Genomic DNA, 60,948 nt, shown 5'->3' with positions numbered 1-60,948 from the left:
TCATTATTATTATTATTTTTTTTTTTACAGAAAACCTTTGAAACTGGGTGGCTCAGTCCGTTAAACATCTGACTCTTGATTTCAGCTCGGGTCATGATCTCACTGCTCATGAGGTTGGGCTTCACATCAGCCTCCATGCTGACAGTGCAGAGTCTGCTTGGGATTCTCTCTCTGCCTCTCTCTCTGTCCCTCCCCCACTCATGCTCTCTCTCGGTCTCCAAGGAAATAAAATATTTTAAAAATCTTTTAACTTTTTAAACATTTAACGGACCTTGCGTATTTTCCTGTGATTTTTCACAACGTAAAAATAAGGCTGTGTTCTCAAAAAGGCTTTTAAAACTATAGCACGTGCGAATTACAAATGACTAACAAAATCCCGCATTTTGGTACTGCAGAGCTGGAAAGCAGGCCGGTGGTCAAGGGGGAGGTGAACCCAAATCGAAGGCAGTTTTAACACTGAAGGCAGAAATCTTCATAGGAATCTATTTGTAATGTTCTGAAATTGCTGCTGTGAGAGTCTCCAGTCTGCCCTTTCGTGATTGATGGCGGTCGGGATGAGATGCCGGGATGTGCACCCTCCAATTTGGGAACCGGGGTGGCTGCCACCGCTGTGCTTTCAATTGCACCCTCATCGGTTCCTCTGAGGATCCCGAAGTAACCATCTTCGCTCCCGCTAGGGCCCCAGCTATTTTTAACAATCCAGCAAACCACCCCCGAGGCTGTCGGTGCCGTGGCCCACGGGCAAAACAGCATGATTAGTCAGCTCAAAGGGGTTGAAAGGGTCTGTCAAAAAACAAAACAAAAAAAGGGTCTCTCAGACCAGTGTAGTAGTAGATAGATCCCCCTGTGCCAGTGGAGGAAGAGATCATAGATTTCAAAAGCAACTGCCACGGGGCCACGACAGGCCAGCTCATTGCAGACCCCCGTAGAAGCCTGCCACATAGTGGTACTCGGAGGAGGAGTAATGGAAGCAAGTCCTCCTTCGGTTTGCATGGAGAATCAGTGCCTGTGTAAGGGAAGCGTGGCTCTTCTATCAGCCCAAAATCGTGGGCGTATTTTCCTGTGATGAGGTACGGCCCACCTTCACAGCCTTGAGCGTGCTGGCTGCAAGAGACAACCTCTGGGGACTCAAGATTGGGGTCTGAGTATTGTTGGTTAGTGTATGGATCCTTGCTTCCAGCATACCCACGGAAGCAAATGAGTAGCAGCTTCCACAAGATGCTTGGCTTCGAACAGGAGGAACAAAATTGGTACCACAAACATTTCTCCAGTCCCAAGACGCTGGCAAATGTAAAACCATTTCGTGTATTTCAACAGTCAGTGGTGGGATTCTCCAGCTGTGGCTAGTGCCTCTCCTAATCCTCTCTCCTAGGGTAAGCGTCTCATGTTCCACGTATGTGGTTGCCATCCAAGACTTCTGGGGGCACCTGGGTGGCTCAGTCGGTTAAGCGCCCAACTTCGACGCAGGTCATGATCTCATGGTTTGTGGGTTCGAGCCCATGAGTCAGGCTCTGTGCTGACAGCTAAGAGCCTGAAGCCCAGATCCTATGTCTCCCTCTCTCTCTGCCCCTCCCCGCTCAGGATCTGTCTCTCTCTGTCTCAAAAAAATAAATAAACATTAAAAAAAAAATTTTTAAGACTTCTGAACGGCATGGATCACTTTCACAAAACCATGGTTATATTTGTAGAGGGTATTAGAATTAGAGTAGTTTCCCTGGAGACTCTCAGGGTGTGCTGTGTTCATGTTCACCTTCTCAGAGGTAGTTCCCACTTTAGTTCCGAGGAAATGAGCCTACTTCCAGCTTGGCACATCATGCACCCATCCAGGCATGGTCTCTGCGGTGGCAACTCATTGTGGAGCATAAGCTAAGGAATTCCCTGAGCTCGCACCCATGGGTTAACAAGGCATATAGGAACAGGAAGCCTCAGGATGAAAGCATCCAAAATTAGGTAGACAAGATTAAGTATTCAGGGCGGAAACACCCCCCAATTTAGTACAATAGCAGAAAGCTGCTTTCAAAGGAAGGAAGGACCAAAATAGGTAAACAGGGCTATAGACCACAGCAGGGCCAAGTTGCCCAGGACAGAGCTAATTAGCAAAAGAAAGGTGCCTTGTTGACCCTGAGGTAGCATGCTCTGTCTTTCTTGTCCCCTAGGCAAGATAAGGTAAACAGACCTGGCGCCTCATGCCTGCCTTAAACAACCATCTGCCAGGCACCAGGACTTTGTTTGGTATTGACCCAAACCCCTAACGCTGCATATCTTCAACACCCCCTTTTCCTCACATCCATCACTCTTGTAAACCTTCTGATCCTAATAAAAATGGAGGAAGGTCCCTTACTTGGGGCTCTTGTCTCCTCCCAGACATTACGTCCTCTCACATGTCAATTCTGCATCCACTATCTTGCTGGACAAGAAAGAACTCCAGACCCAGAGTCTACGACTACTGGTTACCTTGCTGCCCTCTTCTTTGTACTTAAAAAAGGCAAACCACTTGTAGTCATTCAACACAATCTCAAAGCCTTGATTGAAAATCATGGTGAAATGGCAAGGATTGCCCAAATTAGCCCATCCTGTATTTAACTTCTCAAGGTGTGCCACTACTTTCTTTTTTTTCTGGTAGTCCCATAACCATGTAATTGACATCATGTTGGGAACTAATAGGGCCCGCCTAGAAGACCCAGGGACCCAGGAGCCCAGGGCAAGTGCAACGGGGACATGTGTCACAGTGTGGGGTGCTGACAACACACAGCAGCCACAGGAGGGCTGTGAGCAGTCAACAGGGCTAGGGACCCAGGGGAGGAGAAGGAAAGGGTAGTGGCCAAAGAACAGTGGCTGGAGAGCCTAAATGGCACTAATTATTAGACCATGTGAAGATAAAGACACTGTCTTCATAAGCTTAAGCAGTTTGCCCAAATCGCATAGTTTAGTATATGGAAGGAAGAGTCAGGCTTTTTGCTCCCAGGTTTTGATTTCAGAAGACATGCTTGAAGGTACGACACTCTATTTCCTCTCAGAATAAGTTTTCCTAAGCCTTTTTAGAGAAAGAAAATTAGAACAGGAAGCTCTTTAAATCTAAGTATTGCTAAAACAAATTATTTTCATGCAATGCATACAAACAACTGAAATACTAGTTACAGATCGTTCTCATTTCTTCATTAAAGTATAATGAGAAATTCTAGTTCAAATGACTATATACACTTAAAAGAAATAAAATGAATTTATAAATATTCTATAATTCAAATTAGTTAAAAGGATAGCTTTTAAATATTTATATTTTAGGGTTTTCATACATACTACAAAATATTAACTTGAAATAGTACAAATGTATTAAAATGTAAATGAGAATCTAATATATCTGAAATCCATCACTGGAAGAGTGTGTGTTAGTGACACATGACGTGACCTAACTCTTCATGATTCTAGGTGCCTGACAAAGCATTTATGGGCATGGCCCTTACTGGGAGGCAGGACTTTCAGTGTTAAAACTGGAAAGCCCAGGCAAACTGGGATAAGCTGGTCCCCCTAATTCCGGAATATTATTAGGTAGCAGGGAAAGTCATAATCCAGAAAAGACACACATATCTGGAAAAATATCCTTCTGATGTGACTTAGATTCAGAAAAATGCATGTCAAATTGTGTACATTCTTGTGAAATTAGGCAATTACATTTTTTTCTGTTTAATCAAGTCCCAAATTTTTCCCAGAGACGGTGAATAACTAAAAAAAAAAATCCATGTGGTTCAGAACTTTTTTCTAGGGTAATATCAAAAAAATGTTTGAATAGTCAAATATGACAAAATTTCTCTACTCAGCTTTGCTTGATCTGAGAGATTAAGCATCACCCAGAGTTATCATCTTTATATGTATCTGTAACTGGCACATCTAATATTTACTACTTTAGCACATATTTAATGCATATTCGGATTAGGGGGATGATAACTACAAATTCATGAAATGTATGATATTTTGCTAAAATTATCTCACTATGGTGCATCTGAAGCAATGTCCTACCGTGCATAGCCAAAAAAGCTATGTTTATATTTTATAACTGATATTTACTGGATGATAGCAAAGCCATTTCAATTAAGTCAAGGTTGAATTTAACAGTTTTAACTCTTGTATGGCTATGACAGATGAAACTAAGTGTGGACTCAGCCTTCTCATGAATTTGTCCTAGTGGCAACAAACTAAACTTGGCAAATGAATGAATGAAGTAAAATACCAATGGGTCATTATCAAGTTCATCACAACTAAAAGAAAAAAAATTAAAAATGCAAAAGGAAATTGCATTTCAATGTATTTCAAAGGTCTTAGTAAAATAATTAAGTGAGAGACATCAGTCCCCAAATAATACATACATAATACCTTTCTAGAAAGTTAAAAACTACTAAAAAACAAACCAGAAAAAAACAGGCTTTTTGAGACATGCACATAAATGCAGGAGAACCATGGAAAAAGGAAATAAGGAAATGGTTGCCACAGAAACCATTTGGGAAGAAGAAGTACCAGGTGGTTGGGGAGAACAGTTTGGTTTGCTGTTCATAGTGCTTATTCCGTTGTTTTACATAAAAATAAATATATGGCTGAATGAAAGCAAGCTATGCCTAGAAAATGAAGAGAGTGTTATATCATAAGGATTACAGTTTTCCCAACTAAATTTTATTTTATTTATTTTAAATTAAATTTCCTCATTAAATTTCCTTAATATATAATCTTATCACCTTATGTGAACCCTCACTCCTGGAGTCATTGAGACCAGGTAGAAGATCCAGATTCATTTTCCTGTCCCCAGTGTTTCCTTCTCCACTTCGACCTACATATCCCCGTTACATTCTCTGAGCTTCAAAAGCTGCATATGGTCCAAAGAATAAAGACCAGGTCAAGAACGCCTAGGATGTGGATGGGATCTGCCTTCTGTATGTTCGCATTGCTTCCTTCACTGATCACCATGCCTGTTCATGCTAGTCCTCAGTTCTCTCTGTTTTCTTGTCATTTAGTATCTTCCCTTCTGTACAAGTCCTACTCGCCTTGGAGGGCCCAGCTCAAGGTCACCAAATCCACCTGATCTGAGATCTGTTTCCATTCTGTGATCCAAAGCACAATATACATATCTTACAAGTGAATTTATCTATAGTAGGTGATTCCGTATTGCTAATTTAGCAAACTCTTATCAACTATTTACTTCTATCAGTGAGGCAATAAACAAATTCAGGAGAAAAACTTTGGCCAAGCCATATGCAATGCCCTCGGAGAGTTTTAGTCTAGAACTATTTACGTTCCTAAATCACGTGTTCTACTTGATAATTTTAAAAAAGGCATTATCGATCGATTTCACCTTTGTATGTATCTTAGTACTTCCCACACAGAAGTTAATCAACTAATATTACTTTCACATCTACCCAGGGATTTTTTTTTTAACTTCAGAGACCACTAATCCAAACATTTGTGAAGAAAAAACACACTAACCAAAAACTAACATCCTACTTGCAAAATCTGGAAATAATTTCTTCTAGTAGTAAGTCTTAAGATGCTGCGACAAGAATCACCATCCAGGATCATGTCCTTTGCTTTAGAGAAGAAGTTCTAAGATTGCTCGTCTTCATTGGGACTTGTTTTCTCATGTGGCCAGGGATAGTCCCTCATTTGTAGCTCTCTTTAATTTTTTTAATGTTTATTTTTGAGAAAGAGACACAGCAAGAGCAGGGTGGGGCAGAGAGAGCGGGAGACACCGAATCTGAAACGGGCTCCAGGCTCCGCACTGTCAGCACAGAGCCCGATGCCGTGCTTGAACCCAAGAACTAAGAGATCATGACCTGACCCGAAGTCGGAGGCTTAACCGACCGAGCCACCCAGGTGCCCCTGTAGCTCTCTTTTAACATGTATTACCACTAATACAAAATAGCAAAGACCTTTTACACCTGTGAATATTGGTTTTTATCCCTGTTTTTTTAAAAATGATGGTTTTCGGGTGTCTGGGTGGCCCAGTCAGTTGAGCATCCAACTTTGGCTCAGGTCATGATCTCACAGCTTGTGGGTTGGAGCCCCATGTTGGGGTTTGCTCTGACAGCATGGAACCCACTAAAGATTTTCTGTTTTCCTTTCCCTCTCAAAAATAAAAAACATTAAAAAAATTTTTTTTTAATTTTTTTAATGTTTATTTATTTTTGAGACAGAGAGAGACAGAGCATGAACAGGGGAGAGTCAGAGAGAGAGAGAGAGGGAGACACAGAATCGGAAGCAGGCTCCAGGCTCTGAGCTGTCAGCACAGAGCCCGACGCGGGGCTCGAACTCACGGACCGCGAGATCATGACCTGAGCCGAAGTCAGACGCTTAACCGACTGAGCCACTCAGGTGCCCCTTAAAAAATTTTTTAAGAATAAAATGTGATAGTTTGTACCAGCTAAACATACTTCTGTCCTCAAACTCCATTGCAACTACTGGTGACCATGTGACCAGAGACACAGTTCTTAGCAATGAAACAGAAACAGAAGTGTCCTGAGTGGAGCTTTCACAAACATACTATTTTTCTAACAACAATAAAAAAATTGGACACCCATCTTTTCCTCTTCGAGATACCCATTATAAATACATATACATATTGTATGTATATATGCATATATAAAACCATGAAATATATATTATATATCCATTGTATATTTTAATATATTGATAATGGGTGTATATGATATATATACATACATACATACCTAGATTTGGTACAGCCACTTTGCAACCATAAGAATAAATTACATTGTTCAGGAGAGGCCTTGGTTCTCAAGACACTTCCTTGACCCACTGGGTTGGCTCCGGACTTCCTAGCTCTAGACTTCTGGTCATGTGACAATAAAAGATTCCATCTGATTAAGCCACTATGGCTCTTTCTCCTACTTCAGACTAAAGCAATTCTAACTGACATAACATCCCTGCTTCCCAGGCACAACTAGGCTGGATTAACTGCCCGTTCAGGGAATGAATTTAAAATGCCGAGGAAGGGTGGAGATTAGAACATTTTTCTGTAACATAAAAGAACATGGCTCCATGAATGGATTCTTTTAAAGGACACTACAAGCCATACAATTTTAGAAACAGTGTTGTCTGTTCACAAAGAAATTCAAAGGATAAACCTTTGAGAGGAGAAGACAACATACTGGCGTGAAAGGGAATCTGGCTAGGAGGTAAGTTGAAATGAAAAGGAAATAAATTAAAAGCAAAATGGCAAAATTAATATCTTCATGAGATTAGAATCACTCAATATTATATTCACTAAAGAACAAAGCCAACACCGCTGAAAAGTGAATAGTAATGTGTAGAACAAATTTGAACAGCTGCCTCTAAAATATGAGAAATGAAGGGAGATTAAAATCACGAGAGAAGAAAAAGTAGATGCAGTTGATGGAAGAAAAATGGTGTGCAACATAATTTGTGTCCATGAGAAAGGAACCCTTTTAACTAAAACAATAAATCTGGGTTATGATAGGACTGTGTATTCCCAAATAAAACAAAGTCTTGAGTCTACAGATGAAAAGTCTCAGTGACTATAGGCAACATTAACAAGGATGAAAACCTGAACTGATTCTGTTGAAATTTATAATTTCAAGGGTGAAGAAAATAACATAAACTTAGTTCTTGACTAGACAGAAAAGTTTGCCTCCAAACGAAAAAATTCAGACTAACCTCAGACTTCTCCATATCAAATACCAGGAAATAATGGGACAACATCTATAGAGTTTTAGGTGGTAAAAATTATAAACCAATATATAAATACATAAAATATTTCTTCTCTTTGAAGATTAAATAAACATCTTATTATCAGATATTCAACAATTCAAATATATGTCAATTTTACTTGTGAATATGAACAATTTAAATATCAGATTCTCAAAGTATTCATCAAAAGTTTAAAGGATTACTCAAAAGTTCAGAAATCAATAACAAAGTGACTTTAAAAAATGCCTCCTAAGAAAATAATCAAATAAATATACAAAATATCAGTATACACATGTTTATCATGGCACTATTTATAATAGGTAAAAAATGAAAACATCCAAATGACCAGATATACAAAACTTGTTAAATGGATTATGGTAGCATAAGTGATGGGCTAAGATCTAAGTTTTTTAAACCAGACATTAAAAAAATAGTGAAAAATTAGGAAATCATTACAATATATTAATATATGAAATAACTACAAAATGGGTGTGCTGGATGATTTTGTTTTAATAATGTGTGCAAATAGAAAAATATTGAAGAAAATAAACAAATGCTTACTCTGGTTTAAGATATGTAAGTTTTTATTTTCCTCAAAATTTTCTGAATTTTCTCTAATAAATGAAAAACAAATTGCATCTTTAATAACCTCTCACTTTCTTCCTTTTGGGTGAGTTTATTTAGGTTAGCTCTAGTGTCTTCTTTCTGGTTTTGAAGCTTCTTTCTGTATGTTTTGGTAATATTTGAAATTGTGATAAGAATTATAACATCACATCACTTATTAGGTAAAATGACTATGTTCTGATCTGCTTTATTGCAACTGACAATCTTCGTAAATCAAATTTTCCGTTTTGTCTATGTCAAGAAAATACCAGGCAATTTATGTTTTAATAACTTTCTTCCAAAACTGTGAAACTCCAGAAGCTGAGTTTTCAATAAGCCGACCTATTCAGTAGTGCTTTTTGTTTTCAGTATAAAACCATAAATATGTTGGAACTGTAAGTGAGTCTCTAATCTTTCATTTTATATCACTCTGTCCAGCTAGTTTTGTAGAATTTCACTCAGCTGATTAATACCTTCTGTGTACCTAATACAGTTTCGTTTTGCAAGAATATACAGCAGAATCATAGACTTTTTTTTACTAAGCATTGCACTTTTCTATAGTAAACAGAGTTACAAGTTTAATGGGAAAGAAAATGGTCATTTTATTTTCTTTATCTATTTTCTGGTATGATGAATATTTTCACGGTAATTCTCAGCACAGTACTGGCCCTCGGCAGCGAACTTGGGAGTTCAGGCTGCCAACTCAAAGTAATATATGAACTTGAAAAACATGGATTGTTGTGTTATTACCTGAAGGTTACTTTATGGACTCCTGGGTTCTTAACTCCGCCCAAACACATGGAAATTCGCAGTGAGAGCCACAAGCAGACCAGGTAGCACTGATTCTCAGCTACAACTTTGCTTCCTCAGTTGCCCACAGGGTCTGCACTGAACCCAAGATGAAGCATCCAGAGTTTGACAATCTAATTCCCTATCTGCCCCTTGGCTTGCCAACATCTTTGATAAGGCACTTATCTGGTCTGTGCCTATAGCAACCTACAAAGTGAGAATAATATTTTGATCCCAGCTCCAAGATATGGTGATCATTAACTAATAATTTATTTTGAAGCTAAGAGACATAGATATGCCTGGAGTTATCAGTATATTTGAATAAACTCCAAAATCCTAGGTATCTTGACTTTCTCATATCTGATTAACCACTATACAAATGAGGAAATGATTAGAAGAGGAAGAGGGTTTTTCAATAAGCAGAAGCAGGTGTTAATATTCTGGATCAACAGATTTGTACTGGAGCTTAACATAAAATCTCATCCATGAGTAAGCTTTCTTTCATTCTTGGATCGGATGTAATGATTATTTCATTTTTATAAAATTTACCATACTGGCATTTGGATTATTTCGTGATTTTTCTGGGAACTGTGTTTTTGCGCTACTTATCTGAATGCGAATGAGGCCACCGATCAATTGCAGGTATCTGTAGAACTTGAGTATCCTTTTATTCCAGACTAGCCACCCTATCAGTGGTTAAATGGATACAGCTTTTCAATCGACGGCTGTCCTCACAAAGGTATCATACACTATCGAGAATATATTTTTTCCCACATAGTTTCCTTTCGTTTTTCATAAAAGTACAGTCTGACATACATTACATTATCAAAACAAAACAGCAAATACTATACATTGGAAAAAAAATAAATGAATTATACAAGCACAGAATCAAACTGTTATTTTTGTTGACAGGCTGCATAGCACTGGGGGGATTCTTCCTCTGTAACTATGGTAATAAGGATACTTATCTTGAAGATTAAAAAACTATTCCTTTAAAATTATTACACCAGCATCTGGCATATAATAAGTAATCAATAAATCTTATCAATTACTAATATTCTATGACAAGAATACACTTCATCTTAATCATACTAAAGTTCTGTGTATCTAATAAGTAAAATCAAATATTATATGTATCTTCAAACACTTCAGACAGCTAATTATATAATATTTCCAAAATTCTTGATCTAAGTTAAAGATGGGAAACTTGAAAGTATCTACAAATTCAACCAATAATCTGATCATTTTGTTCTATGTTCTTATTATGTAGACACCATTATATAATGGGGATACAGTGGCCTCAAATACATTGTTCTTGTCTACTAGGATTTTAAATGTTTATATATTTATTTTGAGAGAGAGACAGAGAGCGCAAGTTGGGCAGGGGCAGAGAGAGAGGGAAAAAGAATCCCAAGCAGGGTCCATGCTGTCTGTGCAGAGCCCAATGTGGGGCTTGAGCCCATGAACCGAGAGATCATGACCTAAGTCGAAATCGAGAGTTGGACACTCAACCAAATAATTCACCCAGGTACCCCTCTACTGGGATTTTATATCTGGATTTGCCTGCCACTGTGCCTGGCATATATGAATACTCAATACGTGAGGCCTATTATTATTCATATTACTTTTAGGTGAGACTGGGTGGCTCAGTTGGTTAAGCGTCCAAATTCAGCTCAGGTCATGATCTCACAGTTCTGAGTTTGAGCCCCATGTCAGGCTCTGTGCTGACAGCTCAGAGCCTGGAGCCTGCTTCGGATTCTGTGTCTCCCTCTATCTCTGCGCCTCTCCCACTCACACTCTGTCTCTCTTTCTCTCAAAAAAATAGACATTAAAAAAAAAAAATATATATATATATATATCTTAATATTTAAACAGATTATATTGTAAACTGCCTTGGATTGCCAGCTAAGTTATAGATAAATGAGACAACTTCTAGATAAAGAAAACTTTGTGGCAGGCTTAAAATTGAGCTCTACCTAAATTAATAGATAGGAAGGATTCTGTTCATTGTTGTGTGCTATACTGTGTTTTACATATATTTTATATGTGTATTTACCTATATTTTATATGTGTGTGTTTACATATATTATATATATATATATTTATATAGATACATATATATCAGAAATATACACCATAGTGAAATAATCTATATAACTACCTCAAGACCTGTAGCCAACCTTACCACTGCCTACTTTTAAAATTAAAAATACATACATGAAAACTTAAGACATGACACACCCAAATTCTCAGCAGGAAGAAAAAGACCAAAAACAACGAGATAACAAATAGATCTTCTATGAATCTCACTAGAGAAGAAAGACAAAATTCTAGCGCACAGCAAAGTGCCAACAAAGAGAAGGCAACCTACCTACTTTCTGCCACTCACCCTATGTTTTCTTGTCTCGGTCTTCTGTGCTCAAGGAAATGGAAAGAGCTTCTCAAAAATGCTAAAAGATTACTCCCAAACCCAAACCTTCATTTCTGCCATCTCTGACTACCACTTCCTTAAACCTTGAACTTGTCTTGTTCCACCTCAACACTGTCCAAGTGAACAGTCCTATTCTAGACACTACCGGATACAGCCTGCACCATCCCTACTATGACCTTTAATTGGATAATGTTTTTGGACACTATTTAAAAAATGTTGAGGAAGCATATAAAGAGGACCATAAATGTGATTTTTTAAGTTTATTTATTTTGAGAGAGAGAGAGAGAGAGAGAGAGAGAATTCCAAGCAGGCTCCATACTGTTAGCACAGGGCCAAACACAGGACTCAATCCCATGAACCACATGAGATCATGACCTGAGCTGAAACCAAGAGTTGGACACTTAACCGACTGAGCCATCCTGGTACCATGCCATAAATGTGGTTTTAAGAAAGAGCCATAGAAAGAACATTCTGTCTCAGGGTAAGCAGATTAAGGTGTCTGATGTCAGCAAAACACAGACCAAGAGGAACCATGGACCTTTAATATAGTACTCATGTAGTTTTTGCTGTGGGAAGGGAATGAGTTCCAAAGAAATATATAAAATAGCTTTCACCATCAATCATCTATTGGGGAGAAAAAAACATTCACTAAACAAGGTAGCTAAACAAAAGAGATGATGAGTGTTAACATTCATGAATTTCTAGAAGGCATGGCAGCCTTGTTCAGCTGTGGATTCCCAGTGTATAGCAACGCTCAAAGCTTGAAACACAGGGATTTGTCATAAATGTTTGTTGAATGAATGAATAAACAAGTATAGTTAATAGAAGTGAGTAACAGAAATGTCCCCTTTCAGCTTTCGTTTCATCAAGTCTTTCTTGAATTCCTATGCTTCAGTCTTGGAATAGAACCTTTGGGCACGCGAAGATGGATAAAAAAGGAACACTGCCTTCAGAACTTTATATTTGGTGATCATAGTCTCTAAATGAAGTGAAAATTTGCAGGATCAAAGAATATTTACTTTATACAGAAAGGAGAACAAAAATCAAGTACATCATTCAAGAGAATAAGACTCACATGTCTCAGGTAAGATGGGGAAAGAGTTTAACAGAACTGATAAATATTACATGGAAGGTCTATACTGCCCACAATAAATGCCAATACAATTAAATAAAATAGGATGACAACTAGGGCAACTGGCTGGGTCAGTTGGTTAAGTATCCAACTCCTGATCTCATCTCAGGTCTTGATCTGAGGGTCATGAGTTCAAGCCCCATGTTGGGCGATGGAGCCCAAAATGTGATGACAACTATGAAAAAAAATGACAAAAAATAAAGATGAATATAATGTGTTTTAGAAAGATGAAGAAACAACTTTGTAAAGGAGAAACATTTCTGTCTACATAAAAATTAAAGTTTGGGGTACTTGGGTGGTTCAGTCACTTAAATGTCTGACTCTTGATCTAACAGTTCATAAGTTCAAGCCCTGTGTCGGGCTCCACACTGACAGTAGGGAGCCTGCTTGGGATTCTCTTTCTCTCTCAATCTCTATTTCTCAAAAATGAATGAATGAATGAATGAATGAATGAATGAGTGTTTTAAAATAAGTAAAGTTTCCCATTTCAAGATGGCAGACTACATACCTGTGTTTCTCTCTTCCTTTTGTGATCTTGAAAATAACAACAAGAGGGCGCCTGGGTGGCTCAGTCGGTTAAGCATCTGACTTCAGCTCAGGTCATGATCTCACCACCTGTGAGTTCGAGTCCCACATCGGACTCTGCTCAGCTCAGAGCCTTGACTCTGCTTCAGATTCTATGATCCCCTCTCTCTCTGCCCTTCCCCTGCTCATGCTCTGTCTCTGTCAATAAATAAATAAATGTTCAAAAAAATTAAGAAAGAAAATTTAAAAAAATTAGAAAATAATAATACGTGGAGTGCCTGGGTGTCTCAGTCAGTTGAGCATCCAGCTCTTAGTTTCAGTTCAGGTCATGATCTCACACTCTGGGGGTTCAGGCCCCACATCAAGCTCTGTGCTGATGGTGCAGAGCCTGCTTAGGATTCTCTGTCTGTCTGTCTCCCCCACTCCCCCAGTCTCTCTTTCTCTCTCAAAGAAATAAGCTTTAAAAAAAAAAAGAAAATAACAATAAGAGCATCACAAAGCTATGATCCAGCAACAATAAAGAGAAAAGGTGGGAGGCAGTCATGAATGGGGTAAGTTCCAAAATGGTCTATGAGAATGAAAGCATACAGTGTGAGAGAGAAGGAAGAAAAGGGTCCTACAGTGGAAAGCATCAGCCTGGTCATCAAGAATCTCAGAACGATCTGGAAATCTGTATGGTCTGAAAGAGCATGGCAGTAAGAAACTGAGCACAAGGAGATGGGTTAAAAGTCTCTATATTGTGTGGGGCACCTGGGTGGCTCAGTTTGTTGGGCTTCCAACTTCGGCTCAGGTCATGATCTCGCAGTTTGTGAGTTCAAACCCTGCATCAGGCTCTGTGCTGACACCTCAGAGCCTGGAGCCTGCTTCAGATTCTCTGTCTCCCCCCTCTCTGTACCCCTCCCGTGCTCACACTTTGTGGCTCTCTGTCTCTCAATAATAAATAAACATTTAAAAAAATTTTTTAAAGTCTCTATATTGCAGTTTTAATTTTTTTTTTACAGTTTATTTTGAGAGAGAGAGAAAGAGAGCAGAGAGGGGAAGAGAAAGAGGGAGAGAGAGAATCCCAAGCAGGCTTCGTGCTGTCAGCACAAAGCCTACCATGGGTCTTGATTTCACAAACTGTGAGATCATGATATGTGCCAATATCAAGAGTCAAAGTTTAATTAACTGAGCCACCCAGCTGTCCCTCTATATGGGATTTTTAACCCGCTTCGACTTAGATCTGTTGCACATGCAGACTCTAGAGAAAAATAAAAGGTCTTTGCTAGTAACAATACAATACTCGAATGAATTACCCACAGAGAACTAGGACAGCTAATGTAAGTGCTGATACTCAAGAGTGAGGTCCTCAGCATTTGGGCTTTTGGGCTCCATAATTAAAACCAGCTCCCTTTCTACTGTCCTTACAAAAAGCCTTAGATCCGACTAGCCCCATTCACATACCCAGATCTCACTTGTCAAGTTTGCTATTAAGTTATTCTTTGATATGTATGAAAATTAATTCCATCATTTCAAGTACCTCTGGTACTTGCTGGTACCTCTGAAATCTATACCACAATACCAATTTCTTACTGTTTTTAAATCTCAAAAAGCAAAGAAATCTTAATCTACTATCCCTCAAATCTCTTTTCTGCTCTATTATTTTTAAATGACAATTCTTGACTATTTTAAAGTGTATTATTTATTTATTTTTGACAGAGAGAGAGAGAGAGAGAGAGAGAGAGAGAGAGAGAGAGAGAGAGAGCGCACATGCACATGCATGAGTGCGGGAAGGATGTGGGAGGGAGGGGAGAGAGAGAATCCCAAGCAGGCCCCACACTGTCAGCATAGAGCCCAAGAGTGGGCTCAATCTCACCAACCTTGAGAGTGTGACCCGAGCCGAAATCAAGAGTTGGGTGTTTAACCGACCGACCCACCCAGGAGCTCCTTTGCTGCTCTCTCCTTATCTTGGTAGGTGGCACACCAGGCCACTGAATTGCTCAGGCCAAAACCTAGGAGTCACGGTTGATGCTTCTTTTCCCCCTCAGTCCATACGCAAGTTCTGTCAATTTCTACTCCTAAACCTACCTCGAACTAGTCCACTTTTCCCTGCTTCACTGACACCGTGAAGTCCTAGCCAATACCATCTTTTAACTGGGAATGTCCACAAAAGCCTTTTAGCTATCCTACCTCCACCCCTGCCCTGGGTTTCCTACAAAGCATTCAGATGTATTGTGATTTCCTACAATGCATTCTCCACTGAGAACCCAGAGTGACCTTTTCAGAACGTAAATCAAAAGTTAGATCCCTCCCAGAATCCACCCAAAGGACTCCTTCGTCACTCACAATGAAATTCAAACTCTTTACCACAGTGAGGAGATGACAGGTGCCATTGCCCTTGCCGGTTTTCCTTACTTCATCTCATGTATACCTCCTTTTCTCTCACTCTGCTGTAAACACTCAGGTCTGGGCTCATTAGAGATTACTGAAGACTGCCCCAACCTCAAAACCCTGATCATTGCTCTCCCTCTCCCTGAAATGCTCTTCTCCCAGACCTTCCCATGGATAGTTACTATTTTTTTCTTTAAAGCCCCAGGTTCCTTAGACAGGTTTTCCCTGACCACCTAGTCACTCTCTACCATATGAATATCCCACAGCTGAGTGCTATGTCAACTTATTATATTTATTTTTTGTCTACTCATATATTTTTCACACTCCAGGATGAAAGCTCCGTGGGGCATGGTTGTCAGCTTTGTTTCTGACACTATCCACAGTGCCTAGAATAGTGCCTGGGGCACAAAAAGTGCTCAAAAGACTTTTTTGAATAATTGTTCAAAAATGTGTGAAAATGAAAGGGAAACAAAGCCCAATATCAACCAAAATAAAATCAATTCCAGAAAAGAAAAAAAAAAAAAAAGAAAAAAACACAGAACTTATGTAGTAGCAAAATAATAACTAAAGTTATTTAATTATTAACTCAGGGTAATTTGAGAATAAATGTAGCAATTTGAAAATAAGACTTCATACACATGAGAACGATTTTTGTTTTGTTTTGTTTTTTTGATATCTAAAATAGCCACTCACATGCAATGCTAAAGCAAGTATGAACTTTGAGGAGCATTCTGGAAAGTAATCCAATAGTATCTATCAATAACTGAATGCACATACCTTCTGCCCCAGTAATTCCCCTTTTAGAATCAATTCAACAAATATAAAAGCATTAGTATGCACAAATGTAGCACTTTAGTATCTTCTGAAGTATTGTTTACAGTAACAAAAAAGAAAACGCTCCTGATAGTGGTATAATTGAATAAGATTTAGCACATCCATATAACAGACTATCAGGCAGCTCTGTTTAAAAATGAGTTAGATCAGTGCTTGGGGAAGAGATTTACTGGGGATTATTAACCTTAAAAAAAGCAAATTTTTGGAGTGACTGGCTGGCTCAGTCGGTGGAGCATGTGACTCTTGATCTCAAGGTTTTGAGTTCAAGCCCTACCTTGGGTGTCGAGATTATTAAAAATAAAATCTTTAAAACAAAAGCAAATTTTTAAAAAGCAAATCTCAAAGAGCATATGGAGTAGGATGCGATTTTTGAAACAAATAAAAAAGCATATTCATATGTTTATATTAATAGAAGAAATAAAACTATGGATATATACATATAACTATTAGCAACAGTAACCTCAGGAGATCATGGTGGGGGAGTGCAGAGCAAAGAAAAAATTCTTCTTTATACCTTTCCAGAATGTTTTCTTATAATAAGAAACATGTAATTCTTATTTAAAATTCCAAACAAAATAAGGAGGAAAAGTTCAGTGAAATGAAAGGAGAGAGAGAGAGAAAAAGAGAGAGAGAGAGACAGAGGAGGAACAGCACAAAGAATCAGTTACTGAGTTAAACTCTACCCAAAGAACAAGAGGAAAAAAATCTCCACAATAAGTCATTTGTACTTTAGAAGAACTCACGAACAACATGAAATCAATGAAACAAGACATTCAAGATGAAAGGATAAGACAACAGAATAAAGTGAAAAATGAGATTACAAAGCTAAAAAGATAAACTGGGGATCAAAGCAATACTATTACAGAAATAATAAATAAATTTGAAATCGCACAAAACAGAACATGTGAGGCCAAATACCCAATCAGAGGCCAAAAGAACACAGAGAATAAACACATAGATGGTGAATCCCTGAGGAGAGAGTTAATAGATACCTCAGACAGATAATGATGATCTAGCAAAAGAAAATCAATTGGTCTTCATTCTGGGGAAACCTTGTATTCCGTCCTATAAATGGAAGAGGGGAAAACAGTACATTTCTATATTAAAGAAATTTTTCATGAGATGTAAGAGGGGGAAAAAAGTGGATCTGCTAATTAAAGGAGACTACCATGTCTAGAAATAAAATAAATAAATAAATATTAAACAGAATCATCAAAACTGAGATATATACTGGAGATTTTTCTGAAATTTATAAATGAAAAAACAGATCAACAGGAAAAGAGCCAGGAAAAGCAAAAGTAAAAAGGGAGGAAGAAGAGAGGGAAGGCAGGAGGAAACAAGGAAGGAAGGAGAAACCAGGCTTGAATATGACCAGTAAGTTGAGGAGGAAGTTTGATAAGAAGAACATGAGGGGCGCCTGGGGGGCTTGATCAGTTAAGCATCTGACTCTTGATTTTGGCTCAGGTCGTGGTCTCACGGTTGTGAGATCGAGCACCGCATAGGGCTCTGCGCTGACAGTGTAGAACCTGTTTGGGATTCTCTCTCTCCCTCTCTTTCTCTGCCCCTCCCCCACTCATATTCTCTCAGTCTCTCTCAAAATAAATTTGTTACCTTTTCTGTCAGCTCTCCTTCAAAACCCATGCGGAGGGCAGTGACCCGCAGAACTTGTCACACTTGCTTGAGATGATTACTTACATGAAATACAGACATTTGTATTTTTAACCATGAATAAAGCTTTAAATCAATGAAGAAGAAAGTTAATGGAAACGTATCAGACAACAAGGAGTTAGTGGAGAAAGTATTTCAGAGATCTGAGAATTCTGAAATCACACCAAGTAGATAGCAAACACTAATCCTTCTCAAAAGAAAAAATAATAAATTAAAAAAATATATATATATATTATTTCATATACATATTCTATATATATGTATATAATACACATGTATATAATATGTATTATATGTATATAATATACATATGTTATATATAATATATATTATATATTATAAATATATAATATATATAAATAATTATATGTATATAATATATAAATAATTATATGTATATAATATATATATGATGTTATATAATATATATATAATATTCTGCCCTGTCATTTCCATCTACTTTTTGAGACCAGAACCAGAAATTTGGTCAAAAGTGGCAAAGGCATTACAACCATGATCAAGGAGAAGCATTCAAAGTTTCCAAGTATAATGAAAGACTTTCTATCCTCTGGTCCTTAGGATTGGAGAAGACCCTGAAAATTAAATACCTGCTCAAAATAAGTAAAAGCAAAGAAACATCCCAGCCAGATCTTAATTTTATACTGAATTCCTGCATCACTTTGACTTACCTGGATTTCTCACTCCAGTACATAATTATATTCAGTCTCACAGATCATCTGAAGGCATAAATGAATATAAATGCTATGTCACCTTTACCTGAGGAGCATTGTTGCCAAGCTTAACCTGGCTGGTACTGAATCTGGACCAGAAAGAGAGTTGAAGCCATGGACCCAGAACCTCCCGTGAAAGCCTCAGGAAGCAAGGTATTATATCTAGAAGTACAGTTATGTCGCAGAGAAGGCTGTCGGAACCTAAGTGGAAAAGAACCACTGTTAGTGGATTTTGCGTCCAAAAAAGGGCAAATAAGTTTGTATAACAAGTACAGACTGCCATAGGCTGCCTTAATTCTTTTCTGTAGTGTGGTTAGTTGAGATAAGACAGTTTTCAAAGTTCTGCATTATTATAGATTCAGAGGAATATAAATAAATAAGTAGATAGGTGGGTAAGTAAGTAGGTAGATAATGTTTTTAAAAAATGAAATGCCATGAACGCGAGATAGGAAGTAATTCAATCAAATTTTATCTTAGGCTTCGTTCTCTAGTCTGAATATGATCACTATAAACATATTTTAGGGACACCAAAAAATTATTAAAATGTACATTAAAAATCCACATCTTTCTAACGAATGAGTTGTAGTTAAATTTGAACTTCAACCAGTTAAACCAAGCAAGAAATAATGGAAACCCATTGATCTGAACAAACAATGACTTTCTAGATCAGAGTGCAGCTACTTAAGTGCAATGAAAATAATTCCAGGTCATGTCTTGATCCTATAAAAATCTGTGGTCTGTGATATTGGATTTTGCATTTGACTCGCAAAGGTCAGAAGAATAGCAGGAAAGCCACGGTTCCAGTTTATTCATAAACATTTCGTATTCATGGAGGTACTGCTTCATTTCTAGGAGAACTGCCTAGAAACCAGATTGAAAATGTCTATGAATTGAGTAGGTTCCAGATGGTCAGTGATCTGCACAGTGACCACACATTACAGAACTTAGAAAAAAAAAAATTGTGTGTGTGTGTGTGTGTGTGTGTCAAAGTTTGTTGAAATTAAGACAATTTTCAAAACTCTACCTTTTTATAGATTTAGAACTGCTTTCATCAGCCATGGATCTCTTTATGACATTAAACTCTTAAAAATCATCACTAGTCATCAAAACCAGGCTTTAATAGAGATGAGATAAAATCATGTACTATTTTTTTCTTTTTCTACTTACCTTCTGAAAATTCTAGGAGTTCTACATAGTTCAAATATTCCCTAACATGGTAATACAGAACTATTCTTTCTTTCCACAGAGTATATTAAAACACACATATGGACACAAAACTGATGAATTTGCAATCACTGCTTATGGTCATCACTAGACTTTGTCACCAGTAATAACAACACTTTCTTCATAATCTCCATTTCAAGATTCCCATTCTTTGACCACCACCTTTGATCTTGTTTGCTCACTTCCTGTAGCACCCATTTCAAACAATCTTTTGTCCTCACAGAAATGACAATCCATTATCACCTCCAACTTTTACTTTCAAACACCCCCTGCATCCTACTTCTTTCTTGACCCCATTGAGATTCCATGATCAATGATTATAATCACATCTCTGCATATGACTTCAATGATCTCTTTCTTCTTGTTTTCTTATGACAAAACCACATACAGGGTAAATCCAACTCTCTCCCTACTCTCCCCCCTGAACTTAGGTGGGTAAATTTAGATAAAGAAAAACCCACAATCAGATTGGCATGTCTTCCTTGTTTTATATTCATGAGCATGAAACAATCAATCTCATAATGCTTTCTGGGAATCATGTTATACTTTATTCAGTCCATTTATACTCCACTTACTTAGATGACTATCTCCCACCTTCTCCGCTCCACCTCAAACCTCCAGCCCTTGCTCCCTTTCTTCATTCTCAGCAGATGATCTTGTTTCCTACACAAAAAAAACCCTCTCAGACTCTCACAATCATATCGACCCTCCAACCAGCATTTTCGTTCACTCTTCCATCCCAACTTTTCCCTGAGATAAATGATTCTTTCTCTTTTCTAACAGTACTTATTTGACCTGTAGACTATAACCCGTTCCCTTTAACCTATCCAAGGATATCTGTCCAGTGATTCCTTCCTCCCTTTGCTATATTACCAATTTCCTCTTGCTACTGGATTATTTCTATCAGCTTATATTCTACTGATGCTCCATCTTTAAAGTAAAAAAATTGATGCCATTCTTTCTTCTGGATAGTGCCACATGCCTTTGTTTTCTTCCACACCGAAGTTCTTCAAAGGATCTGCCTTTTTACTTGATCTCAGATTTCTCTCTCGATTTCATTCTCAAAACTCAAGACTCAGTCTTTGGTCCTCCATCTTCTCTATCTGCATTCCCTGCTTTGATGGTCTCATCAGTCTGATAGTCAAAACTCTCATCTACATGCAGATACCTCCCAAAAGTATCATTGAGATCTTCAGTTCAAGCATCTCTTCCAAATCCAAAACTTATTTTTCCACTGCCTACTCAAAATTCCTGTAATGGACTGAATGTCTGTGTCCACCCCAGAGCTGATGCATTGAAGCCCTAACCCTCAGCTTGACTGTAGTTGGAGATGAGGCCACTAAAGAAGTAATTAAGGTTAAATGAAGTCACAAGGGTGGGGCCTTGATCCAACAGGATTACTGTCCTTATAAGAAGAGACACCAGAGAGATTGCTCTCTCTTCATCAAAATCACAGAAGGAAAGGCCAATTGGATACAGGTCAAGACAACCATCTGCAGGCCATTTTCCTCAGCAGAAACCATAATTGCCAACATCTCGATCATGGATGTTTAGCCTCTAGAACTATGAGAAATACATTTTATCGCTTAAGTCAGCTAGTCTGTGGCACTTTGTTACAGCAACCTGAACAGACCAATACAATCCCCATTTCGATGTTTTCAGTACATCTCAAACACAGCATACCCAAAACTAAACTCCTAAGACTTTCCCCAAAACCCGCTCTACCGACTTCCTTTGTCATTGCCAAATTGTAACCATCTCCGATCCCTCTCTTTTTATCATACCCCATATCCTTTCCAGCAATAAATCTTTTGGTTACATCATCCAAATATATATAGAATCCAACCCCTTGTCTTTACTTTTTTTGTTACTTCCATGGACCAAGCCACCTCATCTCACTTAAATTACTGAAATATCTTCATACCTGATATCCCTATATCCGTATATTCTATCTTACAGTGCCAGTACATTAAGAAAATGGTTGAAAAATAATGGGGCATGTCAAAGGACGCCAAAACTAACTTGAAGTAGCTGGGACAAATCTGGGCCAAATGAGAAATATTGGTGCAGCCGCTCTGGCAAACAGTGTGGAGGTTCCTCAAAAAATGAAAAGTAGAGCTACCCTATGACCCAGCAACAGCACTACTAGGAATTTATCCAAAGGATACAGGAGTGCTGATTCATAGGGGCACATGTACCCCAATGTTTATAGCAGTGCTTTCAACAATAGCCAATCATAGAAAGAGCCCAAATGTCCAACAACTGATGAATGGATAAAGAAGTGGTTTATACATACAATGGAATACTACTTGGCAATGAGAAAGAATGAAATCCTGCCATTTGCAACAACATAGATGGAACTGGAGGGTATCATGCTGAGTGAAATAAGTCAGTCAGAGAAAGATAATCATGTTTTCATTCATATGAGGAACTTGAGAGACTTAAAAGAAGACCATGGGGGAAGGGGAAGGTAAAAAATAGTTTCAAACAGAGAGGGAGGCAAACCCATAAGAGACTCTTAAATACAGAGAACAAACTGAAGGTTAATGGGGGTGGGGGGCGAGGGAGAGGGGAAAATCAGTAATGGGCATTGGGGGAGCATTTGTTGGGATGAGCACTCGGTGTTATATAAATATATGTATTGATATAAATAAATAAATAAATAAATCTAGTTGGTGAAAATAATATAAGAAACATATTCTCAAAGGATCTCCCCACAATATACTGGCGGTTTAAAAATTGACAATTGTAACTTCATATCACAGAAATCTGGCAGGTACCACCTTAATCAAGTGATCATCACTGTAATGAAGCCTATCAACATCATGTACACCCTGGCATGATCCACCCAGAAGGGCACATCACTTCTGCATTAGTCTTGCAAAAATTACACATCAATTTGATCATGGCAAAACATCAGACGAAATTTGAGACCCATCCTATAAAATAAATAGCTAGTAGTCTTCAAAACTGGTAACAAATAAATGCAGTAGTATGAGAGTGTAGAAAAGGATCTAGAAAGGGGGGATTAGTTCTAATATTGGGAAAATTTAAATAATGTCTGTAGAGTAAGTATTGCATCAATATCAATTTCCTTGTTTCAATAATTACACTGTGGCTACATAATGTATTAACATTGAAGGAAGTTGGGTAAAGGGTATACAGGGACTCTCTGTACTACTTTTTGTAACTTTTGTAAGAGTGAAGTTCATTCAGAATAAAACATTAGACAAAAATGTAAATTACATCATCCTGCTTCTCTGCCCAAAACCCTGTAATGGCTTCCAGTTTTCCTCGGACATAATAACTAGCTGAGCTCATCACTCATTATCCTCTCTGCTCCACACTGTTCTCTCCTGCTGTCCCTTAAACAAGCCAGGCCAAGTTTCCACCTTAGAGGCTTTCACTGGTGTTTCCTCTGCCCGGGATGTGTTTCCCCAAGACACCCACATGGCTAATTCCTTCACCTCTTCCAAGTCTTGTTTCTTTTTTGTTGTTGTTGTTTATTTGTCTTAAGGTTTTATTTTTAAGTAATCTCTACACCCAATATGGGGCTTGAACTCACAACCCAAAGATCAAGAGTCCCATGCTCTACCAACTGAGCAAGCCAGGCAGCCCTCAAATCATGTCTCTGATCTTACCATCACAGTGATACCTGACGACGCTATTTGGTATTATAAACTGAAACTCCCCATTCTGCCCTCAGAATTTCTGATTGCCTACCTTGCTCTATTCTGTCTTATTTTTCCATAGTACTTTTCATCCTCCTCCATGCCATTTAATTTAGTCAGTATTTTTACTTTTATCTGTCCCCACCCACTAGTAATAAACTCCAAAAAGGCAGAAAGCATTCTCTACCATGTTCCAAATATCCAAAGTGTATCCAAAGTGCCTAAAACAGTGCCTGGGACAGAAAAGGCACTCTGTAATTAGTAACTGCCAAATGAATGAATTCTCAATACTTTAATGGGATTTTAGAATTGTTTCCTTTTATCTTATATGGTTCCTTACATTCTTTTATTTTGGTATCTTCTTTCAGAATATATTTATAGATTGGATCTTCATTTTCTGTTCTGATATCTTGGGCATCATAATACATTATAATGCCTAAAACTGGAAAAAAAATCATTCACAGTATATATTGCAGAGTAAGTTAATATATTAAATACAGCAAGAACTATTGAATTAATAAGCAAAAAATAATCATTGGAATAGAAAAATGTGTAAAAGATATCAATAGGTAATACATTGAAAGAATTATGGTTGCCTTGCAAAAATACTAATTAAGTTACTAACAAGGAAATTCAAAAAAGAAATAATGTATAGGGGTTAACTATCAAATTAGGAAGGAAGAAGTTAATGGCTTCATAGAAAGTAACTACATGGGGTTCCTGGGTGGATCAGTTGGGAAAACATCCAACTCTTAGTCCCCTCTCAGGTCTTGATCTCAGGGTTGTGAATTCAAGCCCTACATTGGGCTCCACACTCTGGACATGAAGCCTACTTAAAAAGAAAGAAAGAGAAAGAAAGTAACTTGTTCCTCCTGGAGGAGGGGCGTCGCACAAGAGGAAAAGTTGATTTTGATCAGATCTTGTTGTAAATGTGCCAGTGGAATTTTACAGACATGAAGAAAAGTGGGGAGCTCTTATTAAAACAAAAAACAAAAGCAGTTTTTTAGTCAAATATACCTGGTCAGTCTAGATGAGTAGTTCCCAAGGAGGAGTGATACTGTCCCCCCAAAAGGACATTTAGCAGTGTCTGGAGCTGGGTTTTCCTGGTTGTTACACTGGAAGAGGAACTACTGACATCTAGTGGTAGAATCCAGGAATGCTGTTCAACATCCTCCCATGCACAGGTCAGATCTACACAACAAAGTGTCCAAATCCAAAATGTCAATAATGAGGAAGTTAAGAAACCTTGGTCTAGATAGATTACTGTAAATAAAGATGGAATTTAAGAATTTGTGCATTGCAGTTGAGTATAGAATGGAAGTGAGCCCTGTAATCTCTTATTCCCAAATGACTAACCAAGTGTGAAAATAAACAAGCTCTGTGGGCAGAAGAATGATTTCCCCACACCACCATGAGTAGTGATTATATCCTAACCATCAGAACATGCATATGACATTACAGGCCAAAAAGGACTTGACAGATGTGATTAAAGTGAAATAGGGAGATTATCCTAGATTATGCTGGTGAACTCAAGCTAATCACATAGTCTTAAATGATGAGGACCTTATCTGTCTGCAGAGAAAGAGAGAGAGAGAGAGAGAGAGAGAGAGAGAGAGAGAGAGAGAGAGAGAGAGAATACAAAAGGGAAGGCAGAACAATGAAGCATGAAAAGAACCCAAGCCATAGTTGCTGGCTTTGAAGACACAGGGACCCATTAGCCAAGGAAAGTAGGTGACCTTTAAGAGCTGAGAACGATGCCTGGAACCAAATTACAAGTCTACAATACATTATTATTAACTATACTCAGCATGTTGTACATTAGGTCTTCAGAATTTACTTATGCTTGCTTTTGATGTTCCCCGCAGATGGACCCAAGTCTAAACTCCTTAATAAATTCAGTCTTCAGAAACCAATTCCAGAAAGACTATTTACCTGGTTTCCCTCCCTACTGCATCTCTACCGTGAGTCAATGAATAACAAGTAGACTACTTCAACGGGGGTGGAAAGATACTGAAGGAAAAGAAATTTTTTAAATATTTCCCCCAGAAACTTCTCTCTATTTATTGCTAGTGCTAATAATGTATCTAATATTCTTAAGAAGGAAGTGTCAGAGCACTGAGAAGAGAGATAAAAGCTTTGTCTCAAGAAAAGACCCGCTTCCATCTTGCAATGTCCATAAAATGAAAAACAAAACAAACGAGCACATTTGCAGGAATCAAGTTAGCCAGATATCACTGACAGGTTAAAAACTAAGAATTAGAACAAGTGTCTTCAATAATAAAGGACCTAATGTAATAAGCAGTTCTTTGGTCAAGGCCAGACTACATGGTAACAAAAGACAGTCCAAACCACTCTGTTTTGTTTTTCTTGGGCTCTTACCTTAGCCAGAGAGGTTAATGGATGTTCCCAGTTCCTCAGAGATTTTTAACAAGAAAATAATGCCTTCCCTCTCCCCCTAACTTCATATAGTGCTATAAACACATACAAATTCAGTAATTTATGTAGTATTTTCATTTTTAAAAGGGGGTTCATTCAGTCATCCTCAACACTTCCCTTTAGGTATCTAGAAGTCTCCAATAAGAAAAAAAAAAGCCCTTGAGGTATTTTTATATTAATAATTGGGGTAGGAAAAATAATACAATCTACTGTGTGTTCAGCACTGCACAAGTGTTTTACGTGTATAATTATTTTCAAATCTGCCTAACCTGTGAGATAGGATCATGAGAACCCCCTATCTAACCATTAGAGTTAACGTGGGGAACCCACTCCTCTGTGAACAGAATTCTGTCCAACATGCTCTATATATCCTGGCATATTACCTAATCTTTTTGGACATGCTGTTACTCTAAATCAGTACAACCATTTTAAATTTAAATGAGTATTCCCCTTTTATTACCATAAATCTTTTATTAAAGGTCAAATTTGATGGAAATGAGGAAAGACCAACAGAAAATGGTGGTAAGGATTAGGTGAAGATTCAGCCCTGACGTTTCTCCTCTGTTGCTCAGCCACTGCATTTATTCTGCTTCCAATTTAAAAGTAGTAAATCTCTAGATAATCTTTTGAATGGCTTCCAGTCACTGAAATATATTTTATAGCTTCCATGGAAGTGTAACATTGATTGTAAGTAAGATTTGTGAAACATCCAGCAGCATTAGATCCTCAAATTTAAAATGAGGATTCGTATTCTACCAGGCTGTTTGAGATAGCCTTAGGCCAAATCAGCTGATTTGACTCAAGGCATATCTGCCCCAGAATTATTGGTAGACAGACTTTTTCAGAGAAGTTTCACAGACTTGTCCATTCAACTTTCTAACAGCTTTCCCTCAGACCCTGGCCACTATACTCCAAGGAAGCAAGCCAATTGGAGAATAAAACTGTTTCACTTTGAATAATAACAATATTAATAACAGCTTTTATTTTTAACACTTATTAGACGCTAGGCATTTACTGTGCACTAAAACATTCAACAAATATTAATCAGGAAATTGAAAAATGATTATAGAGCTAGAGTCTTCAACTAATCTCCCTCGCTGTGGTCTCAGGTCTACCACTTTTAACTAAATAATCTTGGCCACAATTTTTAAATTCTCGTGTGTAAAACAGGCTAAAAAAGGTAGTATCTACCTCACAGATTGTGAGAAACACAAGAGTGTGTGCAAGACGGAGGCCCCAGACGGCAATGTAGAAAGACAATGAACTCACCTCCTCCCACTGACACACTGAATCTATACCTATGTAGACCAAGTCGTTCTGAAGAAGAACTGAGGGCTGAATGAGCAGCATTTGCAGAACAAATGGTAGAGGGACCACACAGACAGGGTAGAAGAGTTGGGGACAAGTAATGATGGGAACCCTACCCCCACGGTGGGGAAGGCAGTAGAGAGGAATATCACTGAGCAGTGATATCAATGGGCAGACTCACCCACACTGGGACACAGTGGGAAAAAAAAGACACCTGTTTAAAGGGAAACTAGACTTCTAAGTAAGGAAAACCATTTACTAACCCTAGGGCATCTACCAAACTGGGAGGAAACTGTTGGAATTCTTTCTAGAGTCCAAGACACTGGTGAGTGCCATTTTTTTACATTCCCCTCTATCTTGGGTGCAAGTGGGAGCAGGGCCCAAATGCCTTTTCCAGCCCGCTAGGGCTGCCTCAGTGCACGCCAGGCCTAGCCTACACCAGCTCCAGCCATCTCCACAAGGTGGCTCCAGCACCATGAGCCCCAGGCCTCCCCAGCTGTGCCCACCCCAACTCCAGCCATCCTGTCAAGGTAGCCCCAGCATGGCACACTCTGAGACCAACTTGCCTGTACCCGATGCAGCTATACCACCAAGGCAGCCTTGGTGCAGCACATCCTGGGACAGACCCGCCACCCATGCCCACTCCATCTCTAGCTGTCCCACCAGGGAAGCCCTGGTACAGCACACCCCAGGACAGTCCCAGACCACTTTTGCTCCAGTCTTAGCCATCCCACCAAGGCAGACCATGATCCCACATGAACATGCCCCACACACACACTTGCTCCAGCACTAGCCATCCAACCAAAGTGCCCTGACTGGGCACACCCTGGAACCCCTGCTTCAACCCGCCAAACTGCCAGGCACATGCAGTCTACATAGGGGATGCTCCTACACAAGGCCAGTCTTTCCAGAACAGAAGTAGTTTTTCCACCTAATTCATAGGAACAAACACAGAATGTCAAACCAGTTCTAAGAGGGAAGCTCATAGCCATACAGGCCTACCTCAAGAAACAAGAAAAATCACAAATAAACAATCTGAATTTACACCTAAAGGAACTAGAAAAAGAAGATCAAACAAAACCCGAAGTTAGCAGAAGGAAGGAAATAATAAATATCAGTGTGGAAATAAATGAAACAGAGACTTAACAACAGAAAAGATCAATGAAACTAAAAATTGGTTCTCGGAATAGCGAAACAAAATGGCTAAACCTCTAGCCTGACTTAACAGGAGAAAGTGAGAGAGGACTCAAATAAGTAAAATCAGAAATGAAAGAGTAGAAGTTACAACTGACACCACAGAAATACAAAGGATCATAACGAATAAATCCCTGGAAAGACACAACCTTCCAAAAGTGAAGCATAACCTCCCAGGGCTGAATCATAAAGAAATAGAAAATCTGAATAAGCTGATTACAAGTGATGAAATTGAATTAGTAATTTTAAAACTTTCAAAAAGCAGAGTCTAGGACCATATGGCTTCATAGGTGAATTCTACCGAACTTAAAGAAGATAGTAATTATCTTTCACAAATTGTTTCAAGAAATTAAAGAGGAAGAAATGCTTCCAAATTCATTTTACAAAGCCAGCATTGCCCTGATATCAAAACCACAAAGATACCAGAGAAAAACAAAATTACAGGCCAGTATCCCTAAACATAACATAAAAGTAAAACCCTCAACAAAACATTACCAAACCAAATCCAGTAATGTGTTGGAAGGATATACACCAATGATCAAGAGGGATTTATTCCAGGGATGCAAGGCTGGTTCAATATTCATAAATCAATCAATATGATACATTACATTAACAAAATGAAGAATAAAAATCATATTTCAACAGATGCAGAAAAAGCATTGACAAAATTTAACAACCGTTTGTGATAAAAAGTCAACACAATGGGTTTAGAGGGAATATACTGCAACATAATAAAGGCCATATATGACAGGCCCACAGCTAACATCAAACTCAATGGTGAAAAACTTTTGAGAAAGCTTTTCCTCTGAGATCAGGAACAAGACAAGGAAGCCCACTCTCATCACTTTTATTCAAAATGGTATTTGGTATTTGGGCAAGAAAAAGAAATGAAAGCATCCAGATTGGAAAGAAAGAAGTAAAACTATTGCCATTTGCAGACAACATGATGCTACATATAGAAAAACCCTAAAAACGCCACCAAAAACTATTAGAACTAATAGGTGAATTTAGTAAAGTTGCAGGATACAGAATTAACATACAGCAATCTGTGACATTTCCATATACTAATAAAGAACTATCAGAAATAGAAATTTAAAAAATAATCCTACTTATAATTGCATCAAAAAATGGAGTATCTAGGAATAAATTTTACCAAGGAAAGGAGATATCAGTACTCTGAAAATTATAATGTATTATGAAAGAAATTAAAGACGACACAAATAAATGAACAAACATAGTATGTTCATAGATTGGAAGAGTTAATATTGTTTTTTTTATGTTTATTTATTTTTGAGAGAGAGAGCAAGTGTGAGCACAAGCAGGGGAGGGATGAAGAGGGAAGGGGACAGAAGATCCAGAGCAGGCTCTCTGCGAGGACAGCTTTGGCACTGACAACAGCAAGCCAGATGTGGGGCTCAAATTCATGAACTATAAGATCATGACCTGAGCCAAAGGTGGACACTCAACTGACTGAACCACCCAGGTACCCTATTAAGACTTAATATTGTTAAAAATGTTCATACTCCCCCCAAAAAATCTATGGATTCAATTCAATACCCATCAAAATAACCATGGCATTTTTCACAAAACTAGAATAAATATTTCTAAAATTCGTACAGACCACAAAAGACCCCAAACAGCCAAAGAAATCTTGAGAAAGAACAAAGCTAGAAGTATCATACTCCATGATATCAAACCATATTACAAAGCTATAGTAATCAAAACTATAGTACTGGCATAAAAACAAACATATTGATCAATGGAACACAAGAGAGAGCTCAGAAATTAACCAACACATACATGGTCAACTAGTCTATGACAAACAAGGCAAGAATATAAAATGGGGAAAAACAGCCTCTTCAATGAATCATGTTGAGGAAACTGGACAGCTACATGCAAAACATCAAACTGGGCCATTTACTTACACCACATACAAAAAACAAATTCCAAATGTATTAAAGACTTGACTTTACGTAAGACCTAAAACCATAAAAATCATGGAAGAAAATATAAGCAGTAATCTTTTTGACATCGATCTGTTTGTAAAATATTTTTTGGACCAACTATTTTCAGGCAAGGACACCAAAAAATTAAAATAAACAAATGAGATTACATGAAACTAAAAAGCTTTTGTAAAGTGAAGTAAGCCATAACCAAAATGAAAACGCAGCCCACTGAATGGGAAAAGGTCACTGCAAATCAAACATTCAATTTTGGTTAACACCCAAAATATATAAAGGGCTTACATAGTTTAATTTCAAAAAACCAACCTGATTTTAAAAATGGGCTGAAAACTTACAAACGTTTTTCCAAAGAAGACATACAGATGGCCAAAAGGTACATGAAAGTGTGTTAAACATCACTAATCAGGGAAATGTATATCAAAACTGCAATGGAGTATCACCTCATACCATACACAGTGTATATATGGCTATTACCAAAAAGACAAAAATAACATCCTGGCCAGGATTGGAGAAAAGAAAACCTTCATACACTGTTGATGGGAATGCAAACTGGTGCAGCCACTATGGAAAACTATATAGAGGTTCCTCAAAAAAATTAAAAATAGAACTACCATACGATTCAGCAAGTTTACTAGTGAATATTTATCTGAAGAAAATGGAAACACCAATTCGAAGAAATATATGCACCCTCTATTCATTGCAGCATTATTTATATTAGCTAAGGTATGGAAGCAACCTCCATATCAAGTGCTAGATGAATGATACACATATAAATGTGTATATGCACACATAGGTATATATCCCACATCTTCTTTATGTATAATAGGTATATAGATATATATATATATATAGTATACATACTATATATAGTATAATAGAATATCATAGGATATAATATATATTATATAGAATTATATGTAATGTATAATAGAATGTATATAACATATAATAAAATATTATCAGCAATAATAATAGAATATTATCCAGTCATTAAAAAATGAAATCTTGCCAATTGTGATGACATGGATAGAGGGTATTGCACTAAGTGAAATAAGTCAGACAAAGAAAGACAAATACTGTGCGGTTTCACTTACATGTGGAATCTGAAAAATAAAACAAATGAACCAACGAAACAAAAAAGAAACCCACTCCTAGATACAAAAACACTGTAGGCTACCAGAGGGGGACAAGATGAGGAGGAAGGGCAAAACAGATGAAGTGGGATTAAGAGGTACAAACTTGCAGTTATAAAATAAATACGTCATGGGGATGTAATGCACAGCATAGGAAAAACAGTCAATAATATTGTAACAACTGTATGTTGACAGATGGTAACTTAGAGTTACTGTGGAGATCATTTCGTAATGTATAGAAATATCAAGTCACTATTACGTACAGCTGAAATAAGATATCGGACATCAATTATATTTCAGTTTTAAAAAATGAGGGTGCCTGGGTGGCTCAGTCGGTTGAGGGTCGGACTTCAGCTTGGGTCATGATCTCACGGCTCGTGGGTTCCAGCCCCACATCAAGCTCTCCGCTGTCAGCTCAGAGCCCACTTCAGATCCTCTGTGCCTCTCTCTCTCTGCTTTTCACCCGCTCAGGCTCTCTCTCAAAAATAAATAAACATCGTTTTAGAATGCATATACACACAAAGAACATGTGCACGTAAAGGACTTGAAGGGGGCCTGCCTACCCCAGCTCGCAATAAATGTAGCTGTTACTGTGCATGACAACTCTATTCCACATGATTACTGGCCCTGGAGATAGTATGATGAACAAGATACCCAAGGTTTTTTACCTCAAGAAACTTACATTCCAATGGGGGAGAAAACACACAAACTAGAAGAGAGTAATTTTGCAAAAGATAACTTTGTATTGTGATAAAGAAAATGAACATGGTGATTGAATTGGCAAGAGCTAGGGGAGATCAACTGAGATAAAGGAGTACGGGAGGGCTGTAGGTAGAGGGATCATTTAAGGTGGACCTGAGAAATGACAGTGAGCCTCCTGTACCCGGAACCGGCGGGGGGGGGGGGGGGTGAAAAAAACCTTCCAGGCAGAAGAGGCAATGAGTGCAACAGCCCAAAGCAGATGAAGTAGACGAGGAACCAAATCTCTGACGTCCCTGCTGGTCATGGAAAGGCGTTTAGGTTTTATTCTACGAGCACAAGGAAAACGTAGAATGATTTCTAGGTGAGAGGGTAACACAGTCTGATCCGGTTGTTTTGGTTTTTTTTTGGTTTTCTCAATCACTTTGGCTGCTGTGTGACAGGATGGGAAACAGAGAAAATCAAGGCAGGAATAAGAAGGACCAAGAGGGACTCAAAGCAGTGTCCAAGAGAGAGATGCCAGGCAATTAGGTCAGGACAGTGACGACAGATGTGCAGACATGTCCAATCACAAGATGGCTGGGGGTAAAAAGAAAAATAAATAGCAATAATAAACCTGTGGAATGGGTCTGACAGTTATCCTAATTTGGTAGATAAAGAAACTAAGGCGTGTAGAATTTAAAACATAGCCAAAGAGAAGCTGGGGTTCAAGCACAGGAATTTCTGACTCTGCCAGTTTAGATGTTAGATGAAGATGTGTCCTTTGTGGGGAAAAAAAAATAGCATTCACTTTAACACTTCCTAAGCCAGCCTGTTCAGAATCCGACTGAACACTTTACAATATTTTGTAAGGATGCATCTGCTGTGTGTTTGCTAGATGGAGAACTCCAGTTTTGTTTTAAGTTCTGTAAGTTGTCAGAGTTGGAGGGAGGTTTTGTGTTCTTTTCTTTCCTTCTGCCTTTCCTTCAGTCTCTTAAGATGTGATCTGAAACAAAGCACTGAAGGATAATTCATTACCATTTGGATTTGACTTGAAGTGAGACTGTTTTCATTGCCAGGCTCTCCAGAAAGTAGATTGCTTTCTGAAACGTGTGAACGTCTGCGTGAGAAGGGGAACTTGGAATCGTATTTATCTCTAACCCTGCTTACCCACGTGGGAGAACCAGCATCACAGGATTATCATTTTGCCATATGCTGATGTTCACCTGCAGCAGAATTCTTGTTGCAGAGAAAAAAAATCTTCCGAAGGGAATTTCTTTCAGGGCTGCCTGCATTCCTAATCTATCCACCCAGACAGCTTTCACAATTTGGCACTGCATCTTCCTGAACACACTCTCATCCCAAAAATCTTTTGACCAATATGATTGTCCTCTGTTGTAGAAGTTCATACTGGGAAGTACTGAGGAACATTAGAAAGATTCTCTGTGGTCAGTAGCGGAAGAAAGGTGCTTTTCCGAAATATATTTAGGAAAGGTAGGTAACTTGGCCTGATGCTTTCTCTCCAAATTTTCTGGAAAACATGAGTTTTAGGATCTGGTTAATTGAAAGGAGAACTAGGGTACACAAGATGGGAGCGTGTGCTGAATTACGTAAAGCTCAAAATGAAGACAGGAGAGGGGGAAATGATCAAGTCCTCTTTAGTAAGAAGTGTGGCAATAACTCACTCGGACATCTTGAGTGTAATTTCACCTCCTTCTTGTAAAAAAACATCTCCAGAGTAATGCTGTTGTTTTTCTCAAAGTATAGTCGACACCCAATGTTACATTAGTTTCAGGTGTACGACATAGTAATTCAACAGCTCTAGGCACTATAGTAGCTCACAGGTAGCTACCATCTGTCTAAAAAGGAAGGGGTTAGGGGCGCCTGTGTGGCACAGTCGGTTAAGCGTCCAACTTCAGCCAGGTCACGATCTCGCGGTCCGTGAGTTCGAGCCCCGCGTGAGGCTCTGGGCTGATGGCTCAGAGCCTGGAGCCTGTTTCTGATTCTGTGTCTCCCTCTCTCTCTGCCCCTCGCCCATTCATGCTCTGTCTCTCTCTGTCCCAAAAATAAATAAACGTTGAAAAAAAAATTTTTAAAGGAAGGGGTTAGAGGGCAATTTTTTAGGCTGACAATATTTTACATATTTTGTATATCTAAATTGACCGGCCTTTCTACTTAGGAAAACATTTGTAGAAGGAAGGCAACAAGAAGGACGCGGAACAGAAGGGGTGAACATTTCACAGGTCTGTGATTCTATTAATTTTGCTAAAGTCTCTTATTTTCCCACTTTCCTCTTCGCTTTATTTCCTGAGTCCAGAGGAGATTGTAGTTTGTGTCAACACAGAAAAATCCAACGGCAGAAAAACATGCAACTAGAATTGAGACAAAAATTATAGGCAGTAGTGAGCCATACGTAACAGTCAGGAAGGAACGCTTAGCCTTGCGTACAATACAATGAACTTCACCCTAACTTTATTCCTGGGAAGGGGGTATATTTGCTTCTCGGTGTTGTTGAACTCCACCATAAAGTCCCACAGGGTTTAATTTGTATGGCTCTGGTACAAAGCCATTTTTGTTAGTCATCTCAATGTTCTTCAGGAATGTGGTAGGATTTGCAACTTCAGTAATGATTGGAGGATCCTAAATGAGATGGGTCAGTGACGAGGCTTATCTGCAGCTTTGTGATGCTTTCATTTCAGCTATGAATTTCTTTCAACACCTGACACTGGGGGCTCTACTTACGTAAGAGCCTCTGAAATAATTCTCCAACGCTTACCATAAAAGCTGTACAGAGTGTGGCACATTTTGACCGGCACATTATTTCCCCCTCATTGCCATATAGAAAATTGTCAGTGGAAATGAGGAGACAGGATTGGAAAGGGGACACAGTTCTGTTATCTCTTATTCCCATGATTTCTCTTTCCCCCATTATAATTAATGGTGGAAAAATCAAGCCAGTCACCTCCATGTCTAGGGGTATGCTCGTCAGTGTCTAACAATCCGCTCTCTCAAAATAAAACAACCTTGATGTGTAGAGCTTTACAATTGTTTGGTACAAATACCTGCCATGTGGCCAATTTCAAGCTCCCAACGTGATGACATTGAACACGGAGTCGGGAAATGATGCACAGTCAGCCCTGGGGAACTACCGCGAGCGCTTCGATACAACGTAACGGGATCGTCTCTGCATGGCAACAGGGACAATGAGGATGGCAGCAAGGACAGGGGTGAAAAAGCCAAATTGTCAGCTACCATGGTGCTTGCCATTCTAAATCGCCATAATTCTTTTGTAAAAGCCACATTTATCTCTTATGGAACGCACGCCTCAATCACTGGATAATGCCAGAATGCTGTGAATAGCTATGAAAGTACATAACTAAAAATGTTCATAGAAATAGAAACTCATTTCAATAGCTCATATTTATATTTGCACGTTTTTGCATTTTTTTCTTGCCGTAGTATAAATGATGTGCTATGAAAAAGTGTTGGTATCTTCATGAGAGTAAGAGAGGCTATGTTCTCCCTTTCATCCCGAAAGAGTGACATTGTCGGCTCTTGATCTGAAGTGACACTTTGGTTTGCCATAATATAGTTAAAACACGGACACAAAAAGTCATGTAACAGAACCCACTGGAATAATAAAATGATCGGGGGGGAAAAGACATGAAAAGATCTGCTATTTGGCATTCAATTACAAATGCAACTGCAACGCAAGGAACCCAGCACACCTGAAGCCTTCCCTGAATTCTTCTCATCTAACACCTAGACAGTCCTCCTGGCCTGTTGGAGAAAGCAAGTTGAATCCAGAACAAGGCTGAGACATGGCAATTTTCTGACAATTTGCGTTCAATCACTACTGAGTGTCACGATATGTCTTCTGCAGGGCAAGTGCTTCCCTTCACATGATTCAGAGATCCATTGCCTACGGAGAATAGAAGGAAAATCATCCGTGAAAGCATAGTCCCTAAATTGCCTACCCTATCTGAAAATGTACACTCCTCCCTTGGTTTAAAGGTAAAAGGCAAAGTAGAGTCATTTTTGTGCAGTGGCAACACTATGTGACATTTTAATTCTAATTCTGGCATCTAAGAATTCTAGTCAATGAAGATAAATGCGGCACCCATGGCTTTGTTCCGTCTCTCAGATCTCCCTGTCAAGGGGGTAGCCACTAGCAACATGTAGCTATTTAAATTTAAATTAGCTAAAATGAAAAAATATATATATAATTGATTTCCCAATCACATTATCCACCTTGAAGGGCTTAATAGACGCATATGGTTACTGGCTACCACATCGTACGGTGCAGATACAGAACATTGCCATTACCACAGAAAGTTCCATTTAATGGCATTGACGTGACGAAGATATTCTGGCCTCATTACACCAGCACACCAGAAAATGAAGCAAAGAGAAAAAATTGGAAATCGCCCTTTGCTTTAACCTCTTACTCCATTCTCACAGAAATCATTTTGGCCCAGAAGCATCTTTTGAATAGTCAGATGTCATAAGCATCTTAATCTGGAACCCAATATCCTTAAGCAGGTATTACAACTCCTTCTTTCATATTTAATTATAATGGGAGGAAATGGAGAAAACATTGATCAAGCCATGCTTACCAGTAATTCCCAAGCCTGGCATTTGTCAGCAGGAGAAAGAAGTTTCTGGCTGCAGAGAATTGATTCCTTACTCTCAGTTTGCTTTCCCCCTGACCCTGCTATCATAGAACTCTTTGAGCAAGCAGTATTTTAGTCCTTAGGAGGAACCGCCCCAAAATGCTCCCCAACCCCCTTAGTAACCCAGATGCTGCTCTACTGAATCCTGACTCTCTCCAGCTGGATGCTAAAGCAAGTTCAGAGAGCCTCCTCTCTTGAGCCTACTAAATGAAGCAGAATTTTCTGTCTTTGACAGGCAAGGTCTAATTATTGTACTTGAGTATGAAAAATTTGCTCAAAGCCCTCTGAAAGAGAAAAAATATTCTAACTTAAAGCCAGAAGTTTCTGAACTGAATTTTACAGAGCCTCAGATGGATTAATCTCTAACTCATTCAGCAACAACTCTGTCCTTGGGCATAATCTGTAGCCTTTCAATACCGTGGTTATCACAGAAGTAAAAATAACAGCAAAACCAGCCCTATGATAGCTAAAAGGTAATGTTTTGTAACCGTGTATCTGCCGTTCATGGGTTCATTGTCTAGTCAAACAATCTTTGGATAGAAAACAGATGAGATGGCTAAATAAATAAATAAAGGGAAAAACTTCTTGTGTGCACCTACATAAGCTCTAGATAAGCTCAGAGCAGCCTAGCTTGACACATAAAATTAGAAAGTGACATTTCAAAAAAAAATACACTACAAAAACGTACCGTTGTCTGAAATAAAAGATCCTTGTCTGAATTATTTTTTTCACTTCACCCTTTTCCTATGTGCCTACCACCCCAGTCCTTATCCACTGTTTCTTCTTGTCAGGTACCTGTTTGGCCTTTCCTAGAGGCTATGCAACCTCCCAGCCAGAATCTGAAAGTGACTGATCACACTGTAATCTCCAAAAGGGATCACTTACCAGTAACAAATTACTATGAATTTATCACCCATTAGAAATATATAAATTAGGGAGAATTTCACCATTTTTCATAGCTTCCTTCATTATAATTGGAGAAAAAATATAGGGGATTTGAATCAATGGAAGATAAACTAATTGTCTTCTCATTTAAAAAAATTTTAACTATTGCATCTGATATTTTTTTAGCTCTTATCTGTTTCCCTTTTCTAATTTGAAACTATGTGTTCTCTTATGATTAAGTGAGCAAAAACACTTTTCAAGGGAATCCTACAATACAGTGTTAATTTTATTTCCCTTAAGTCATTTCCACTGCAGAAAATCATGAGCACAGATCGCAGAGTAAGTGTTTAAAAACTGGATTCCATTTCCTCCCTGAATACCATGTACCTAGGAAAACGTGAGTGTTGTTCATTTACGTACGGAAGTTTCCGTGTCAGTAGTGGCATGAAGTTCTTTCACCTACTAGAAAGAGGAAATTCTACGTCCCACTGGTTTCTGGTTTTTCTAACCTCTATTGAGTCATGAAAAGTCCATGAACAACTTTTATTTCTTCTCTTCTATTTGCTCTGTCATCTATGGGATTTAGCTGAGGTAAAGAGGCACTTTTTTCTCATTAATCATTGTAAGCTAAGGAATAATTTTATTGCTGTGAATGTTTTGGGCAGAATGCCCATCTCAAAGTGGAAGATGTTAAGCTGACCCATTTTCTCATAAGATGTATGTTTCTACATCTTCAACCAATATGCCTTAGTCTGCTGAAATGCATTAAAGATAGGAAAGATAAATAGACCCACCTAGCTGTTTGAGGTAGTAGATTGAACTATAAGGCATGTGGAAGAGATAGCTTCATGCCCGCTTATAGTCTAATAAATAACTTCAGAAATAGACAGATTCTGGGTAAATAAAATCTTGAAATAAGCCAGAAGGCAAGGAATATAAAAAGCTAACTGATCAAGTTGAAATAGAGATACCTCGCTTCCCTTGGTGACCGAACCTGATTAAGAATAAAGCAAACATGAAAGGTGCCAGAATGTTGAGTAGAAATACCTCTGAATAAACACAATGAGTATTTTCTTTGGAAATTTTTGAAATCTCAAATTAATAGAGCCCCCAAAAAAGGTTTCATTATAGAAAATCTGGCGTTAAGTTTGCCTCTTGTTAAAAAAAGAAACTGAAGAATCATAATATATCTTTGAACAGAATGTAAACCCTATAAGGGCTGTGTGTGTGTGTGTGTGTGTGTGTGTGTGTGTGTGATTCACTGATGCATGGCTGACATATAGAAGGTGTATAATAAATATTTGCCCAATAGAGTTTATAAAACAATTTCCTGTATATGATCTCATGTGATCTCACCTGACCCAGCAGTCTTGAGGAGTAGATACCAGTCACATGCCTTAGCCTGTAGATGGAGACTAATGAAGGACAGCACCTCAGGTGTTATCATAGAAATGGAACTCCACTGGGAAACCAGGGGAAGAACTTTTGGTAAAAGACACAGTCATCAATGGGTGTCAATACCAGTGCCTCACAGATACCAAATCAATGTTGACTGAATGGTGAAGCTCTCCGTAAAGACACAGGCTGACTTAACTTAGCCCCCTTCCATTTACTATCAGAGTGTCCAATTTTGCTTTCTTCATACTTCTTTGTATAATAAATAATTAAATCATTCAGCTATGCATTTACTTGTTTATTGTTTCTCTCATCCCTCTAAAATGTAAATTCCATGAGTGAAGGCTCCTTGTCTGCCTTAGTCCCTCAAGAAGTGTCTGGCCCATAGTAGGTACTCTATAAGAGTTGGATGAACAAATGAATCAACCAGTCAATCATCTACCTGAAATGACTGACTAGATTACTCTTTTTTCAATTGCTCTCTCTGTCTCTGCGTTACTTGGGTAGGGCAACTGTTTTGTCTGTTTTAGTTTGTATGTGTTCTATGTGTGCTGCTTTGCTTTCCTTCTCTTTCTTCCACTGTAATTTGAACTACGTCCTTCATGAGGAGGTGAGAAGCCCTCAGAAAACCTAGCAAGATTATGGTAGAATCCAAGAAAAAGAATCATGACTTGGATGGCTCAAGCTAGCTCTTCTCTAATAGCTTGAAATGCTGTAGATGAGATCCTGAGGCTCAGAGTGGTAATGAGACCGAACATCGAACAGGTCTCCCAACTAGAAGGCATTGTCTTCCCTCCTATGCCATGCTTTAATCACTTGTCTCATTGAGAATATGAAAAATAAAAGTTTTAAAGAAGCTTACTATGAAAATATACACTTTTTATTTTTTTTTATTTTTAGTTTATTTATTTTGAGAGAGAGAGAGAGAGAGCAAGCAGGCGAGGGGCAGAGAGAGAGAGGAAGAGAGAGAATCCAAGTAAGTTCTGCACTTCCAGCACAGAGCCCAACGTGGGGCTCAAACTCCCAAATTGTGATATCATGACCTGAGCCAAAACCAAGAGTCAGATGTTTAACTGACTAAGCCACCAAGGTGCCCTGAAAATATACATTTCGTATGATCATTTCTTCTTTAGTCGAGAAGTAAATTACATGATTTGTTCTTAAGACAACCAGGCAATACAAAAGATGTAAAGCTTTAAAATAATGGGAAAATCCTATCATCACCTTGACTCTTTTGTCATCTGCATTTATTGCTTCCTTTTCTCCTTCCAGGCGATTTTCTGGAAATACTGAAAAGTTTTTGTTCTCATTTTTTTTTCAATATGGCAGTAGTCTTAAATCTTGAAGCAATAAAAATAGTCATTATAAATTTAAGTAAAGACTTGGAATATTTTTTATAAAAATCTGGCTATGTCTTCTCATTCATGTCACTTAAAGAGTTATTTGTGAATAACTCCTGCTGCTTTTTGAAATGGCTGGATCTCTAGTAGAGGTAATATCTTTCCTTCTTCAATTCTACACATTTCTTCCCCATCCCAGTCAGCACTGTGGTCAATACTCATGATGGGATTTACTGGTCTCACCCCCAATAATTATGACTTTTCTTCCATCTGTGTGTTTCTTCTCTTCTCATATTGTGAAAAACATGTTTTGTACTTACCTCTTGTCCCCTCTAGAGCCTTAGTTCTTTAAAAGCAAGAACACTCTATTATATAGCTTTTGATCTCCAACAGGGCACAGACTATATAAATGAAAGCAAGGGTTAATATACTACAATTATGTCTTCCTGTTTGTTCTATTCATCCCCAATAGTTTAATATGCTTGTGATAATGTGATAATTAGATTTGCATTGAAAATGGAAATTGAGAAAAAGCCTTAGACTAATAATGGACATTGTCCCATTATTGGACATTAGTTGTAACAAGTCTAGGCTAGATCTTAAGGAAATAACCAAACACCCTGAGCACTTTCATCGTCAATCCCATTACATTTAAATGGCTATCTGGGTTCTTTGAAATTTTAATCACCTACAAAGCTGCTGCTAGTATCCTAGACCTGCTGGGTGAAATTATTATCCCACAGTTTTTATTCTCCAAGTACTCAATGCTCTTGGAGCAGTAGATCCACATAACTTTCTCTTCCCCTTACAGTCAAAAGTGGTAAAATCTCCAAACAGAAGACTCAAAGATCAGTCGTGGAATTATGCAGTAAATACAGTAAACTCATGAGTTGGTCAAGGGAAAGATTGGCTCCTGACACAAACCCAAACAGCTTTTTCTTCAATCCCAGCATTCTGGGAGAAAAGGAGAATGATAGCTTTGTACAAAGTGGGTAGATAGTGCCTAGTTCTGGGTGCTGATATACAGACTTAAAAGTGAAAGGGAGGAATTTAGTTTGGGTGTGAAAAAGTTCTCAACTGTAGACATCACTTGACTGGATTATAAGCTAAAGGAAAATGGCAATGTTGAATCCATAGGATTTTAGGTTTTTAAATGTTAAAGTGGGTTCTCTAGGGGCTACCCAGACACAAAGAACCTCCTAAAGAGGATTTCTGAGATTCTCTAATCATACTTAAATATACTAGTTTCCTAACATGAGATTTTTAGGTGGTGGCACCAGTCATGGGACAAATGAAGAATATCCTCCTGGAGGTTTAAACACAAAAATAGATGTATGCTTCAATCCAAAATGGTTTTAAAACACACTCAGTTTTCCAAAATACAGCCCTGCCCAAGTCCCTCTGGAGTCAACACCACAATCAACACTCTGTACTCACAAAATACCTGACACTAAGCAAATGTTGCCAAAATGAAGCGCTTGCCCTTTCTGGGTCCACATTCTGTACAGAACGGCACAATCCAAATACTTCACAAGGTCGATCTAAATTCATTTTAAAGTTTGAGTTATAAATCACTTTTATTTTTTAAAGTTTACGTATTTATTTTGAGAGAAAGAGAGAGAGAGAGAGCAAGAGAGCAGAGGAGGACCAGAGAGAGAGGGAGAGAGAGAGAATCCCAAGCAGGCTCCACACTGTCATCCCAGGGCCCAACACTGGACTCACACTCATGAACCGTGAGATCATGACCTTAGCCAAAACTAAGAGTCAGATGCTCAACTGACTGAGCCATCCCAGTGCCCCTATAAATCACTTTTAAAATTAGAATTATAAAACTTTTGAAAGGAACACTGATCCCAGCTTTATAAGACTAAAAGCATTTTTCTGTTTGGTCTTTTTTTTTTTTTTTTAATTGCTTTTCTCTTTTGTAAGTACAATACATATATTAACCTTCTGAAGGACTGTCATGGTCACATTTTAAGTGAAGGAGTAAAACAATCCACATCATTTGGTGGGCCACAAGTGAATTAATCCAGTTTTCCCAGAGACAGTCAGGATATTCTCATCCCACTGTTACCAATCAATAACAGAGACCCAAGGGACTCTCATTTAAATGCAAACAGCATGTGAAGCTCTTTTTCTTTTTTTTATCATTTCAAGTAAATTGTTTCATTAGGAACCTCACGAAGGAGGCGGCTTCCTGTGTTTGTACAGACAAAAGTGCCAGGAACAGATAGATTAGTCAGTGGAGCCCCAATTAACTTACTTCATTATCTCATCCACTCACCTACACAGAAGCATCTACCTTTTCTCTCGTCTCTTCTGTCCTGCCCTCTCCTTCCTGCCGCTATTGCCTCCCATCAGGGAGAAAAAGGCCAGTGAACAGGTCTCAGTTCATGCTCTCCGAATACCCCCCTTCCCCCCAAGACTGTGTTCACTCCACGATGTGCTCACATGCTATTCAGTGACAGCTGCTGGGCATCATGTTGGGGCAATATTTAAATATTATGCCTACAGCTGTGGGGTTTGTTTTTTTTTTTAATCGTATCTTTACAAATCAGTGGCTCTGTTTGGGGCACACTCTCCAAGACATGGACTATGCACTGAAAAATCATTTTCTCCTCTAGAGGTTTAATAGTTCCAAAAATGGCTTTACAGCAGTAAGAAAAGTTTGCCTTTCTTCAACGCTTCCCCCACAGATAACTGAGTTAATGAGTGTTCTTTGCTTGCAGCTATCTTTCCAAAGGCAGGTACCAAATAGGGAAAAACATTCATCAGTGAAACTTTAAGTAAGAGACTAAGCCCATCCGTTGAAAGCTCGGTGATGGGTTCAGGGTGACTGACGTTGAACAAGAGGAACCACTGGGGCTGGGGGCCATTATGATCACTATTAATATAGGTGATGTTAGCTCTAATAGTTCTTTGATCATTTTTTGGGCTGTAGCTCACAAACTCCTGTCATGAAAAATTCTAAGAATTACTATGCAGCTGACTGTGCAATGAATTTTTTTTAATACATGGTTTTTTAGAGCCACTCTTCTTAAGGTAATTCTGGAAACCACCCTTAAAAAAGGTAAAAAAAAAATCTAAATTAGGAAATGTGATCACAAAATACTGACTCACGTACAGTATTCTCTGAATTCAAATGATCCCAAAGCACATCATAAAACAGTTAAATGAGTGTGGAAATTTATGTAGGAAGACAGATTGGTATCTCCTCACTATAAAAGGGAAAGTGACTCATTTCCCCCCAGGGTAAGCTAGCATCCTGCTACATTTTTCAAATGCTATAAAGTTAACTTACTTCCAGTCCCCAGTGTCTCCAAAAGCTGCAGTCATGGTAGCTGCTGCGCATGAGCAGAATGGAACAGTTGGACAAGACCAGGGGCTCATAACTTGTCAGGTGATACCTAGAACCGGTCTGACTTAGAGGCATTGAATTCCCACCCTACCGCATCTTCTACTTCAGAGATCCAGTGCCCCTTCCCCTCTCTTGGAATCTTTTCAAACCCACCCTGTCTTCACCTTCTATACTAATTGTATATATTCTGCCATCTGTCACGTTTTTCGCACGTTGTCAAAAGTCCCAAATCCCTTGTGTCATTGTTCTTCCTTACCCAAGTTGTAGTCATTATAAATTAATGAGAGATGCTCAAATCAGGCCAGTAGCTGCTTAACACATGAAAGTTCCATTTGTATCAAATCCTTCCATAGTCCTTGTGTAGAGTACATTTTAGCCAATCCCAGAATTTGCAATTTTTCTGCACAGTGAGGCTATACTACATGCATTTTTACCTTTTATCACTGTTATCTCTGGTTGGCTGCTGAGAAAAGGATATTTTCTTCACTTCCTGAGCCCTGATGACCTTGTTCATTTGATATTGGTGGCTAATGAATTCATAAAGCTAATAATCTTAAAACAAATACATCTAAGAATCCTTAAGACGCCATGAGCTGACCTTCCAACATGGTTCAATATAGGGGATATATGCCCAGCCTCCGAAAGCTCTGGCTGAAGATGCTGCAAACATCATCACACGATTAAGAAATCCTGTGCCCTTGGGGCGCCTGGGTGGCTCCATTAGTTAAGCATCTGACTCTTGATTTCAGCTCAGGTCATGACCTCATGGTTTGTGGGTTTGAGCCCCACGTTGGGCTCAATGCAGGCAGTGCAGAGCCTGCTTGGGATTCTCTCTCCCTCTCTCTCTGCCCCACCCATGCTTGCTCCCTCTCTCTCTCAAAATAAATAAAATAAACTTAAAAGAAAGAAAGAAAGAAATCCTGCGCCCAGTGACTCGGGATTTTTTTTTGGCAGATTCAGGTAAACTTTATAGCATTTCAATGATACCCCAAAAAGCCAAAATCCCTCTACAGGAAATGGGGATGCCAACAATCATCAATTAGCAACATATGGCAGGAAAGGACAGTCGAGTTTTTGCTCATGCACGGTAGAAGCAAAAGAGGGTTGACTGACACTAAGAAGATTATCCCTGAGTTTCAATACAGCAGGCAAATGAATATTGCTGATAAATGCACTATCAACCTTCTTCTTACAGCTCTGATAGTGACTTTAATCCTGACCTTGAAATGGCTTCTCCTATACACACAAAGCCTTTTTGAAATGGCATTTTACGGAAAAAGAAAAAAGAGAAAAAGAAACAATAATTGATCTAGTGATGAACTTTTATTCGGGTGGCCACTGTGGACCAGGCAAATAAGTGCTTAATCCTTAGAACACTATGATGAGAACAACTATTAACTTCCACTTACAGATGGGGAAACTGAGGTTTGGCGCAGAATCAGGTCTATCTGCTACCGGGGCCTGAACTCCCATGCCTGTCTGAGTTTGCACCCCCATAGAATGCGTTTCTTCCATCAGCACTTAACTGTCCAGGCATTTGACAATTACTGATAATTCTAAAAAGCAGTTCTAAAAATAGTGCAGGGCAAATGCCAGCAGGTAATTGATTGCATTTAGGCTCTAAGAAAAAGGAAAATTACAGCAAGTTCCAGCCTTCTCTATAGGAAAAGCAGGCCTTGTTAAAGACTATGTAATGACATTTACAGAGACCTTAAAACTTCTGTCACACAGATAGTAAAGATCTTTCTTGCTAGTTTTCTTTAGAGTCAAACATTCTAAACATCCTTGTGGGCTTTTTTATAAGGACACACATATCTTAACTGGGTCGATTGTTCTGTTTCGTAGGAAATGGAACGCGTTAGCTAATAAAATGAAGGAATTAATTCATCCACTACTCTCTCTTTTTGATTAACAGAGATACTTACAATTTAGTCTTAAGTATTAGGATTTCTAGAAAGAGGTGTTTTCCCACTCGACTTTTTCAAGTCCTATATGTGTCCCATATTTTTACTGAGACTCTCTCGCAAGGTCACCCTATTGTCAGATCCACTGGGTATTTTCAGTCCTCACTCTCTACAGCCTTCAACACTGTTGACATCTTCCTCCATTTGGAATAGCCCCTTTCTTTGGTACCAGGACATCACAGCTCCTTGTTTCCTATTCCTCTGCCTCGTTCACACCATTTCTCCTGGGGGCTACCGCTCTTTGGTTCGTCCACCAAATGTTGGATTTCCTCAGGCCTCTTCTCTTCTCTGTGTACCCAGTCTGGGCCATCTCATCCATTCATGTTGTTTTGGCTTCCATATTTATGCAGACAACCCTGAAATCTCTATCTTAAGCTCAGAATTCTATTCAGAAGTTCAGATCCATACAGCAAAACCAGATCTCTTAGATATTCATCAGACATTTTATTCCACAGTTCCCAAAATTCAGTTATCAATTCCCCATCCCCAAAACTTAACCATCCTCTGGTATTCTGTATCTCAGTAAACAGCCCACCATGTACCCAGAGGAGAAAGCTGGGTATTACAACCTTTGTCTTTCTCTCTCATCCTTCATATAAAATCAACCATCACCTGCTCTGTATGTACTTCTTAAATACCACTACGACTAATATCTGTCCTCTACCCTGCGCATCCTATCACTAACTCAATAAAAGATGTCATCTCTCCTCCAGAAGACTGCACCCACGTGCAGCCAAGATCCTCTTGCTACGCGGCCTCCTTCAGTCCATTCTTGGGAAAACCATACATCATCAAAACAAAATTTTATGCTTGAAAACAGGCACTAATGATATTTACAGAACAATAAACGGAAATTAGATCAACCCTGGAAAGCTAGCACATGTGGTCATACTATCAGACTGCAGTCAGAGAGATGTCTTTGTAAAACACATCCTTCACCATGTCATGTCTCTGCCTACAAGGTGTCATTGGCTCCCCAGGGCCATCAGGAAGGAAGCCAAACTTCTTAACAAGGCTCTTCATGGTCTAGTCCTGCTCGGCTCTCATGCTTTGTATCTCACCCTTATTACCTGTATGCACCACACTTCTACCACAGGTTTAATTCCCCCCAATTCACCTACTCTCTCTTGATCCTGGGATGCTTGGGTGCTCATGAGTCTTCCCAGAAGCTTTGCCTACTCTCTGCTACCATGTTTCTTTTTTTTTTTTTATTTATTTATTTTTGGGACAGAGAGAGACAGAGCATGAACGGGGGGAGGGGCAGAGAGAGAGGGAGACACAGAATCGGAAACAGGCTCCAGGCTCTGAGCCATCAGCCCAGAGCCCGACGCGGGGCTCGAACTCCCGGACCGCGAGATCGTGACCTGGCTGAAGTCGGACGCTCAACCGACTGCGCCACCCAGGCGCCCCTCTGCTACCATGTTTCTATGTACATGTCTCTTAACCCTGAGAACTGGCTCACATGCCCCCAGGGGGCTGCCAACACACCTAATACTTATCCCTACCCATGTGGTGCTGTAATTGCTTAGTTTCTTGTTTTATTGACCACGAGACCATGTTAGTGCCATAAGTTTCCTGTCTATAAGGCACTTAAGAGCAAAAAAAAAAGTAATTGAGGGGGTAGAGGGAGGGCGACTTCTCTTGAAGCTGAATTTAAATAGTAAGCGTACCATTTTCACTTATGTTTACCATTTACTGTTTACTGCATGTGGGGGGTTTAATAAATACTACAAGGAGACAGAGGGTCTAAGATTTCTCATAAGCCAGAGGTTAGTACCACTAATGTGCTAAACCAGAGGTCTCAAAATATTTTTGATTGAAACCTCATGCACTTTTCATATTGGTGGATTTTATGATTTATAAACTATACATATGTTCTATTGTGCTAATGTATGATGTATGTTCTAAGAAACAGAAATAAAGAATTTTTTTCTGAAAAGGTAAATAGAGGTTCTAAGTTTTTCTGTACCTCAGTTGATCATAATCTGTTTATTCTGTTTTGAAGATCATTTTCTTTTTAAAAAAAATTTTTTAATGTTTATTTCTGAGACAGAGAGACACAGAGCATGAGTGGGGGAGGGGCAGAGAGAGAGGGAGACACAGATTCTGAAGCAGGTCCAGGCTCCGAGCTATCAGCACAGAGCCCCATGCGGGGCTCGAACTCACAGACCACGAGATCATGACCTGAGCCAAAGTCAGATGCTCAACCGACTGAGCCACCCAGGCGCCCCAAAGATCATTTTCAAGGATGGCTTTTGAAGACAAACTGTTAATGAGTTAGTTGCTGTAACACCAGAGCCAGGCCTAGTACAGAGCCTGGCACGTAATAAGTCCTCAGTTATTGAGTGAAAGAAAGAAAGTTTGGACCAGGGAATTGAATTTACTATAGGGTGATATCTAATTCCCAAATAGTCACAATTATTAATGCTATTGGGAGGGGCAGTAAGAAGAAATTCATTTCTATAAGTGAGATTAACCAATATATTTGTGAATAATCTTCCATTTTATATATTTTCCTTAACATTTATGTCTTAAGTGAGTGAGTTTTTAAACCCATTTCAAGGGGCGCCTGGGTGGCTTGGTCGGTTGGGCGTCCAACTTCAGCTCAGGTCATGATCTCACAGTCTGTGAGTTCGAGCCCTGCGTCGGGCTCTGTGCTGACAGCTCAGAGCCTGGAGCCTCAGATTCTGTGTCTCCCTCTCTCTCTGCCCCTCCCCTGTTCATGCTCTGTCTCTCTCTGTCTCAAAAATAAATAAATGTTAAAAAAATTAAAAAAAAAATAAACCCATTTCATGCCATTAATTCATCATCACTGATGTCAGAAAAAAAAAAAAAAAAAAACATTGTTCAGGTCAGACAATGGGAAAGGAAGGTCTCAAAGGCATACTGAGAAAGATAAACAAGGTTTATAGGCTGCCCAAAATTAGCCAGGATAAAGAAGATGTAATATATCTATATCTATATCTGTATCATCTAACTATGATGGAATATTACTCAGCCATAAAAAAAGAATGAAATCTTGCCATTTGAGACAACATGGATAGAGCTAGAATGTACTATGCTAAGCAAAATAAGTCAATCAGTGAAGGAAAAATACATGATTTCACTCAAAGGTGGAATTTAAGAAACAAAACAGATGAACATATAGGAGGAGGGGAGAAAAGAAGAAAGGGAAACAAACCACAAGAGACTCTTAACCATAGACACGAACTGAGGATTGATGGAGGGACATGGGTGGGATATGGACTGGTTGGGTGATGGGTACTAAGGAGGGCACTTGTGATGAGCACCGGGTATTGTACAAAAGTGATGAATCACTGAATTCTACTTGTGAAATCAATAATGGCACCGTCTATTAACTAACTAAAATTTCAATAATAATTTTAAAAAGCCAGGAACATTTCTTTTCTTAGTATCCACCTCACTTCCAAATAATAACATTAAAATGTACAAGATATGCAAACAACATAGTGTCCTTGAGAGAAAAGGACCAGACCTGATGGAGTCTGGTTGCATTCGGTGTGTGATAGATTGTGTGTGCTAGAGAGGAAAGTATCATAGGTCACTGGCAAACACAAGCCCCATAACTTGAATTCCGATGCTTTGATTCAGGAGCATTTGACTGTTTTTTTTTTTTTTTTTTTTTTTTCAGAGTACTAGAAATGAAAGTCACACATTCTTAATCTTTTCTGAAACTTTGAGACAAGAGGCTGGCGTGACCTAGAGGCTGGAATATCTAATGAGTTTGAATTTCTCTCTCTCTGGATTTTATAAGAACCTTTCACCTTCAGATTTATTCTACTAATTTTTACAAGATTTCCACATACGATAAGATTTAAGCGTACAGATTCAATAATTTCTAGTCAATGTACAGAGTACTGCAACCATCACCACAATCCAATTATAAAACACTTCCATCACCACAGAAAGGAACTTCGTGCCTGTGTGCGGGTATTTCTCATTCCCACTGCAACTCCCAGGCAACCAGTAATTTACTTTCTGTCACCATAAATTTACCTTTTCTTTGAAATGAAGTTATACAACGGGTAATCTTCTGTGTCTGGCTTCTTCCACTTAACGTGTATTTGAAGTTCATCCATGCTATAGTTCACATCACTGCTTCACGCCCTTTTATTGTTCTGTACCACAGCATTACAGGGATACACCATTTTTTGTCTATTCACTAGTTGATGGACTTTTGCACTGTTTTCCTTTCTCTGGCTAATATAAATAATGCCGCTAATGAACATTTACCTACAAGTCTTTGGGTAGATATATAACGTCATTTCTTTGGCTAGATAAGTAGGAGTGATATTGCTGGGTCGGATGGTGTATTCATGTTTCTTATTTCAAGAAAGTGTCAAACTGTTTATACAAAGTGGCTGCACCATCATGCCACCTAACTTGAAGTTTCCTGAGTACCAGATAAATGTCACTGTGCTTTGAACAAGTCCAGAGTTCCCAACCCGAGTGGACTCTAAACTTCTGCCAGTGCTTACTAATTACCGCACCTCCATCATTCTATAATTTTCAATGACCCTATATATTGCCACAATGAGGATTTGATAAAATTCAATTCTGGTTCCTTGGAGCCATTAGAAAATTCAAATACAAATGGACCATTAAAAGCTACCATCCTTTTTTCATAACTCTTCTTGAAAAATGTCAGAAACATTCATATCACTATTAGGTTTGCTGTGAGTTACATCAAAATGGTAAAGCAATGAAGACTAATGAGGAGTATGGGCATTGGGGAGATCCTTCGGTAAATCACCTATGTCAAGAGACAAAAGGGAGTCCTCAGATTGAGTCTTTAGAGGAGTGTGACATTTCTGTGGAAAACAGTGTTTCATGCGAGATTGTTATTTATGTAGCCCATGAAGGATAAAGGGAAAAAAGGAAACTAAACGCTGTTCACAGATCAACACACCTCCCCTCCTTAAGTGAATTCTCCATTGTCACCCTCAAAGGAGCTGAGATATAACCATGACTTCTTAAGCAGAGTTCATAATACCAAGACTGATGCATTCAACTTTTCACAAGGGGAAAAATAGAAATTTCACTTAGAAAAAAAGAAAGAAAAAAAGAAAAATCTATATTTAATGGAAGAACAAGGCCCCCACCTAGTGGATAATTCAAGAATTTGGTTTTTTACAGTTTACGTTGGGGTTTACACAGTAAAATGGCATAATAGATCTATAGAGAGACAAAACAGAAATGTCAATAATTAATTCCTATTTACATTTGAAGCCTAGAAAAACCTGGAAAGAATCCCACAATCTTTCAGGGAAACAGGGAAAGGGCACAGTCACCAATAACATGTTTAAAAGTAAATGTAGGTGATAGAAGGTAGAGAAAGAAGGCAAGCTTCAGAAGGATGGAGAACATTTAGCTAAGTGATTAAAAATGTGCACGACTGAAAGCAACAGTGGCTTTCCATTGTAAATCCTCAACACCACATGAGTTGTCACAGAGCACAGGCCACCAGTGTCTGGGTTATTTCCCTCACCAGTCCTGTGCACAGGCCAAGATTTTGTGGGGTCAGGAGACAAAAAGTAACTGTGCTTCTAAATTATGTCATTATCAAAGGCAATTATAGGATTCCCTAACCCTATACAATAGTTTCCAAATTGTATGACTTTTACTGAGCGTATTAAAATTCTAGACAATAACAGATTTCAGGTTTATAACTCTGCTATATAATGTATTTTTTAAAATCTCCGCACTAGTGTAGAGATTAAACAAAAATTATGCTAATTTTTGAGGATTCACCTTGTTCTAGGCACTGGTAAAGACTTGATATAAATTATTTATATAATCCCAAAAACAATCTGAAGCTCCCCCTTTATACAGGTGAAGGACCTTCAAAACACACAGCATCAAGTGGCAGACAGGAATTTGAGCCAGCAGTCAAACCCCAAAGGCCACGGTCCCAATCTCTGAATGAAAAGAGGAATAAAGTTAGCAAAATATAAAGTAAATGCATATTTCTCAATGTGGTCAAGGATATATGTACATCTTTTTCTTATAACATTTATTTGATAATTTCAAGACATCATTAACATCCCAATTCAATGTTAGAACAAGAACTGAAGGGCGCCTGGGTGGCGCAGTCGGTTAAGCGTCCGACTTCAGCCAGGTCACGATCTCACGGTCCGTGAGTTCGAGCCCCGCGTCAGGCTCTGGGCTGATGGCTCAGAGCCTGGAGCCTGTTTCCGATTCTGTGTCTCCCTCTCTCTCTGCCCCTCCCCCGTTCATGCTCTGTCTCTCTCTGTCCCAAAAATAAAATAAACTTCGAAAAAAAAAAATTAAAAAAAAAAAAAAAAAAGAAGAACTGAAGTAATCCTCTGAAGTCCCAGGCTCTAACTTTGTCTTTGACTTCACTCCCCTTTTAACCTTAGACAATTGCTTTAAGGTTTGTGATGAAATGACTTGCCTCTTTTTCTAGTGTTCCTAGTATAGAAGCCATTTGGTGTTGTATTGAAGCCAATGGGACACAGTAGGGTCATCTCTAACATGGATAAATATGTTCCCATTCCCACTGCAAGGCAATCATAACAATATAAAACAGGAGCCCAAACTTCCATTTGTTAGAGGAATACACTTGAGAGAGCATTAGGATCATTTGGTACAACATCCTTGGAGTCTCCATTTTCTTTCCTCAACAACATTGACTAGAAATCAGTGTTCCCCATGGTAATGCCTTTAGGGCAACAAACCTTGGTTTCTCAGGATTATCTCATGAGTGCAAGAGAGTTAACAGCTTTGGCCCCCACCTTTAAAATGCCAATACAGCTCTGCACATTCCCAAATTCACCTCTACCTGAAACAGCACAGCCTCTTGGTAAAAAGCATGATAAAATTGCTTCAGGCCCTGGAATCTTCGCCCCTCAGTTTCCTCTAAGTTTACAAAATATAAAGAGATATCACCAGAGAGGAGAAACCACAAACTATATGTGCTTTGAATCAACCAGTCAACAGACATATATGATTGCCAGGGGGGCCAGTCAGGCGGAGGTGGGGGGGGGCGGGGGGAGGGTTCACTTTCCCTAGTATGGAAGACAGGATCCAAAGCAGAGTGCAGCACACAAATTGTGAGTGGTTCCTGTTGTGATCTTTTTAGTCTCACTCCTGGCTTTTTACAGATTTAGAAGTTAGCTTTTGAAATATGGAACTATGATTTTTGGTCCTTAACATGCAGTGGTAATTCATCAGACACAGGAAAATGCAAAACAAGATTTACAGGCATGGTGTGCGTGGGTTGGGGAAGGGGGTGGCAAAAATGCTTGTACATGTAAAAGGTAGGATAGTTCAAAGATAGTCTGGGCTTGCAAAAAAGTAGATGCCTTTCCTATTTTTCTATAACTCAACCTTAATTTCAATACCCTACTCCACATAATAAAAGAAATGTGATCTAATCATTAAAATCAAATACCAGGGTTTTCTCAACCATTTTTTATTTAAGCTCAGTATTTCCCCCTCTTTTATTCCTTCTCCATTTAGGGACATGGGGAGTGTTGACAGACTCATAATAATAACCGTAATTACTATTATCATAATAGCTAAAATTTGTTGAGCACTTGTGGTAGAATCCCTCTCTCCTCCTCTCCTGTCTTCCCATCCCCAGGCAACTGAACTGCTTTCTATCATGATAGATTAGTCTACATTTTTGTAATTTTATATAAATGGAATTATACACTATGTGCTCTTTTGGTTTAGCTTCATCCACTTCATATAATCATTTTGAGATTCATCCATAATGTTGCACATGTCAATAATTCATTCCCTCTCATTGTATAGATATTCTATTTTATATCCATTCAACAATTAATGAAAATTTTGGTCATTTCCAGTTTTTAGCTATCGCAAATAGAGCCACTCTGAATATTCACGTACAAGCCTTTTTAGGTACATGTACTCTGTTTCTCCTGGGTAAATACCTAGGAATGGAATGGTTGGATCATATGGTAGATGTACATACACTTTTTAAGAAAATGCTAACCTTTTGTCCAAAGTGGTTTTATCATTCCCACCAGGAGCATATGAAAGTTCACATCTTTACCAACATCAAAATGTAGCCAGACATGTTAAACTTTAGTCGTTCAAGTGGGTGATTAGTTTAATTTATATTTTCCATGATGGCTAATGACCTTGAGAATCTTTTTATGTGTTTATTTACCATCTGTATAATTTCTTTGAAAAAAATATCTGTTCAAATGTCTATTTCTATTTTCTACTAAACTGTTTTAATTTTATTAAGTTGTAAGACACTTTTTATACTCAAAATACAAGTCCTTTAACAGATGCACCTCTTGCAATATCTTCTCCCAGTTTTATTTACTTAACCGAGCACAAGATTTTAGTTTTGATAACATCTACCATATTGATTATTTTTCTCTTATGAATTGTGTTTTGGTGCTGTATTTGAGAAGTCTTTCCCAAGTCTTTCCCAAGGCCGACATCACTTAAGCTGTCTCCTCTGTGATCCTCTAGAAGTGCTAGGGTGTAAGCTCTTAATATTTAAGGTTTTGAACAATTTCAAGGGAATTTTTGCTTGCATTGTAAGGTAAGAGTTGAGCTTCAGTTTTTTGCCTGTGGCTGTGCAATTGTTCTGCACCATTTGTTGAAAGGATTGTCCTTTCACCACTGAATTTATATCGTCACTAACTTCATTTATCTGTTTGTCTATCTTTACACCAATACCACACCTTTGCCCCCAGTTTTACTGAGATATAATTAGCATATAATATGAAGCTTAAGGCATACCATGTGATGATTTGATACATATACATATTATGAAATGTATACCCCAGTAAAGTTAGTTAGCACATCTTTCACCTCACATCATTTTGTTGTTATTGTCATTATATTACGTAACTCTACTCTCATAGCAACTTTCAAGTATGCAATACAGTATTGGTTACTAGAGGCTGCGTGCTATATATTAGACTCCTGGAACTTACTCATTAATAATTATGGTTTCGATTTGCATGTCCCTGATGATAAGTGATATTAGCTCCTTTTCATGTACTTGGCCACCTTTATGTCTTCTTTGCAAAAACATCTATTCAAGACCTCTACCTGTTTTTTAATTGGATTATTTACTGATTTTTCTTCTTGCTTATTATTCGCCTTTTCAGATTTTGTATTTCTTCTTGATTCAAATGGTAGGTTTTATGTTTCTAGGAAATTCTCCATTTTTTCTAGGTTGTTCAATTTGTTGACATAAAATTGTTCGTAACAGTCTCTCATGATTCTTTGTATTTCTGTGGTATTATTGGTAATTCTTCTCTTTCATTTATAACTTTATTATTTGAATACCTTTTCTTGGCAAGTCTAGCTAAAGGTTTGTCAAATTAGTTTATCTTTTCAAAAAATCAACCCTTAATTTCTTTGATCTTTTCTACTGTCTTTTTAGTCCCTATTTCATTTATTTCTACTCTGATCTTGTTATTTCCTTTCTTATCCTAACTTTGGACTCAGTTTATTCTTGTTTTTCTAGTTCCTTCATGTGCATAGTTAGTTTGTCTATGTAAGACTTTTTTTTTAATTTTTTTTTAACGTTTTATTTATTTTTGAGACAGGGAGAGACAGAGCATGAACAGGGGAGGGCCAGAGAGAGGGAGACACAGAATCCGAAACAGGCTCCAGGCTCTGAGCTGTCAGCACAGAGCCTGACGCGGGGCTCGAACTCACGGACCGTGAGATCATGACCTGAGCCGAAGTCGGCCGCTTAACCGACTGAACCACCCAGGCGCCCCAAGACTTTTTTTTTAATTAATATAGGCATTTATCACTATAAAATACCCTCTTAGTACCACTTTGCTGCAGCCAATTAAGTTTGGTGTGTTGTGTTTCCAGTTTCATTTGTTTCAAAATAGGTTTTTATTTCCCCTTTGATTTCATCTTTGAGCCATTGGTTATTCAGGAGTGTGTTGTTTAATTTTCACATGTTGCGAGTTTCCCCGTTTTCCTCCTGTTACTGATTTCAGTTTCATTCTACTATGGTCCAAAAAAGATACTCGGTATGAATACAAGCTTTTTAAAATTGATGATACTTGTTTTGTGATCTAACAAATGATCTATCCTGCAGAATTTTCTGTATGTGTTTGAGAAGACTGTGAATTCTACTACTGTCGCATAGAATGTTCTGTATATGTCTTTAGGTCATTTGGGTCTAAAGTATCGTTCAAACCCAATGTTTCCTTTATGATTTTCTGGCTAGATAACCTACCCATTGTTGAAAATCTGGGTATTGAAGTTCACTACTATTATTGTAATGTCTATTATTCCTTTCAGATTTGTTACAATATCACACTTCCTTGATTACTGCAGGTTTATAGGTAAGTCTTAAAAGCAGGTAGTGAAGACCTCAAAATTTCTTCTTTTTAAATTTGCTTTTCTTTTTTCTTTTCTTTTTTTTTTTTTTTTTTGGTAATATCTAGATCTTCTACATCTCTATGTAAATTTTAGAACAATGTTTTAAGTTTCCAGAAACAAACTTTCTGTGATTTTTAAGTATGATTGTGTTGAACATATCAAGCAATTTAAAAAGAAATGATAATATTGTATCTTCTAATCTAAACACAATATATTTCTCTAATTATTTGAGCCTTTTTAAATCATCTTAGCATCTGATAGTGTTCCAGGTATAGGATTTATACATCTTTTGTTAAATGCATTCCTAATTATTTCAATGTTATTTTTAAAGTACTTACTAAATTTTTATTTCTGATTGCTTATTGCCCAAATGTGGAAATACAATTGAATTTTGTTTAATGTCATCTGTAAATAAAACTAGTTTTATTACTTCCTTTCTTATTTATATGCCATTTATTTGTTGTTATTTCCTATTGCATGGGCTAGTACCCTATAGTACAAGATTGAGTAGAAATGGTGAAAGCAAACATCTTGATTTGTTTCTATTTTTTTGAGATAAAGCATTCAGTCTTTCATCATTAAGTTACATGTTAACAACAATTTTTTCATAGATGCCCTTATTAGGTTAAGAAAACCCCCTTCTCTACTGAGAATTTTTATTGGAAATGGATGTTGGGTTTTGTCAAAGCTTTTTTTCACATCTAAAGAGATAATCGTATGGTTTTTCTTTTGTAATCTGTTAACGTGGTGGATTAGGCAGATCACATTTTTTTTTCTCACTAAACTTTTGTTTTAACAGGTCTCAAAATTCTGTGACAGATTTTAGATCATTGTTTCTATTAAGAAGTACTGATTTTAAAAACTAATAACTTAAAACTGCCACATACATACATACATACATACATACACACAAATAACAAATGGTCCAGAAAACATTCTCCTTTCCTTCTGAAGGTTTTACGAGGCATTGCTATCATTAACCAGTCTTTTACCATTCAACTTAAATGGCCAATTGACACAAGCAGTTCTGAGACCTTCCTTCCACCACTGATGAAGACGGGGTGACAGGTATTAGGGATAATATTCGTTTAGCCTTCAGAGTCTTCTGGGCAGACTTGGTGACCTTGCCAGCTCCAGTTGCCTTCTTGTCCACTGCTTTGATGACACGCACAGCCACCATCTGTCTCACGTCAAAACAGCAAAACAGTCCAGAGGAGGATGGAGAAGCTTTCAACACACATGGGCTTGTCAGGAACCATATCAATGATGGCAGCCTCAACAGGTTGCAACAACTCAGGACCATCTTATAGCTTTTTGTCCTGAACGACGATCAATCTTCTCCTTCAGCTCAGCGAACTTGCAAGCACTGTGAGCTGTGTGACGATGCAGCACAAGTGCATAGCCAGCACTGACATGGCCTGGATGGTTCAGGATGAGCACCTGAACTAGGAAGCCAGCTGCTTCCATTGATGGGTCACTTTTGCTATCACCAGCCACATTGCCATGACAAACATCTTTGACAGATACATTCTTGACATTGAAGCCCACATTGTCCCCAGGAAGAGCTTCACTCAACACTTCATGGTGGATTTTTTTTAACATTTATTTATGTTTGAGAGATACAGTGTGCGAGAGTGGGGAGGGGCAGAGACAAAAGGAGACACAGAATCCGAAGCAGGCTACAGGCTCTGAGCCATCAGCACAGAGCCTGATGCAGGGCTCGAACCTACAAACCTCAAGATCACGACCTGAGCTGAAGTCCAGCGCTTAACCGACTGAGCCACCCAGGCACCCCCGTGGCGCATTTCAGTAGACTTCATTTCAGTTATAACATTGACTGGAGCAAAAGCGACCACCACGCCTGGTTTAAGAACACCAATCTCCATGTGGCCCACAGGAACAGTACCCATACCACCAATTTTGTAGACATCCTGGAGGGGTAGGCTTGTCAGTTGGATGAGTTGTTGGCAGAATGCAATCCAGAGCTTCAAGCATCGTGGTTCCACTGGCATTGCCATCTTTACGGGTGACTTTCCATCCCTTGAACGAAGGCATGTTAGCGCTTAGCTCCAGCATGTTGTCACCATTCCAACCAGAAATTGGCACAAATACTACTGTGTCGGGGTTGTAGCCAATTTTCTTAATGTAGGCGCTGACTGCCTTAACGATTTCCTCATATCTCTTCAGGCTGTAGGGCGGCTCAGCAGAATCCATTTTGTGAACACTAACAATGAGTTGTCTTCCACCCAGTGTGTAAGCCAGAAGGCATGCCTCAGGGGTCTGCCCATTCTTGGAGAGACTTGCTTCAAATTCACCAACACCAGCAGCGACAATCAGGACAGCACAGTCAGCCTGAGATGTGTCTATAATCGTATTTTTGATAAAATCTCTGTGTCCTGGGGTATCGATGATGGTCACATAATAATTGCTGGTCGCAAATTTCCACAGGGAGATGTCAATGGTGACACCATGTTTATGTTCAGCTTTCAGTTTATCAAAGACCCAGGGATACTTGAGAGAGCCCTTTCTCACCTCAGCAGCCTTCTTCCCAAATTTTTCAATAGTTCTCTTGCTGATTCCACCACATTTGTAGATCAGATGACCAGCAGTGGTAGACTTGCCCGAACCTGCGTGTCCAATGACGACGATGTTGATATGAGGCTTTGCCTTTTCCATTTTGGTTTAAGTTTAGCAGTGTTTTCTACGACACCTGTGTTCCGGTGGCAAACCTTCGTAGGCTGAATTTCAAGTGTTAAACCAAGGTGGACTCCTGCATAAACATCATTTGATCATGACATATTATTATTTATAAATATTTTTGGATTTGAGTTACTGAAGATTTTAGAGAATGTTTGCGTTTATCTTCATGAAGGCCATTGGTCCGTAGTTTCCTTGTAATATTTTTGTCCAGTTTTGGCATCAGCATCGTATTTAGATAAATGGGGAAGAATTTTCTGGATGAGGTTTATAAAATGGATATTATTTCTTGAATATGATTAACATACATTAACATTTTAAATCTTAACCTCTTTGAAAACAACATGAGGTAGGACATTATTATTACCATTTTGTAGGATGGTTAATCTACTTGCTCAAGGGTCACAATTTATAAGAGTCACAGTCATGGAGCCAGAACTAGAACCTTGGCTGTCTGATACCAAAGCCCAACTCATAGCTACTTCACTATACTGATTTCTGTTACAGCCAAGTAAAATGAAATAATTTCATTTCAAATGTAAATAGCGCATATTTTCTAATTCCTTTTAAGCCCCATACATGAAGACTGATAACACGGTAGAGACAGTGGAAGTCTTTTACTTAGGAAATATCTAGTCTTTGGAGGAATAACTGTGTGATGGGTTGTTAAAATGGAAATTTTTTTGGCCCCAAATTTTGCTGAGGTTATAAAAGGCCCAGAAACAAAATAAAAGGTACAGAATTTGCAGAAGGGATGGTCATAAACTCTTTTGCAGACTTAGCTTACAATCAGCCAACAGCAAGAAACAGTTGGCAATTGAAGAGCCTGGAACAAGGAAAGTCGGAGAACTGTGTCATTTTTTCACCCACCAGCCCTCATTGTAAGTTGAGAGGAGGAGGTTTGAGAAGACCATAGGTAGAGCCAGAAGTTTGCTCCCAATTGTGCAAGAGGCAAAGAGATTGGCATTTGACGCTCACCTGAGGAGAGCAAATGCAAAAGTCAATGCTGTGAGCTACCTGCAATGTCAGGACAAAGAAAGAGAAAAGGCAAGGAAGCAACTTTTCTTCCCTTGATACATGAGAGTGAAGCAGGCTGAATCCTCTCAACAGATGTATCCAAAAAGGAGACCCAACCAGGGTGAGCATACCACAGCAGTGAGAGGCTACGGCTCACACCAGCAAGAAAAGGCTCGGAAGGTGAGTCAGAGAAGGTTAGCTAGAGAGTGCATCATCCACTCATAAAACTGCAAAATGGGACATCCAAAGAACGCACAAACGTGCACCCAAACATGAATCAGATTTGGGCCTCCGTCAAAACTTCCAATGCCATATCTACTGGCTAGTGTCTCATTTAAGACCTGAATTAATATCCATGAATATGATTTGTCTTAATGTAGGCACGTATGCGTGTGTATGCATGTGTATGCGTGTGTAGGTGTGCTCACGTATGTGTGTGAACTTTGTCAGGGTTTTGATAGTGGTGTTATATTGGCTTTGTCCAAAAAATTTTCCTTCACGGCCCAAGTACAACTATGCTTCTTCTGATGTTATTACCCTAGATAAAAGTTAAAGGAGGCCCAGGGAAAAACCGGTATTCTCCTGGTAAAGCTCTTTCCTACCGAATCTTACCTTTACAGAATTACCATTCGCTACAATAAAGTAACTAACAGGCCAGTGCCAAGAAGTGTATGTTATTGGAATACGTTTTCCACCCACCCCCCACCTTCTTTTCCTGAGAGATCAACATTACGCCCTCATTCCTTTTCACCTCAAGAAGTCCAGTCTTCTTGGGCATCCCTCCCTATCCAGACTTTCCATCTCATATGGCTTTGTACATCTACATGTAAACCCAATA

At 38.6% G+C, this 60,948-nt stretch overlaps 2 pseudogenes; both read right to left on the bottom strand.

Moving 5' to 3' along the window:
• Positions 1 to 216: 216 nt before the first annotated feature.
• On the bottom strand, positions 217 to 35,656 carry LOC101084280 (annotated as a pseudogene).
• Positions 35,657 to 56,833: 21,177 nt separating this feature from the next.
• On the bottom strand, positions 56,834 to 60,054 carry LOC101084024 (annotated as a pseudogene).
• Positions 60,055 to 60,948: the final 894 nt, after the last annotated feature.

This window comes from Felis catus, chromosome B1 (genome assembly GCF_018350175.1).
Source record: "Felis catus isolate Fca126 chromosome B1, F.catus_Fca126_mat1.0, whole genome shotgun sequence".
Lineage (NCBI taxonomy): Eukaryota > Metazoa > Chordata > Mammalia > Carnivora > Felidae > Felis > Felis catus.
This window is presented reverse-complemented; position numbering and strand designations above follow the sequence as displayed.